Source organism: Gossypium hirsutum, chromosome A09 (genome assembly GCF_007990345.1).
Source record: "Gossypium hirsutum isolate 1008001.06 chromosome A09, Gossypium_hirsutum_v2.1, whole genome shotgun sequence".
Lineage (NCBI taxonomy): Eukaryota > Viridiplantae > Streptophyta > Magnoliopsida > Malvales > Malvaceae > Gossypium > Gossypium hirsutum.
The window spans coordinates 11,487,596-11,559,684 of record NC_053432.1 but is presented as its reverse complement, the minus strand read 5'-3'; the positions used below and the strand labels follow the sequence as shown (position 1 = coordinate 11,559,684).

The 72,089-nt window shown below is 36.3% G+C and overlaps 1 protein-coding gene and 3 non-coding genes across 4 annotated transcripts; 2 read left to right on the top strand and 2 right to left on the bottom strand.

The window, feature by feature from the left end:
* Positions 1-2,348: 2,348 nt before the first annotated feature.
* Positions 2,349-4,463, bottom strand: LOC107889915 (uncharacterized). The gene is made up of 2 exons (XM_016814452.1): positions 4,336-4,463; positions 2,349-3,729 (listed from the first exon to the last, which is right to left on the bottom strand). The coding sequence occupies exons 1-2, from the start codon at positions 4,461-4,463 to the stop codon at positions 2,349-2,351; spliced, it is 1,509 nt and encodes a 502-aa protein (XP_016669941.1).
* A 13,519-nt stretch (positions 4,464-17,982) lies between these two features.
* Positions 17,983-18,089, top strand: LOC121207301 (small nucleolar RNA R71). Its single transcript, XR_005902391.1, has one exon. It is a non-coding gene; the product is annotated as a small nucleolar RNA R71 (small nucleolar RNA).
* Positions 18,090-34,779: 16,690 nt separating this feature from the next.
* Positions 34,780-34,886, top strand: LOC121206903 (small nucleolar RNA R71). The gene has a single exon (XR_005902074.1). It is a non-coding gene; the product is annotated as a small nucleolar RNA R71 (small nucleolar RNA).
* Positions 34,887-49,767: 14,881 nt separating this feature from the next.
* On the bottom strand, positions 49,768-49,874 carry LOC121207289 (small nucleolar RNA R71). Its single transcript, XR_005902380.1, has one exon. It is a non-coding gene; the product is annotated as a small nucleolar RNA R71 (small nucleolar RNA).
* Positions 49,875-72,089: the final 22,215 nt, after the last annotated feature.

The window sequence follows — 72,089 nt, the reverse complement described above, 5'->3', positions numbered from 1 at the left end:
GAATTACCATGGCTCTCTGATACGTCGCTCTTGCATTTTTCAGTGTAAATGGCATCACCTTATAACAAAACGTTCCCCACATGGTTACGAATGTGGTCTTTTCCATATCTTCAGGATGCATCCTTATCTAGTTGTATCCCGAGAAGTCGTCCATGAAGGGGAAAGCGAGTAACCTGTCGTATTATCTACTAAGGTATCAATATGAGGCAACAGGAAATTGTCTTTTGGCCTGGCCTTGTTCAAATCTCTGTAGTCCATGCACATTTTCCCATTCCCATCTTTCTTAGAAATGGGGACTATATTGGCTACCCATTCTGAGTATTTAACCATTTGTAAGAAACCGACATCGAATTATTTCTTGTCCTTTTCTTTTATCTTCAACAAAACATCAAGTCTCATTCTCTGGAGTTTTTGTTGAACTGGCCTACACTCTTCTTTTATGGGGAGTCAGCGTACCACGATATCCGTATTTAACCTAGGCAAGTCCTGATATGACCATACGAAGATATCCTTAAATTCTCGGAGTAACTCAATGAGGTCTCGCTTTTCTCTGCAACTATACAAGCTCCAATCTTCACATCTTTTCCCTCTCCTAAGCTTACAATTTCCACTGACTCTTTGTGAGGTAGGGTTTGTTTCTCATCTTGTTTTACCATCCTTAAAAAATCCGGAGATAGGTTACAGTTTTGGTCATCTTCAAAATCCTAAGAATCCTCCATACACATATCTTGCTCAAAAGGAGATTTTGTGTCAGTAGCAGTGTTACTCATATCATTCATATTTGGAGATCTCTCCTCCTTTCTTGCTTCTTTTCCAACTCTTTCTTTCTTTGTCTCGCGTCTAGCTTGAATCCTAAGCCAAAATGGTCTCATTTATCCTTCAACATTGGTGCCTCGACCCTTCCTTGGAGGTATCTTCTGAGTCTTTTTCCAAGCAAGGCTCCTTTTTCGATCGTAAATCGCAGGCCCATCTTTGTAGTTTTGGATATTTTGGGCATTAAGATCTTATTCCCTTTGACAATGAATGTTGCGTTGACAAATTCCAGCGATGGAAAAGAACATCCTATCACCTAGTCATCCGCCCCTATGTATGGTGTGCCACTGGTAACGATGCAATAATGTATTCTCCGCATTTATCGTTACCAATTTACCTTCAATTACCAATTTTAGCTTTTGATGTAATGACGATGGTGCTGCTCCCGCTGAGTGAATCCAAGGCCTCCCTAACAAGCAATTGTAAAAGGGCTAAATGTCCAACACCAAGAAGTCCACTTCGTACGTGTTTGGGCCAATCAGAAGGGGTATCTCGATTCTTCCCATTACTCTCCTTTCGGTGCCATCAAATGCCCTTACTATATTTTAACATGTCTTCATGTGAGAACTATCCATAGGCAACCTATTCAGCGTGGATAAGGGAAAGACATTCAATGCCGATCCATTATCAATTAATACACCTGGTAATGTATATCATTTACAATGGGTGGTGATGTGCAGAGCCTTCGTAGATCCCATGCCCCCTGGTGGTATCTCATCGTCATTAAAGAAAATGAAATTGTTGACACTTATGTTGTTAACAAGATGACCTAGCTTGTTCATAGAGATATCATCAGTGACATAGGTTTTGTTTAACACTTTCATTAACGCGCTACAATGTGTCTCTGAACTTAAGAGTAAAGCTAGCACTGAGATGTGAGCCGATTGCTTATGTAGCTATTCTAAAACACTGTACTCGCTATGCTTTAAGAATTTTAGGAATTCCTTAGCTTCATTCTCAGTTACTGGCTCGTTAACTGGCGATTCGAGCCTGATCGTCTTCTCCTTATTTTGCTAGACTATTGGGGTCTTTCCTTTAACAGTTTTGGTTATTGTACTTGTAAGATCATAACACCTTCCACTGTGTGTATAGAAACCTATATCTTGGCTCTCCCCTGAGGCGTTAGCTGGGTTCTCCTCTCTCGGGATTGTCACGTTACAATCATAGTTCCAAGGAACCCTTTTGCTATCCTTGTAGAGAAAGGATACAGGTTTTAGGATTATGACTCTCGATGCCATTTTTATTCCGGCTTCACTGCTTCTGGGTTGTGAAATGATCACCACAGGGTGATTAACAATTTGGACCCTTTCTATTGATCCCTCATCTGAGGCTTAAACCTCTCCTTTTTCTAATCCTTTGATCTCTTCATAAAATTCCATCTCTTTATTGTCCATTAGAATTTGCACTGTGGTCCTGAACTGAATGCATTCTTGGATGTCATGACCTTCCTTGGCATGGAACTCATAGTATCTTTTTGCTTCTTTTGGCCTTTCCACCGAATCTTGTGTGATTAAGCCTCCATCTACCATTTGTTTCTAGACCCATCTCAGTGGGGTTTTTACTTCCGCCACGTCAGCTTTGATTCTTTTGCCCTCGCTATCGATTATCATGTTTACCCTTTTATCAAAATGATTGGGTAACGGATTCCCTGCTACGTTAGGTCCTGATGGGTTGTCGAACATTACGATCCCTATCTTAATGAAACTTTCGTTCAACTTCTTAAACGCAGTGCAGTTCTCGATCAAGTGCCCCGTTATCCCTGCATGGTACTCACATTGGACATTTGTGTCATACCACTTTGGGAACGGGGGTTGCATAGGCTTCAAGTAGAAAGGGGACACCACATGAGCATCAAATAGACTCTGATATAGCTCCCTATATGACATCAGGATAGGCGTAAACTGGAGCTTCTCTGTATTTGGCTTTGGGTTGGATTCTTGCCTTGGAGGGCTTTGATGGCTAGTAATCACCATCCTTGGCTGGCTTACAGTAATGGGTTTTGAATAACCCTTATTGTATGTGCTTACATTGTTCACCTCACTTTCCTTCTTCCTTGGGGCCGATCTTTTAGAGTTTTCACCTGCGTCTATCTTTCCACACCTTATGGTGTTTTCTATTATCTCTCCAGACATCACTATGTCCGAAAAGCTCTTAGTAGCGCTTCCCAGTATATGGTTGATGAATGCAGCCTTTAGAGTATTAATAAAAAGCATGGTCATTTCTTTCTCTAGAAAAGTTGGCTGGACTTGTATCGCTATCTCTCTCCACCTTTGGGCATACTGTCTGAAGCTCTTATTTAGTTTTTTTTCCATGTTTTGTAAAGTGATTCGATCGGGTGCTATCTCTGTCACGTGGCCATATTGCTTCATGAAAGCTTGTGCCAAGTCTTTCCATGAATTAATTTGGGCACGGCTTAGCTGGTTGTACCATTTGGTCGCAAACCCGACCATACTATCCTGAAAGTAGTGAATTAATAACTGATAGTTATTAACGTATCCTGTCATCCTTCGACAGAACATCGTAATGTGAGCTTCTGAGCAGCTAGTCCCATTGTACTTTTTGAACTCTGGATTTTTAAATTTTGGTGGGAGGATCAAATCTGGGACCAAGCTCAAATCTTTGGCGTCAACACCGCAATGGTAGTCAGCGGTCTCTATTGCTTTAAATTTCTCTTCAAGCCATTTACACCGGTCCTCAAGTTTTTTTGGTAAATCTACTATTGCCTTTTCCATTACTACCACATCATCAAGGTCAGGGAAAACTGGATTAGTTGGATTGTCCCCCGGATTGGAGCTTGAGCCTGCAGGGAAGTTCACTGGTGCCAAGGCACTAGCCTGATATGGTTGCGGCCTGATAGTGACGGGTTCCCCTCGTGGGTACACATCTGGTTGTGGTTGGTGTTTGTCGGGGAAAAACCTGGAGGATAGACAGGGTCTTCATTATCGTTCCCTGAGTTAACCGCAGTGCTCTTCCCTTTTTCATGTTCTCTAGCCAGTAACTGTGCCAATTGGCTTATCATACTATCTGGGACTCTTGTATTTGTTCCCTCATGTCTTGTTGTATTTTAGCTAATTTCTCTTGCGTCTGTACTTGTAATTGCTCTTGCATATCCTTTTGTATTTGTTCCAATCTTTCCAATCTCTGATCCATTGCTTTGGTTTTACGACAGGTATTGTAGCGATATTTGGTTGGTTGACTCTTGTTGGTTTCCAGATTAATTGAAATAATTTTGTTTAATTAGGGTCTTTTTATGAAACTTAATGCATATGATGGAATGTAATGCAAATGAATGAAATGAATGCAAAAAGAAACGTTGATTCTGATTCAATTTCATTAGAACAACTTTGCTGGAAAACAGACTTCTTTACATAAGATGGATTACATATACGACATTGCCCTAATACCCAAAGCCTTAACCTTCCTAAGAAGCCAAGCTAACTCTTGGGCTCGATCTAATTCTGACTCACATTTTACACTTAGTACGTCAGCCTAAATTGCAAATTTTTGTAGATGGTCGGCCACCTCTCGCACTTGAGCCACAGCTTCGCCCATGATATAATCTCTATCTCTGGTCTGATCTTGAGAGTGGTGGAGCTGTTCTTTGCAATGTTTATTGCTTGCTTCAATAAGTTCAACTCGAAGTTTACCATTTCGCAGCGCGGTCTCGAGTTCTTCTATCCTTCCTTTCAATTCCTCAATCTTGTTTAGGCTAGCCCTTAATTCGATCACGGAGTTACGACTACGATGCTAATGTAATGACTTTTCTAACTCTACCACCTGAGATCTTAACCTTTCCTTTTCATTCTGGCTCTCTAACAAACTCTTTTTTAGAGTACCTTCCCGTATCCAAGCATCTTGAAACTTCTTCTCCCATTGGTCGGCTCTAGTATTTTCTTCCTTGATTTTTTATCTTGCTTGATGATTTCTAATTCGGACGGGACTACTTGTAAGTGCTCCTTTATCGACTGATCATTTTCTTGTCTTGGCATTGGGATGTTGTCGTTGATTCTTTTACCCTACCACCAGTCATACTCAAGGGTCGTCATCGGACCTGCAGCGAATCCCTTCATCCTACGGGTTTCGTTCCACACATTTGATATTTTACGGACTTTCTTCTTATAATTATCGCCTTTGTATGAAAATTCGCACTGAGCCAATCCTTGTGTCACCGGTATGAACTGCCTTGATCGATACTACCTTAACATGAGTAGTGGAGCATATCCAACAGCTCCTCATATCCCAAGTAGAGGGACCTAGTCAAAGTCGCCACACCGATACAAGATCTTATCGGGGATCACCCATGGAGCCCTCCATTCAATATCTTTAACTTGTAAATTCTGGAGAATCACTATCCACTTCTCTTCAAAAATATCATCTCGCCTCGGCGTAGCCACTAATTCCTTCAATGGAGAGTAGTTCTTGGAAAAAACTTGATATGAGACTTTTTCTACCTTCCAAAAGTGGCTATGGAACCACGATAGAAAAATTTGTGCACATCTTATAAATCTGCCCTCGCCTGCTCTCCGGCAAGCATTCAATGATCTAAATGTTTCTGCCAAGATCGCAGGGACATGTGTGACCTTTTTATCAAGTCTATCAAACAGGTCTAAGACTACTTCATCTATGTGTCCTAATGCCTTGGGAAAGACGACCAAATCGTAGATGCTCAAAGTGAAAACATCAACCTTCTTCTTCATATCGGGATGTGCTAGAATTAGCTCTCTCAAGCTCTTATAGGGAATACACTTACTGTCTCCCTTTTGCTTAATTTGGGCTGCAACCCACTGCTCTCTCATCCCTGTGATAGTCATCAATTTCTTTACAAAGGTCAGGATGTTAGTAGTTCTGGAATAGGCATTGTCAACTTTAATCCTCGGGCAACAAAGTAAGGCTATATACTCTTCCATGGTAGGTACCAAATCAACCCTCCCAAAAGTGAAGCAACTGTAGGCGGGATTCCAATACTAGGCGAGAGCTCGGAATAAGTGCTTGTCTACTTTCATATCGAGTAAATAGGGCAAGTCTCCATAATTATGGTAAAATAGCTGCTTGATCTCATCATTCCAATGGTTCCATATCTACTTCAATTCTTGAATATCATTTTGGGTTACACTAATGCGACTGAAATCCCACAACACTGATTCATATCCCTCGGTCAGACTATCGCCTTTCTCTTGTTGTGTCCTTTCGACCCATATTCGGATGGCCGCATTATCCTTCACTCTATCAAGAAACCCTTTTTCCATGCTAAGCTCTCTACTTAGTTACCGAATGTGAATCAACACCTTTTTATGATGAAATTCCATGCAATAATAGCAAAACACAACAAGTCAGTATTATGTACAAAAATAGAACTCAAAGCAAACAAGAAATAATCAAACGTAAAGGTACCTGAACAGGCGGATTCCTCGATCCTCACCCATTATAGGCTCATACGGACCAAGTTTAGTTCACGGAAATACATTTCCCTACGGCTATACGGAGATGAAAATCTCACGAAGACGTAGGTACAGATGTATCCCGAAAGTGATCCACTATCCTATACGGAGGTGAAGACCTCACGAAGGAATAGTTTCTCACTCTCACTTAAAAGGGTAAAATCAACCAACTTATGAGATGTAATATGCAAAGATACATTAAAAGATTTAAACCACTAAAACAAGCATATTAAGATAAAAACCACGAAAGTGACGGATAAAATGCAATGGAGCAACTGTGAATTTAAAACAGATTTTCAATTTAAACAAAAGACAAAAATTAATCAAATTATGGCTTGACTCTCAAATCTCCCCAGTGGAGTTACCAAGCTGTCGAAACCATTTTTTTGAAAAAGGGGTCGACTTTTATTTTTAAAAAAACAAAAATGCAGTCGCCACCAATCTTTTTTATGAGGTGTGATCGGATCACCTCGTAAATTTAATAGTTTTAATAAAATGTTTTGATTTATTAAAACAATGATTTTGGTTTACAAAAATCGAGAAAATAGGCTCGGGAGTCGGTTACGTGCGAGGAAGGATTAGCACCCTCGTCACACCCAAAATTGGTACCTAATTGATTAATTAATGTCTTAATGTCGAAAGTTGAAATTTTGAAAAGATTTTAAAATATGATCCCCTTTATTAATGTTAATTTTAAAAACACTTGAATTAAATTGAAACGAGCATCAAAGGCCCTCTTGTCTTGATATAACAAAATGCCACATCTTGTAAGTTAGGATGCGACGTTCGAATTTTTGGGAATAAGTTTGCCTTTAATTTTTTATCGAAACTTCGTGTATTTTGAAATCTAAAAGGATATTTGGCTATTTAGGTTTAACGAGAAAATCGAAACCCGTAAGTTAGGGTACGATTTCTCGAATTCCTGAAACGTGAAATATTGCCTTATTTTGAAGATTTTCCTTTTGAATAATAACGAACATGACACTTAACGATGTGCATTATTTTGTTTGGAGTAAAATAAAATGATCTATATTGGATAAATACGTTGCAGCTTAATACACGATGTGGTGACATGAAATAAAGATATAGTAATGAGAATGGAACAATAATACATGAATATAATATTATACAAGTGAATGACAATGATATGAAAATACGAATATAAAAATTATAATACACACAATGGCAATAATCACATAACATATGTCACTTAAATACCAACATTAATAATCAAAAGAATGAAATATATAACATAAAACCATTTAAAATAAATAATGAGACAATTTAAAATAAATAATACATAAAAATAAGTTTAAAATAGATATTATAAAAAGCAATTTAAAGTGAATAGCATAAAGCAATCTAAAATAATTAATATACAAAAAAATTTAAAATAAAACAAAGTAATTTAAAATAAATAATATATATAACAATTTAAAATAACATATAGAAAGTCTAAAATAAATAATATGTAAAAAGAAATTTAAAATAAATAATATACATAAAATAAAAAACAGCTTAATATAAATAATATATATATAAATAAAATAAATAACGTATAAAAGAGTTTAAGATAAACAATATACAAAAATTTGAAAATAAATAATCCATATAAAAAAGAAGTTTAAGAATGAATAGTATAGATAAATTTATAATAATAAAACAATTCAAAAAAATAATATATAAAAAGTGTTTAAAATAAATAAATAAAGTAATGCAAAGTAATTAATATATAAAATAATTCAAAATAATATGTATTAAAACAATTTAAAATGAATACTATATAAAAAAAAATTAACATGAATAACATATAAAATACATAATATGTAAAAAAAAACTTAAAATATATAATATGTAAAAGTTTAAAATATATAATGTACATAAAAACTTAAAGGAAATAATATGTAAAATAATTTAAAATAATATATAATGAAACAATTTAAAGTAAAAAGTCAAGGATTGAATTGAAATCGAAGTCAAGCTATGGGGTGTAATTCGTAAATAATAAGAAGCTGTCGGGGACTAAAATAAAACGCACACGAAGGAATAGGGGTTAATTGGGTAATTATTCCTCAACCCCTATGCGCAGCGTTTCAATACAAGACCGAAATGTAACCAAAAATAAATTATGCGGGTAAATCTCAAAAATATAAAACAATTATAGGATTGGATTGAAAAGTGTCAGAAAAAGGAATGATCAAAACAAAAAAATAGCCCATTTGGGCCTTAAAAACACGCGGATCCCCCCATTAATCGGGTTGGGTCGCGGGTTCCCCCCTGAACGACGCCGTTTTGAGGCGTGTGGGAGGAAAGCAAAACACTGCTGTTTTGCATGGCTATTAAAGCCAAATTTTTTTAAAAATTATCATTTCTCTCATTCTTTTTTTTAAACGAAAGAACCCCCTATTTCTTTCAAATTTTCTCTGCTAGGGTTTTATAACCCATCATCGCCGTCGCCGGACCGCCATTTCTCCACCGTGGACGGTGGTCGGAGCAGTGCCAAAAGGGGTTTTTAACCCCTGTTTAAAACGCGTTTGAAGGCCATGCCTTCTCAGCCCAAGAGCCCGAGAAAAGAAGGCCTCTTCTCGCCTTTTGGATTCAGTTTCGACGACGGAGAGAGGGCTTCGATGACGCGACCACGGGGTTATTCGGGTCTATTTCTCCTCCTCTTTCTTTTTATTTTAGTTTATGTTAAAATTGATTTGCGAAAAAGAAAAGAAAAAAAATATAATAAATAGGAAATAAAAGAAAATGAGAAAAGAACCAACAAACACCTTTTAACTTCAGTTTTTTTATTTTTTTATTTTTTGCTTCTGTGTGTAAAAAAAATTACAATGAGAAGATTGGGTTCTTTGTAGCCGAACACAAGGCCGTTTGCTTCCATTCTTTTTTTTTCATTTTGGTCTTGCTTCTTTTCTTTTGTGTGTTGGCTTTGTTTTGTAGGTGTCAGATGCGTGGAGGTTGCGACGACAGAAAATGGTGGCAGAGGCGTGTGGCGGCTGAAGTTTGGGGGGCTAAGGTTTGTTTGCTGAAATGTTTTAGGATAGTTGGGCTAGGGTTTAGTTTGGGCTTGGGCCATTTAATGGACTGTTAAGGAAATATTTGGACTTGTTTATGTTTGGGTTTTATTTTTTGTTTTATTGATTTGGGCTTTTGGCCAAATTGGCTATTACAGTTGCTTTAATTTAATATATTTTTGATGTAGTATTTTCTACTCAAACGTGCAAGCGTTTGGCGGTGGTCAAGTTGTTGGCGCAGTTGTTGGGTAGGTTTCTACATTAAATTAGATTTTATTTTATACAATTAATACAATAAATAGGAAAGTTAGAAATTATAGATACAATTTTTTTTTCTGTTTATGATTTTGTTATTAATATTTGCTTATTTTTTTGTCTTGGATTTTAGTGTATGACTAGAAGTGAAGGCATTCCAATCGAGCCTTCTATTTATAGAATTTGTTGGTGCGTTTTCCAAATGAAATCTCATTCCTATTTATAGAAATTCTCATGTCTCTTCATAGAGACATCTTTCGTTAGGTGTTTTTTTTGAATAATAATGTCTTTAAAAATGCACATAATTGTTCATTTAATATTATAACTATTCAAAACATATTGTTTGAATAGTTATAATTCTTTTTGAAAAATTAAAATATATAACTTTTGCCCAATGACCAAAAGATTTGTCTTTTAATTAATTACACTCATTCATTTATAGTTATTGAAACATTATAAACATTTGAAAATGTTTCAACAATCTCCTCCCTCCATTTTCAAAATATTTTAGATTTTGATATTCTTGGAAATCAATTTGCATAAATGAAGGTGTCTTACGATTGAACCTTCACTTAGTGAAAATATGTTAAAGTCAATCGAAATTGCATGGTAGACTAAGCTTTGATCCAAGTTTTCCATTTGATTAATAGGACACATCTCACATAGTGATTTCAACATCCGTCAATGCATAGTATCTAGGAACACTTTTATGGTCATATGTCTATGTCCTCTTTTCATGAGTGCTGTTAGAGCCAAGCCCTTAAGCTCCTAGAAGCGACCACACTTCCACTCACATAGGTAGATCCCATCAAGAGTGTTCCCGTAATTATAACAATCTAACATGTTTATGTTATGAGTCCATTAAGAGTACATTACTCATCATTCTCTTATCATTACAGGAACCTAGCACTTTAATCTTAGGATGCATTTATTTGTAGTTCTAACAGTCACATATTAATGATGTACTTTGTCTCATTAAACTCAACACTTGACGTTATACCAATCATTGAGTCGAGTTTCCATCATGGGTGACTCTAATTAATGGGCTTGAGTCTCATCCCTTTTGAGGTCTTTTTCACGACATATCTCTAGCAAAACTTTTTTGTCAAAGGATCTGCCAAATTTTCCCTTGGCTTTACATAATTAATAGTGATCACTCCATCAGAGATTAATTGTAGGACATAAATGTGTCTTAATCCAATGTGTCTGGACTTTCCATTATATACTTGGCTAGATGCCTTTGCTAGAGTAGCCTTCCTATCATAGTAGATAGAAATAGGTAAAATTGGCTTAGGCCATAAAGGTACATCATAAAGAAAATTTCTTAACCATTCTGCTTCTTTAGATACAGTGGCTAATGCAATAAATGCTGCTGCCATGTTGAAATAAGTAATACATGTTTGTTTCTTAAAACCCCAAGAAATGACTCCTCTACCAAGAATGAAGATCCATCCACCAATAAATGCATGACCTTCCAAGCTTGTAATCGAACTAGTATTCGAATACCCTTCTATAGCTGAAGGATATCCATTATAATACAATCCATAGTTAATAGTTTTCTTTAAGTACCTAAGTACTTTATTGAAAGGTTGTCGATGCAAACTACTTGGATTACTTGTGTACCTACTCAATTTACCAACAACATATGCAATATCTGTTCTTTTATAGTTAATTATGTACATAAGACAACCGGTTAGACTTGCATATTTCAATTGATCAATTTTCTTACCAACATTAGAAACTAATTTTATTTGAGGATCCATAAGTGTAGATGCTGGTATACAGTTGAAAAGATCAAACTTTTTAAGCACCTTTTCAATGTAATGTGATTGTGATTAAGTTATAGTTCTTTCATCTCGGGTTATTTTAATCCCAAGAATAACATCTGCTACATCCATATCCTTCATAGAAAAGTTGTTGGACAAGAATTTCTTTTTTTTTCTATTTGTTCCAAATCCGTGCCAAAAATGAGCATGTCATCTACATATAAACAAATTATGACACCTTTTCCACTTTCAAATTTTCTATATATGCACCTATCAGATTCACTTATTTTATAGCCATTAGGTAAAACAACCTTGTCGAACTTTTGGTGTCATTGCTTTGGTGCTTGTTTAAGTCTATATAGAGATTTAATAAGCTTACATGCTTTATGCTCCTGTCCTGAAACAACAAATCCTTCCGGTTGCTCCATGTACACTTCCTCTTCCTATTCACCAATTAAAAATGCAGTTTTAACATCCATTTGGTGAGCAACCAAATTATATATTGAGGTAAGTGATATTAAGAGTTTAATTGTAGCAATTCTTGCTACTAGAGCATAGGTATCAAAGTAATCAATATCTTGTTTTTGTGTACAATCTTTGGCTACCAACCTTGCTTAAATTTATCAATGGTTCCATCAAATTTCATTTCCCTTTTAAAGATCCATTTACAACCTATTGGTTTGGAACCCAATGGAAGATCAACTAAGATCCAAGTTTGATTTCCCATTACTGAATCCATCTCATCATCTATTGTCTCTTTCCAAAAAGTAGAGTCTTGAGATTTCATTCCCTCTTAAAATGTAATAAGATCAGATTCAATATTATAATAATAAGGTGTCTTATCGCATATACTTTCACCTTTTCCTTTTACAAGAAACATAATGAAATTTGGTCCAAAATTTTTTACCTTTTTAATCCTTTTACTTCTTCTTAATTCTTGACAAGATTCATCATTATTATTAATTTGTTCCAATGGAATCTCATTCCTATTTGAAGAATGAACCTATTGGTGTGGCTGTAATTGTCTTGAAATAGAATTAAATCTATTTTCATCAAAATAACATCTCTTGATTCAGTAACATTATTAATTGAAATTGAATCATTTGGCTCAATTACCATGAACCTATATGCCTTGCTATTATGCGCATACCCTATAAATATGCATTCAATTCCTCTTTCACCTAACTTTTTACGTTTAGATGTTGGAACATTGACAATAGCTTACAGCCCCAAACCTTCAAATAATTAAGGTTTGGTTTCCTTTTCTTCCATTGTTCATAGAGGGTTGTTTTAGTTTCCTTATTAGAAACTCTATTCAATATATGACAAGCTGTTAGAACAACTTCTCCCTAAAAACCTTGTCCAAAACTTGAATATGATAACATTGAATTTACCATTTCAATCAAGGCTCTATATTTCCTTTCAGCTACACTGTTTTGTTGTGGTGTGTAAGAGCTAAAAACTTGATGGATAATCCCAGTGGATTCAAAATAATTTGGATTATAGTATTCTCCACCTGTATTTGATTTTAAGCACTTAATAAATGATTCACATTGAAGTTAAAATTAAGATTTATAAACTTTAAATTTATCAAGCGTTTCATCTTTTGAGTGCAATAAATATACATAGCAATATCTAGAACAATTGTCAATAAAAGAAACAAAATATTTCTTTCCACCTAATGTAAGAGTATTATGTATGTCACATAAATCACTATGTATCAAATCAAGCAACTTTGTTTTCCTTTTAACCCTAGGGAAAGTGTTTCTTGTAATTTTAATCAACATACATGTATTACATTTTTCAATATTATTATTAAAAATAGGAATTAAATCTAATTTATGCATGTCATTCAATTTTCTATAATTCAAATGACTTAATCTATAATGCCATAAACAAGAAGATTCAACCATATAAGCAGAAATAATATTTTTGTTCTTATTAATGATATTGAGTTTGAACATGCTCTCATACATATATCTTTTCCCTACAAAAATTCTTCCTTCAGATAAAATAAACTTATCTTCCTCAAAAACAAGTTTGAAACCAAACTTATTCAACAGACTTCTAGACGCTAAATTTTTCCTTCCTTCTGGTACATAAAGTATATCTTTCAAGGTTAAAACATTTTCAGAAGTGAATTGTAGTTCAACAGACCCCTTGCCATTGATTGTTGCGATGGAAGAATTCCCCATGTACAAGACATTGTTATTTTCACATTGTGTGAATTTCTGAACATGCTTTTGTCTTTGCACACATGTTTGGTTGCTCTAATACCAATCCACCATGCATTATCATCTTGTGCCATATTAATTTTAGATTTCATTGCAACCAACTTTTCGTTATTATCGGCCTTAGAAGATGATTTCTTCTTTAAAAATTGACATTCATTCTTGAAATGTCCCAACTTACCACAATGATAGCATGAGCCCTTTTGTTTCTTTTTGAACTTAGGTGCTCTATTAGTCTGTTTGAACTTTCTCTTGGATGGTTTAGTAGTCTGTACTTCTTTAGTAACATGTACTTTGACATTTTAGAATTTAGATTCTGATCTCGCTTTAGATATCCTTCTTCAATACGAATATGATTTGCCAAAGCCTCAAGAGATATTTCCTCTTTATTATGTTTTAGACTTCTTTTAAAGTTTTTCCAAGATGGATGGAAGTTTGTCTATTATGGAGGATACAACAATCCTTTCATCCATTTTTATATCATATTGCTTAAATTGATTCAAAATTTTTTCAATATCACAGAATTATTCCATAACAGAACGACCATCAACCATTTGATAACTATTGAAATAACTGACAAGAAATCTCTTACTTGTAGCATCTTCGGTCATGTATCTTGTCTCCAATTTGTCCTATAAATCCTTGGCAGTGACCTTATTTTGGTAGGTGTTGAACAAACCATCAGATAAACCATTCAATATGTGGCCTATGCACATGTAATCAACATTGTCCCATTTTTGCCTTTATGAGGTTGCTACAACATATTTGTTTTCAATCTCTTCCAATCTTGGTGTATCCAAAACAAGGCAATTTTCAAAGTTGTTAATAAGAAGTGCACTTTTTTCTGCCATCATTGGAAATTGCCACCATCAAAACGATCAAGTTTGACAAAGTTGAAAGCCAACTTTTTTAGTGTTCCACTTTCATATGTTGTGCTAGTCATCATGAAATATAACCTTAAATTGTTAGTACAAATCTCCAGTGAGGAAAATCTCGAACGCAAGAATAGAACTCAAATAGAAAAAGAAGAAATAGGACAAGGCTCCAAGGTGTGTATCAAGCCATTATCTTTAAGGTTATATTCGCCCCCACCTATCTTCGGTGTGCAAAAAAGTTTCAACCAAATTAACTTCGAGGATACAATGAAGTCAATGACGATTTTTGTATTGCACTGATGAGAATAGTCCACTAAGCATTGTGTAATGTATAACAAGAAAGTCAATTTCTACAAAGGATTTCTACAGTAATACTTTATAGAATAATCTAATAATATTAGAAAATAGAAGAAGGAAAGAAAGAATTTTAGAATTTGCTGGTGTGTTTTCTAAATGAAATCTTATTCCTATTTATAGGAATTCTCATGTCTCTTCATAGAGATATCTTTCATTAGGTTTCTTTTCTAAATAATAATGTCTTTAAAAATACACATAGTCATTCATTTAGTATTATAACTATTCAAATAATATTGTTTGAATAGTTATGATTCTTTTTCAAAAATCAAATTATATAACTTTTGACTAAATCTTTTGGTTAATTACACCCATTCATTTATAGTTATTGGAACACTATAAATATTTGAAAATATTCCAACATTACCACGGGAGAACCCCTATATTTAACAATCCACCAGAATAATAAGAATAAATCTATGGAGAGCTACTGATCGCTAAACCTACACTTAATGACGTACGAGGCAGTATTGAAAGACCGATGATTAATGCCAATAATTTTGAGGTAAAGATGACTACTATCCATATGATCCAAAATACCTTTTAGTTCAAAGGAAATATGGTGGATGACCCAAATCCACTTTTAAAGTGGTTCCTTCAACTTTACGATACCTTCAAGTATAATAAGTGACCTATGGCACTATTTTTCTTTAGTTATTTCCACTCTCTTCATGGAATAACGTTTCCTATTGATTGGATTGACTAGAACTAGGTTCTATAACCATGTGGGATGAGTTTGCAAAAAAAATTTACATAAAATTTTTCCTATAAGAAGAACCATCCAGCTTAGGCAAGTATCGCCAACTTCAAGAAATTTGAAGGAGAAACACTGTACAAGGCATGGGTGCATTTTAGGTCAATGCTACGAAAGTTCCCTTACCATGGATTGTAAGAGTGGTTTCAAATTCAGATTTTCTATAATGGTATAGATAACAACATCAAGTCTGGCATAGGTAGAGTAGTTGGAGGCTCTCTTATGCACCATACTTACGAGTGAGCATGTCAAATTATAAACGACATGGCCATGAACTTGTACATGTGGCTAAATGAGAGTTTCACATACAAATGAAAACTTCCAATGGTGAAAGCAATCAACAAAGAGGATAAATATCAAAACAAGTTGGAGAAGCTAAAATGTTTGGAGGTGACTGTGAAGCCAATAAGAGTGGCGCCACACTTGGAAAACCAATCAGAAGAGGTGAATTATATAGGTAATAAGGGTGGAAATTCCTATTCAAACACGTATAATCCCGATTCGAAGGATCATCTAAATCTCAAGTAGGGAGGTAATTAAGGAGGAGGAAACCAAGGGTAGAATAGATCAAACCCTCCATACCAACCTCTACATTTACAAAGAGCTCTCATCAAACTTTAGGTTGATAAATAATCTGGTAGAGAGCCGTGAGATCCATACTTGCACTTAAAAATTATTATTCTAGTACTTGTTGTTTCTCCAATTTTAAAGATAAACATTGTCATCTCACACAGTTGTATTAACACCAAGTCAAAAAGAACTCATTGATTTACTATTGAAAGGTGTACAGTTGGAAGTACTGAGTTGATCATTTGTCGTACATAGTGTATTGAAGAACACATTGGCGTGTCCAATTAAGTAGTTAGTTGGATTCCGTCGAGGGAAATAAAAATTAGATTTAAACACCCTTTGTGGTTGAGGTTGTTGGTTTGAGTTAGGCCCTTCTATTTTGTAAGGCTACCAAAGAGCTAAATCATGGACACGTGTTTCTTAGTCATCCGTTCGATAAAGGTTAGTTGTTGGGCATTCCCAAAATTAGTTCATAGATAGAAGGGTTGGTGGTCTATAGCATCCTCTATCACTATAACTAACTTATCGATTGAAAGAGAAAATTTGTTATTAAGTATTGGGGAATGCAAAGTACTAGCTAACTAGTATGTAGCTAGTTCTTGTTAAAGAGTGCAGTAATGTTAGCTGTCTGGTATTGAGGAATGCAATAGTACTAGCTAACTGGTATGTAACTAGTTCTTCTTAACGGCCAAGTTGTTTAAACATTTTATAAGACATGAGATTAATACTAGCCCCTAAATTAGCCAAAGCATTTCCAATATATAAACTAGTAATGAGACAAGGAATAGTAAAACTCCCTGAATCTTTAAGTTCATTGGGTAGTTTGTTTTGTAGAATGGCAAAACAAACTGCATTGAGCTCCACAGTCGATGAGTCATCTATCTCCCTCTTGTTTGTTAACAATCTGTTTAAAAATTTTACACCATTTGTCATCTACGAAAAAGCTTCAACAAATGGTAAGTTAATGTGTAATTTTTTTAAGAGCTTAAGAAATTTACCATATTATTCGTTTGTGTGGTCTCTCTTCAACGCGTTTGGATATGGAACTCGAGGTTTGTATTCTCTGACAAACTGAATTTGTTCCTTTTTATCTTCCTCAACCTCATCATTATTCACCACATCTTCTTACCTCGATTCTTGTTCAGGTTCAACTAACCCTTCCACATCTCGAACAGTAATTGCATGAAGCTACTCCTTTGGGTTAGTTTCAGTATTGCTACGCAAGCTACCTTGTGGTCTTTCCAAAGCTAATTTAGCAAGCTATCCTATTTGATTTTTAAGTCATTGAATTGATGCTTGTTAATTTTTTAGAGTTGCTTCAGTGTTTTGAAAATGAGTTTCTGACATTGAGATAAATTTTTCCAACATGTCCTCAAGGTTCAGCTTCTTCTCTTGCTAATAAGGTTGTTGAAAGCCCGGAGGGGGTTGTGTTCTTTGATTTCCTTAACCATCCCAAGAGATATTGGGATGGTGCCTCCAACCTGCATTATAGTTATTACTATAAAGGTTATTTTGAGGTCTAGAATTGTTTCGTATATAATTGACTTGCTCATTCTCTTTGCTAGGATCGAAGGGTAAACATTTTGAATTACTCATTCCACCTCTATTTGTATCGCATTGTATCACCAGATTCACTTGCGTAGAAAAATATAAACAATTAATATTCTTATTTAGTGCTTCTACTTGGTTTGATAACATGGTGATGGAATCTAAATTAAAAACATCGGCTGCTTTCATCGATTTCGACCTTATAACTTTCCACTGATGATTATTCAGTGCCATATCTATAAACTCATAAGCTGTCTCAGGTGTTTTATTATTTAGTGTTCCACCAACTGCTTCATCAAGTAATTGCCGAGTCGAGGGATTCAGACCAATGTAGAAGTTTTGAACTTGTAACCATAGAGGTAAACCATGATGAGGTCACCTTCTCAATAAGTCCTTGAATCTCTCTCATGCATCATATAATGTTTCTACATTGATCTGGGCAGAGGAAGAAATGTCATTCCTCAACTTAATTGTTTCAGCCAGTGGGAAATACTTCAAGAGTGTAACACCCCAAACCCGGTCCAGACGTTATGGCCGAATCTAGCGGCGTTACATGAGAGTGCTTTTATAAAAGCTTAGTAAGTTAAAATCATTCAGATTATTATCTTTACTTAAATCGGGAAACCCTTATTCCATTAATTAGTTGAAAATCATTCTTTTACGCGGAAGCTAAAACATCAATATTTCGTAAATCAACAACTTAACAATTTAAAAACCCCAAAATAAACCCAAAACAAATAGCTCAAGTCCAAAAATTAAATCCCAAAACAAATATAGGAAAAAAATTGAACAGATGAAATAAACATTACTCAAAAATCCATGAGTCTAACAGAGGTCACCATTAAGCCCTTCGCCACACCGATCCATCTACTGCTGAGCATTACCTGACATAAAATAAATAAAGGGGTGAGTTTTCGCAAACTTAGTGTGTACATCCCCACAAATAGCGTGCATACAAACAGATAACAGAATATAGATACTCGGCCTTAGCCATACAGATATCGCATGCAGATCAGATTTGATATCAGAGAACAGAATTCATGCCCACCAACCCTGCACACCATCTCCGTCCAACATAACACACCATGTGGGGATAAAATCGACCCACCCAGCCCTACACACCGAGTATGGGGATAAAATCGATCCATCCAGGCCTACACACCAAGTGGTACTGTAAAACAGTACATAATAGATATATGCAGTGTAGCTACCCGAAAATAGGCTAATCACCTCTCAAACTTCCTTCTCTTCACAACAACCCAACCCAACGCAATGCATCATAAATATCGTGGCATGCTTATATGCAGAAATTAGATCATATCATAGTAGAACAGATATACGAAATCAGGCAGATATACATGCTTATTGTAACATGTTTTACATACAACACAATAATCATTCATAGTATGGTGTCTAAATAACGCTTACCGACCCTACAAGTAGGTCACAGTCGACTTAGGCGACCCACGCAACCTTACAGAACATTTTAGAAAAATTAGGCTCACACGCCCGTGCACCCTGCCTGTATGGGCCCACACGGCCCAAATTAGCCTTGCCGGTGTGGATCACACGGCTTGGCCCAAGACCTACACGCCTGTATGGTTCACCCGTGTGACCCACACGCCCATGCAACCTACACGACCCAAATGGTCGGGTCTGTGCCTCACACATGCCCTCACCATCCTCACACGCCCGTGTCTGTTGCGCCCGTGTGGTTTGCACATGGCCTGGCTCGTCTGTCACACACCCATGTCTCGCGATGCAAGCTGCCATATGGGCAGACCACACGCCCGTGTGGCGTCGACAGATTGGTTTTTAGGCTTTCGTCGAAACTCGTTTTCTATGCAATTAGAGTACACACCTTGTTTGTTTCCCTATAAATCCAACCACGAGCACTCCAAAGCCTAAGATTGACAAAGTCAAGCCCAAATCAGTCACTTAAATTGATTTATCTAAGATTGGATAAAACCCGAAACACGAGATCTACCTACCTTCGACGAAGAACGGTGTTTTCTTGATGTTTAGAACCCCGATTAATGATCCACAGATCCTTGAATCCCCCTAACCAGCAACCAAAACCTCTCTTAACAATCTCCAATAGAAAATACCTAACTTACATAAAGCGATACTTACCGAATCAACGAAATCTACTAGCAAAGCACCAAGCCAAACGAAAGGGAAAGAAAAACGAATGGAGAGGAAAAGGAGAAAAGGAAATTTTGGTAGCAAAGGGAATTTTTGGGGAAAAGAGAATACGGCAAGTAAAAACTATTTTTCCAAAAAGGAGGAACAAAAAGATAACCCTAGGTTTTTCCCCTAAAGCCCACAACTCAGAACTTTAATGAAGCCTAACACTTACTAAAACTTGCAGCAAAAATAATCCTAATGCCACTGAAGGGAATCAAACCCCTGACCTTGAGCATAATCCCTTGTCACTTAACCACTAGACCAGCAGGCCCATTCTGTTAAGTTTTTACCAACAATTCCTTATAAGCCCACTGACCTCAAGTCAGGCTTAATTCAATTAAAAACCCAAATTTAGCCCAAGTTACAGCCTGAACTTAGGACCTCCCAAACACACCCCAAAGCTCATAATTACTTAACCCAACATACATTTAAGCCAAAATAACATGAACCACAAATTCAGACACTTCCAAGCCCGAAAATCGTAAAAAAGTCAAAAATCAAAAATTTGGGGCGTTACAACTCTACCCTCATAAAGAAAATTCGTCCTCGAATTTTACCTGATCAGAAAAGGTGAGGATATTGCTCACGCATCGAATCCTCTAGCTCCCAAGTAGCCTCCTCAGTGCTATGATTCCGCCATAGCACCTTCACTAAGGGAGTAGACTTCCTATGCAGTACCTTAACGTCGCGATCCAAAATCTGAACTGGCTCCTTCTCGAATGTCAGATCCGGTCTAACCTCAATCTCCTCCATAGGCACAATGTGAGTAGGATCGGAGCGAAAGCGTCTCAACATCGACATGTGAAACACGTCATGTATACGATCCAACTCTAGAGGAAGCTCCAACTGAAATGCGACTGGTCCCACTCCGGTACAGTCCAATAAATCGAGGACTCAACTTGCCTTTACGACTGAACCTCAGAACCTTCTTCCATGGTGAGACCTTAAGAAAAACCATGTCTCCCACAGAATACTCGATGTCCTTCCTTTTCAAATCTGCATAGGACTTCTATCTATCAGAAGCTACTTTCAGTCGATCCTAAATCAAGTGGACCATATCTTCAGTCTCTGACACTAACTCCGGACCCAGAATACGTTGCTCACCTAACTCAATTCAGCACAGGGGAGTGCGACGCTTACGTCCATACAATACCTCATACGGTGCCATCTGAATACTAGATTGAAAGCTGTTATTGTAAGCGAACCATGCCAATGGCAAGTACTCCTCCCAACTACTTCAGAAATCTATAATACAACCCCTCAAGATATCCTCCAATACCTGAATCACCCTCTCTGACTGGCCATCTGTCTGAGGATAAAAAACAGTACTGAAGTCAAGATGAGAACCTAAAGCCTTATGGAGTTTCTGCCAAAATCGAGACGTAAAACGAGAATCCCTATCAGAGATGATCGAAATAGGAACCCTCATGTAACCTCACTATCTCGAAAATGTAAAGCTTAGCCAGCTTTTGCAATGAGAAGTCCATCCTAACAGGAATGAAATGTGCAGACTTGGTCAATCGATCTAGGATAACCCAAACAAAATCCTTCTTAGTGGGTGTTAGAGGCAACCCACTAACGAAGTCCATCGTTACGCGCTCCCATTTCCACATCGGCATTTTCACTTGCTGTAGCAAACCCGAAGGTAACTGATGCTCAACCTTAACCTGCTGGCAAGTCAAACAATGAGCAACAAAGTCTGTCACCTCACGTTTCAACCCTAGCCACTGGTACAACTCTCGAAGATCCCTATACATTTTGTTGCCCCCAGGAAGCAAAGCGTAAGGGCTACTATGCACCTCCCTCATAATCGACATCCTCAAATTCTCATCATCAGGTACATAGATCCTATCTCAAAAACGCAACGCCCCATCGCTGTTAATCCTAAAATCTGTGGTTTTCCCAGTCTCAACTTGATGAAATCGCAACTGAAGAGACTCATCTCCTGACTGCTTATCCTTAATTTGACCTAGCCATGTTGGCCTAACCTATAACTCAGCCAGGAGACTCCCATCGTCATAAAGATGTAGTTAGGCGAACAACCTCTCCAATCAACCACAGCACTACGGCTTAACGTATCGGCCACCATATTGGCCTTTCCAGGGTGATACTCAATACTGTGGTCGTAGTCCTTAAGCAACTCAACCCATCATCACTCCCTAAGATTTAACTCATTCTGAGTGAGGAGATACTTGAGGCTCTTGTAATCAGTGTAAATAGTACACTTCTCACCGTACAGATAGTGCCTCCAAATCTTTAATGCAAAGACAACTGCAGCCAACTCCAAATCATGCGTTAGATAATTAGCCTCGTAAGTCTTCACCTGTCGAGACGCATAGGCAACTATTTTACCGTCTTGCATCGAGATGCAGCCCAAACCCACATGTGACGCATCACTCTAAACTACAAAGTCCTTACCGGGTTCAGGCTGAATCAGACTGTAGCCTGAGTCAAAATTATTTTGAGCTTCTCGAAGCTCTCCTACTATACGACAGTCCAAACAAAAGGAACTCCTGTGTGCAACAACTTAGTTAACGGCGCAGTGATCAACGAGAACCCTTCTACGAAGTGTCAGTAATAGCCTGCCAAACCCAGAAAACTACGAACCTCCGACACACTTTTCAGCTGTTTCCAATCCAAAACTGCCTCAACCTTACGAGGATCCACTCTAATCCCCTCTGCAGAAACTACATGTCCCAGAAATGTCACTTCTCGAAGCTAAAACTCACACTTACTAAACTTCGCATATCGTTGTTCCTCCCAATGAATCTGTAAACCACCAGTAGAAGCCTATCGTGCTCATCCTCTGTCCTAGAGTATACCAAGATGTCGTTGATGAACACTACCACAAACTGATCTATGTAGGGCTAGAACACTCGATTCATCAAGTCCATAAATGTTGCTGGTGCATTAGTTAACCCAAAGGGTATAACTAGGAACTCGTAGTGTCCATACCGAGTCCTAAATGTTGTCTTATGCATATCGGCCTCCTTTACTCTCAACTGATGATATCCTGATCACAGATCAATTTTAGAGAACACAGAAGCCCCTCTGAACTAATCGAATAAATCATCTATCCTCATAAGTGGGTATTTATTCTTACACATCCTCATTGTACCCTCCTTCTTCTTTACGAACAAAATCGGTGCTTTCCATGGAGACACATTAGGATGAATAAACCCACGATCTAATAGCTCCTAAACTTGAGCCTTCAGTTCTGTCAGCTCATTCGGTGCCATTCGATAATGGGTGATAGACACTAGAGCCGTACTAGGAATCAACTCAATCCTAAATTCTACCTCATGGCTCGGAGGTAATCTTGGTAATTCCTCTGGAAAACTATATGGAAAGTCCCTCACAGCACGGATGTCCTTAATCGAAGAGTCCAGAGAATCAGAAACACTGATGTAGGCCAAGTATGTCTCACATCCTTTCCTCACCAGCTTCTCTGCTACCAACGCCGATATCACATTGCTTAGATAATTTCGTCGTTCTCCAATCATGACTACTTCTTTATCCTCCTTATCCTCAGAACCACCCTATTTTTAGCATAATCCAGACTTACACGATGCTTCACCAACTAGTCCATACCAAGAATTAGGTCAAACTCCCCAAACGAAAGTTTCATTAGATAGGCCAAAAATATTATCCCTTGGACTCCCAACAGAACATCCTTAAATAGCTTACTAACCCTAATGGTCTGCCCCAATGGACTCACTACAGAAATCTCACTAGAAGTACTCTCATGCGAAATCCCCAAGGTCTCAGACATAGAACATGCAACATAAGATTGCATAGAGTCTATGTCTATCAATGCAACATAAGGTACATTAAGAATAAAAAGCGTACCCGTGATGACGTTTGGAGCATCTCCATCCTCACGGCGACGTGCCGCATAGACAAATGTAGGCTGCCTCGCCTGGCCCAACACCTCTGCCAGGTGCTCTCTGACCTCGCCCAAACCATTACCAGCCCTAGCCTGTCCTCTGTCCCTAGGTGACTGTTGTACTCCTCTCGACGGTTGCGCAGTCTCAACAACCGGGGCTTGCACCTGATTACCCCTCAGCGAACAATCCTTAACTCAATGCTCAGTCGATCCACACCTCAAACAAGTGCCAGTAGATCTCCAACACTCGTCTAGATGGCGTCTATTACATAGCTAGCAGATAGCCACCCCAGCAGGTGCAACAGTAGGCCCAACTCTAATGGACCCGTCAGTCATGGCCTAAGAAATAGGCCTCATCCCAGAACCAGTATACTGAGAATCCCTCTTTACTTTCCCTTTCTCACGGTTTTGGCGCTCAGAGCGCTTCACTTCCTCGGCTATCTCGGCCTTCTCGACCAAGACTGAGAAATTCCATTCCCTCTGAGGAGCTATCAGAACTCGCAGACTATCCCGAAGACCATCCTCAAATCGAACACAGTGCTCATACTCATTCATCACCATGCCCCTCGCCTAGCAAATCAGCCTCAGAAATTCGCCCTCATACTCAGCCACTGAACAGTCGCCCTGACTGAGATTCAGAAACTCACGTCGCCTAGCGTCACTGTAGCTAGCTCCCACATACTTACTCTGATAGGCGGTCTTAAACAAATCCCAAGTCAACCTATCAGGCTGAGCACCCTCCATAACGGTCAACCCCCACTAGTATGCCTCATCGCGAAGCAGAGACACAGCCCCTTTGAGCTTCTACTCATCAGTAAAATCCAAATAATCCATTATGCGCTCTATGGCCTCCATCTAATACTCGGCCACACTCGAAGCAACTCCAGCGATGCCCCTAAATATCTCAGCCCCATTTGACCGAAGTCGTTCCGTAACTGACCCACGGCCTCCAAATCCAACATTAGCCCTAGTGACCCTCTCCAAAATTTGCAGCATGGCCTAGGAAAGTGCATCATCCCCGACTGCACGGTCTTGAGACTCAGCACCAGTCTCAGTAATAAGTGACACTGACGTCTCGCTAGTGTCCAGATTAGGGATCATATCAAATGCGAAGGACTCAGCTCGAATCCCTCTACGGCCTCTACCTCGACCTCTAATACCCCGTCCACGAGCACCACGTGCACTCATCGTAACTATAGAATTAATCTATATTTAGAAGTTTTATGCATATCAGTTTATAGTTTCAATAATTATTGACAGATGTTTTATGCAGACCAGTATCAGAGTTTCAGAGTCAGTTATCGTGAATAGCAAGTCTCACCATGGTTTCAGTTTACACTACCTAAGGTGTTTTAGTAAAATACTACTTACAGTAGTCTCAATATACATGCATAGCATCTCAGACAGATACAGATAAAATTCAATTTAGGCACGCTTCCAGATAATATACATCACAGTTTTAGAGAACTTACAGGATCAACGACGGAAACTCGGTGAACCACTTATTTATCAAAAATAATTTCCAATTATTTTATCACTGATTTCCAAAACCATTCCTTTTTACCGCCCAAAACCACAGTTGAGTTTTTGTAAACCTGGCTCTGATACCACCAAATGTAACACCCCAAACCCGGCCCAGACATTATGGCCGAATTTGGCGGCGTTACATGAGAGTGCTGTTATAAAAGCTTAGTAAGTTAAAATCATTCAGATTATTATCTTTACTTAAATCGGGAAATCCTTATTCCATTAATTAGTTGAAAAACATTCTTTTACGCTGAAGCTAAAACATCAATAATTTGTAAATCAACAACTTAACAATTTAAAAACCCTAAAATAAACCTAAATAGCTCAAGTCCAAAAATCCATGAGTCTAATAGTGGTCACCATCGAGCTCTCCGCCACACTGATCCATCTACTGCTGAGGATTACCTGACATAAAATAAATAAAGAGGTATGTTTTCGCAAACTCAGTGTGTACATCCCCGCAAACAGCATGCACACAAACAAATAACAGATTAGCCATTCAGATATCGAATGCAAATCAAATCAAATATCAAAGAACAAAAATCATGCCCACCAACCTTGCACACCATCTCTGTCCAACCCAACACACCATGTGGAGATAAAATCGACCCACCCAGCCCTACACACCAAGTATGGGGATAAAATCGACTTTTCCAGCCCTACACACCAAGTGGTAATGTGAAACAGTACATAATAGATATATGCAGCATAGCTGCCCGATAATAGGCTAATCGCCTCTCAGACTTCCTTCTCTTCACAACAACCCAACCCAATGCAATGCATCATAAATATCATGGCATGCTTGTATGCAAAAATCAGATCATATCATAACAGAACAGATATATGAAATCAGGCAGATATACATGCTTATTGTAACATGTTTTACATACAACACAGTAATCATTCATAGCATGAGGTCTAAATAATGCTTACCGACCCTACAGTAGGTCACAGTCGACTTAGGCAACCCGTGCAACCTTACAGAACATTTTAGGAAAATTGGGCTCACAAGCACGTGTGCCCTACCCGTGTGGATCACACGGCCTGGCCCAAGACCTACACGCCAGTATGGTTCACCCGTGTGACCAACATGCCCGTGCGGCCAACACGACCCAAATGGTCAAACCTGTGCCTCATATACGACCTCACCAACCTCACACGCTCATGTGGCGGCACACAGCCTGGCTCATCTGTCACATGCCCGTGTCTCGTAATGCAAACTACCACACGGGTAGACCACACGCCCGTATGGCATCGACAAACTAGTTTTTCGGCTTTTGCTGAAACTCATTTTCTATGTAATCGGAGTACAAACCTGGTTTGTTTCCACTATAGATCCAACCACGAGCACTCCAAAGCCTAAGATTGACAAAATTGAGCCCAAATCAATCACTTAAATCGATTTACCTAAGATTAGATAAAACCCGAAACACGATATCTACCTACCTTCGACGAAGAACGGTGTTTCCTTACTGTTTAGAACCCCGATTAATGATCCACAGATCCTTGAATCCTGCCTGACCAGCAACCAAAACCTCTCTTAACAATCTCCAACAGAAAATACCTAACTTACATAAAGCGATACTTACCGAATCGATGAAATCTACTAGCAAAGCACCAAGCCAAATGAAAGGGAAAGAAAAACGAATAGAGAGGAGAAGGAGAAAAGGAAATTTCGGTAGTAAAGGGAATTTTTGGGGAAAAGAGAAGACGGCAAGTAAAAACTATTTTGCCAAAAAGGAGGAACAAAAAGATAACCCTAGGTTTTTCCCTTAAAGCCCACAACTCAAAACTTTAATGAAGCCCAACGCTTACTGAAACTTGCAGCAAAAATAATCCTAACGCCAATGTAGGGAATCAAACCCTTGACCCTGAGCGTAATCCCTTGTCATTTAACCACTAGACCAGCAGGCCCATTCTGTTAAGTTTTTACCAACAATTCCTTATAAGCCTACTTACCTCAAGTCAGACTTAATTCAATTAAAAACCCAAATTTAGCCCAAGTTACAGCCTAAACTTAAGACCTCCCAAACACCCCCAGAGCTTATAATTACTTAACCCAATATACATTTAAGCCAAAATAACACGAACCACAAATTTAGACACTTCCAAGCCCGAATATCGTAAAAAGCCGAAAATAAAAAATTTGGGGGTTACAAAGAGAAACTTCTCTGTCATTTGAGCCCATGTAGTGGTAGAACCTTATGGTAAAGAGTTTAACCACTGTTTTGCCTTATTCCTCAACGAGAATGGGAACAATCATAAGCAAATGGCGTCATCAGTGGAGCCATTAATCTTTAAAGTGTTTGTAACATCCTAAAAATCAGGGGTTAGTGGAATCAGGTTTGTGAATCGAGAGAGAGTGGTCATGCCTTAATTTTTAAAATTTATCTATGCATTTTTGGGAAATAAATGAGGTATTGGTTTGTTGGTTAAATGTTAGTGAAACGTTCCTTGAAACCCAAGTTTGAATCACTTCTCTTGCGAAATGATTAAATTTTGCAAAATCCCTTGTTTTTTTAATGTGTGTTCCATCCATACCCTTGATGCCATCCATACCCTTGAACCCTGTAACACATCCTAAGACCCAAAAATACACTTTTCGATTACTTGACTATCGGGTTATTACAAACCCTAAGTATAAATATAACTTTTTATTATATTTTTCAACCTTTAATTCAAATTTTACCTACCTAAGCCATTCACCCTCTTCCTCTCCTCTTTTCTCTTCAATTTTCTTTCTTTCTCCCATTGTTGTTGTCGCCTACACCTAGTTTTGCCATTTCTTTCTTCTTTTTCTCTTTTCCATAAGATTTGTTAACATATTCTTCACCATATTAATGTTATTTTTCCTCATTAAAATCAGCCCCAAATCTGAAATCTTGAATTCCAAGACCAATCCCGAACATTGCCAAGAAAGTGCCATTGCCGTTTCTCTCGACTAGCTTGGGTAAGGTCTCTTCTCTCTTCAATTTCTTAATTAATCTTGTCCATTAAAAACCTCAATTTCCAGATCTAGAATTTGGGTAATTTTAAATAATTTCATAGGTATTTTTCCAGATTTTAATGAGATCTCAAACCGTTTTAAAATTCAGCCCCAATTTTGGCCACCATAAGTGGTGGTGCGTGCACCTATGGGCAAGAAAAGGGGATGTTTTGTTTCTTGGTTCTTGCCTATGTTTTTCCAGAATTAATTTGAGTTCTTCAACCCTCTTAATAAGATTTTAAACTCATTTCAATTAGGGAAAACATTCTTGATCGATTGGCCATTCGGATCCCACAAATCGTGAAATATAAGTGCAATTAAGGGTGACTAGTTTGTTGTTTCGACATATTTGTTGGGTAAAGGTTATGATTTGATGAAATGAAGGAATATAATCATTAATTAGCTACTTATTTTCCTGTATATTATTGAATTAGATGCTGACCCAAACGTCTCAAATCATCCGTAAAGGTGAAGAACGATTGATCGCGTGATTTGTAACAAGTAATAAATATTTATAATGATGATCAAAGCTAGACTAACAATTATCATGACGAAAAGGCAAGCGTACCTATCGAACAATAGTATAGTAATGACAAGACCGGGATATCGTACCCAAGGGAACCAAAAGTACTAGTAATAACTATCTTTTTATTATTTAACCTAGATATAAAGAGGGGTTGTTTATTTGTTTTAATTAACTAATTATCTAAACTAAGAACGCACTGAGAAAGAATTGGGGAACTACTTTTGGGAAAATCGATTGACTTGAGGCAATACCTAATGAAAAATCCACCTAGACTTTACTTGTTATTCTGGCTCCGAATCGGACGATTTATTCATTCAACTTGTTCCGTTGAAATCCCTAAGTTATGTTATTATTCCTATTCAAGACTAATAACATCTAATCCCTAGATTGAATAACCAAGACTTTTCTTTAATTAACACTCTAGGGTTACATTAACTCGATCTATAGATCCCCTTATTAGGTTTCACCCTAATCCGGCAAATCTTGTCACCCTATTTCTAGGCACGCAATCAACTCCGCTTAATTATGATGAAAGTACTCTTAGACAGGGTCTATTCCTCCTCTGAATAAGAGCATGTCTTGAATCAGTATCCTGGATATCAAAACAAGAATTAAGAACACATAATTAAGAACAAGTTAAATATTTATCATACGATTCAGAAAATAATAACAAGATTCGTCTTAGGTTTCATTCTCCTTAGGTATTTAGGGGATTTAGTTCATAACTAAATAAGAAAACATCTCATAATAATAAAGAATACATAACATAAAGAAAACCCAAAACTGTTGAAGGGGAATTGAGGAGAGATCTTCAGTCTTGATGATGAATTCGGCTTCTGAGATGGATCAATTGGCTTTCTTGGAGTAATTCCTTACCCCTTATTCTCTGTCTCCTTTTTTTCTCCTCTTCTAGGGTGTATTTATAGGCTTTGGAATGCCTAGAAGCCCTCAAAAGTGGCCTTTTCCAAATTGGACTTAACTTGGGCTCTGCAGGGGCATGCTCGTGTGGCACGATCGTGTGACGTGATTGCCAAGCCGTGTTCGATCCATTAAATTGCACACAGCCGTGTGGGTCAATGGCCAGGCCTTGTGAATCGTGAAAGCCTTGGTTGACACCCTCGAAAGACACGGGCGTGTGAGCTACCCGTGTGGCAAGGCTTAGGCCGTGTCATATTCTCGATTTGGTCCATTTTGTCCCTTTTTTGGCTCGTTTTTGGCTCATTTCGGTCTTCTATGCTCTCTTAAGTATAACACATGAAATTAAAGCATTAGGAGCATCGAAAACACCAATTCTAATGAGAAATCATCCATAAAATGCATTAAACATAGGGTAAAATATGTATAATTTACGGTTTATCAAATACCCCCACACTTAAGCATTTTCTTATCCTCAAACAAAAGTCTCAACTCATAATCAAAATAAATCTTTCTCAACTTATAATTTCTATCAATAATATCTCAAATTAATGCATAGGTAATCATACATTGAGAATTTAACTAAAAGAACATAAAAGTTTCAATCATTCCAAGTTGAGCATTTTATTCCGAAAACATAGGTGTCTTCCCTCATCTAAGTCATTACTTTTAATTCAGAATATCACAGAGTTTTACATCCTCACTAAAGATTTACTCAAATCACTCGAGGTGTTTTAAGGACAATAAAGGAAGCACTCAATAGTCAATAATGGAAAGTCATTACCATAGGCTTGCATGAAAATCAAATCTCCACCACTATAATTTAAGATGATACATCAATCAAAAGGTCTTTAGAGGTTTGTAATGAGGCTTGGTTAGGGGATGTGGTCACAAGCTGAAAGAAAGGGTTAGAATCGAGATTGAATTGAAAAGTTCCCTAACTAGAAAAAGAGTTAATCTTCACTTGCGTACAATAGAGCTTCTCTCAGAATTATGAAATTACAAATATGCATACATAGTTTTTTTTTTTAAGAAAAAGTTAAATAATATAGACTAAATATCAAGAACAAAACATAGCTAGGCAATCCATTCAACTCAAATCTTGACAAAAATAGGGATTAATTTAGGGTATTTCAATCAATAATGGGTTAAAGTTAATATTAAAGGTAATACAAGAGTTGGTTTGTTAGGCTCAAGGAGGTTTACTAGGGATTAATCGTGGAGGTAGGCTTTTCATGGCTTGAGTGGATTAATTCTAAGTGTCTTAATCATTTTGATATATCAAATCAAATGGTGTGGTCTCGACATGCATAATCATGCAAGTTCTAGAATAACAGTTCAATACTGACGCACTCAAAGCAATAATAATAAAAGTGTGCATAAAAGGATGAATAGATGATGAAAAGGCTCAAAAATCTCACAAAAATTATGGCTTTTTGATGTTAGACTCATGAATTCCAATTCAAACTAATACATATACTTGTGGAAACAACTTACGATTTTGAATTCTTAACAATCAACTCATCATGCTTGATTCTCTATTATCTTAAAGTTTAAATAATCAATGCATAAATCCCTATGTTTTAATTCAAGATATATCAATCAAAATCATAAATTAATTAAAATTTATCCTAAATATGATATGAGAGTTTTTCAAGAGAACAAGAAGATTATTCAGGGATTTTTCTGATAATAAAATAAATATCCCCCCACAATTAAGATGTACATTGCCCTCAATGTACAAAGACATATACTACAGTATAAAAATAAGATAGGGAGAAAAGTGAAACTTCCTGTATGGTGAATTCCTCAAACTAGAGTTTTGGAGAGTAATCAGTTCGAGAGTGGGGAAGGATACTCCGGAGGTCGTAGAGGTTCATTAGGCCATAAGTCCTGTGCCAAAAGAATATTATATCTAGTGGTAGCTATAGTCGTGGTCGAGCAGGACATAGCAGTCGTGGAGACCCTTTCTCAGTGGAGTTTTAGTTCCTATGTGATGATGAGCTTAAGAGCTCTATATAACTGTGATAAAATTAGGAACTTTTTAAGGGATATTAGGAAGAATAAGTACTCGAAAAGAAATAACCGAAATTTATAATAAAATTTTAAATCTGCTAAAAAATAAAAATAAAAAATAAAAAGTAGTTTGAATAAAAAATAAAAACATAAAATAATAAAATAAATATTTCTAAACATCTTCATCACTGGACAGTTCGTGAGGTGGGACTGGCGATGAGATATGGAGGTGCTGACAAATTTGCTGTAGAGTAGCATCAATGTTGTCAAATCATTGAAAACACTGCTGCTCGAATCGGATGAGGTGCTCAGAGATGTCAGCATATGAAGCCGCCGCATGAACTGGACGAGAGGGTGGTGGTGGCTGAGTCGGTGGGTCCTCGTATTATGGGGGTACAGCCGTGTAGAGAAAAAAATAGAGGGAAAAGAGAGGGGAAAGTGAGGATTAATGCAAGTGGAGTGGAGTTTAGGGTGGTTGTGGGGTTGAGGAAGTGAGAATCTGTGGAATGGTGGCCGGAATAGGGATTAGGGAGTGGAGAGGGGGAGATTTCGGCTAGGGTTTTGAAAGGAAGAAGAAAATGAATAGTGGTTTGCTTATATAGCGGGGAAGCCACACAGCCTAGGGCCATACCCGTGTACTCTGAAATTGAGCCTGTGTTTTTCGAATTTTCCAATTTAGGTCGTGCCCGGCTACTATCCCAAGCTCGTGTGTTTGAGGTGTGTGTGGCACACGGCCATGTCGCACGGTCGTGGCTAGCTCTGTTCGCTTCTCCCACACCTGTGTGTTAGGGTACCATGCCCGTGTATTGTTGTCCACGGCTTATCGGCACGGGCGTGTCGCACGCCCGTGTCAAAGAAACAGAATCGAGCCTTGCCCTTGGCACGCCCGTGTTTTTCCATTCCCACGCTTGTGTTCACCTATCAAGTTCACCCACAGCCATGTCGCACAGCCGTAGGGATTTATCGCATCCCGTGTTTTGGGGAAATCATGTCCTGCTTCCACACGGCCGTACCGTTCGGCCGTGTTTCTTCCCCTGCTTGGCCATGGTTTTAGGCACGCCCGTGTGCCTAGCCGTGTGTGCTGAAAAACTTTGTTATTCAAAGATAAAGTTAATGATTTAAAGTGTTAGTAATAAAAAATAAAGAAATCAAAATATGTTAGTGCTCGAGTTGCCTTCCGAGAAGCACTTATTTATAGTCTAAGCTCGACTTACCTCTCTAGTGAATGGTCAGGGTAGTTCAAGGAGTTTGTACTCCTCATTCCTGTTATCAATCTCATCAAGATAAGGTTTTAATCAGGTGTTGTTTACCTTAAAAGTGCCAAACTTGGGATGATTCACCTCTACCATACCAAATGGAAAAATACTGAGTACCGTAAGAGGGATTTCCTCATTCGGTGTGGTAGTGACAATTTGGGGGTCTGCAGCATCTAGTAAGACTCTATCGCCAACCTTAAGTTGATTTGGAGAGGTATTGGGCTTGTTTTGGCGTAGTTTCGGTTTATCATGTGTTCTTGGTTTGTGTGTTCGCCATTCGTCTAGCTCCTCTATCCGTAGCTTTCGTTCTTGATGAATGTGTCCTCTATCATTGCTAGAACATGGCTCGCGAACTTCTTTGAAACTTAATTTCTGCAAAGCAGGTTGTGTCATATTGTTAGTTTTAGTAGACTGGTGTAGACCATTACCTTCACTGTTCGATGTGATGCCAGAAGTACGAGCTTAAAGGGTGATCGTTTCGTCTCCCACATGGAGTGTAAGCTCACCTATACCAACATCAATAATTGTTTTAGCAGCTACTAAAAAGGGCCTCCCTAAAATCAAAGGGGTTTTATTATCTTCTTATATGTCTAGAACAATGAAATCAACAGGAAATATGAACTTATCTGCTTTCACTAGTACATCTTCAATAATACCCATAGGGAATCTTATAGTTTTATCTGCCAATTGAATGTTCATTCTAGTTTGTTTAGGTTTCCCAAGACCTAGTTGCTTAAACATTTTGTAAGGCATTACGTTAATACTAGCCCCTAAATCAGCTAATGCATGACTTATATCTAAACTACCAATTAGGTAAGGAATTGTAAAACTCCCTGGATCTTTTAATTTGTGGGGTAGCTTATTCTGTAGAATAGCTGAGCAGACTGCGTTTAGCTCCACATGCGATGCTTTGTCCAACTTCTGCTTACTTACTAAAAGCACTTTTAAAAATTTCATTGCATTTGGCATCTGCAACAAAGCTTCAATAAACGGTAAGTTAATATGTAATTTTTTTAAGAGTTTGAGGAATTTACCGAATTGTTCATCTGAGCGGTCTTTCCTTGTCGCGTTAAGGTATAGGACAAGAGGTTTATATTCTTCATTTACCGGTTTGTTTGTATTTTGATCTAACTCACCTTGACTCTTGCTTACCACAGTTTCTTGCATCGCTTCTACTTCAGACTCAACAACTCCTTTGTCATCTTGAATATTAATTGCGTTGAGTTGTTCCCTTGGGATGCTTGTTGATTCTTAAGTGTTGTCTCAGTATTTTGGAAGCGGGTTTCTGACACTGATATGAATTTTGAGAGCATCTCCTCAAGGCTTGCTTTTTTCTCTTGTTGATAAGGTGGCTGTTGAAAACCTTGAGGATTTTGTTTCTTTTGATTCCCTTGACCACCCCAGGAGAAATTCGGGTGGTTCCTCCAACCTGCATTATAAGTATTAATGTATGGTTATTTTGAGATCTAAAGTTATTGTTACCCATATAGTTGACTTATTCCTCTTCGGTTGTAGGAATGAAGGATTGATATTTTGTATGCACACCTCCTCTACTTAAGGCACACCTCATTACTGGATGTACCTGCGTAGAACCAAGTAAACCATCAATCTTTTTAATGAGAAGTTCTACCTGATTTGATAGCATAGTAACTGAGTCGACGTTATAAACGTTGGCTGTTTTCGTTGTCTTTATCCTTATGACTTGCCACTGATAGTTATTTAGTGACATCTCCTCTATAAACTCATAAGCATCTTCCGGTGTTTTATTGTTGATGGTTCCACCAGCAGCCGCGTCAACCATTTGCCGAGTCGAGGGACTCAGACCATTGTGGAATGTTTGTACTTGAAGCCAAAGCAGTAACCCATTGTGAGGGCACCTTCTTAGTAAGTCCTTGTATCTTTCCTATGCATCGTAAAGTTTTTCTAAATCCATCTGCACAAAAGAAGAGATATCATTACGTAATTTAGCCGTTTTAGCCGGCGGAAAGTATTTTAGTAAAAATTTTTTGGTCATTTGTTCCCAAGTAGTAATTGATCCTCGTGGTAACGAGTTCAACCACTGTTTAGATTTGTTCCTCAATGAAAAGGGAAACAACCGAAGACGTATGGCATCATCAGAAAAGCCATTGATTTTAAATGTATCGCAAAATTCCAGAAAGTTTGCTCAGTGAGCGTTAGGATCTTCATCCTAAAAACCATCAAACTGAATAAACTACTATATCATTTGAATTGTGTTAGGTTTCAATTCAAAAGTATTTACAGCTACGCCGGTCTAACTATGCTAGATTCAGTTCCTGTTAAAGAAGGTTTAGCATAATCATACATAGTGCGTAGAGCAGGATTTTGATTAGCCGCAATTGCAGGAGGTAGCTGATTGTTTTGGTTTTCAGCCATCTCTTCGATTGGGGGTTGAGTATTCTCTTCTTACTCATTTTTTGTGTATCGTAAGCTTCACCTTATTTTTCTTTGATTTTTGCAAACTGTACGATCGATTTCTTCGTCAAAAAGTAGTGGTCCCGACGGGTTTCTTCCAGTCATAAACTATAAAAACTTGCCAAGAGAGAGAAAAATTAAATTAATAAATAATAATAATAAAAATTAAATTAAATTAAATTAAATTGCAAGAAAAATAAATGGCTAAAGTAATCAAAATTTAGCGTTCCTAATATTTTAGTTCCCCGGCAACGGCGCCAAAAACTTGATCGCGAGATTTGTAACAAGTAATAAATAATTATAATGAAGATCAAACCTAGACTAACTATTATCACGACGAAAAGGCAAGCGCACCTATCAAATAATAGTATAGTAATGGCAAGACTTGGATATCGTACCCAAGGGAACCAAAAGTACTAGTAATAACTATCTTTTTATTATTTAACCTAGAAATAAAGAGGGGTTGTTTATTTGTTTTAATTAACTAATTATCTAAACTAAGAACGCACAGAGAAAAGAATTGGGGCATTGCTTTTGGGAAAATTGATTGACTTGAGACAATACCTAAGAAAAAATCCACCTAGACTGTACTTGTTATTCTGGCTCCGAATCGGACGATTTATTCATTCAACTTGTTCCCTAGAGATCCCTAAGTTATGTTATTATCCCTATTCAAGACTAATAACGTCTAATCCCTAGATTGAATAACCGAGACTTTTCTCTAATGCAATTGAATGAATAAATTGTCTGATTCGGAGCCAGAATAACAAGTACAGTCTAGGTGGATTTTTCCTTAGGTATTGTCTCAAGTCAATCGATTTTCCCAAAAGCAGTTCCCCAATTCCATTCTCTTTGAATTCTTAGTTTAGATAATTAGTTAGTTAAAACAAAAACCTCTTTATTCTTAGGCTAGATAATAAAAAGACAGTCATTACTAGTACTTTTAGTTCCTTTGGGTTCGACAATCCGGTCTTGCTAAAACTATACGACTGTTCGATAGGTACACTTGCCTACATCGCGATAATAGTTAGTTTCAAGAATGATTAATTATAAATATTTAAAACCTATCACGAAATCACGCGATCAAGTTTTTGGCGCCGTTGTCGGGGAACTAAGATATTAGGAATGCTCAATTTTTATTACTTTAGCCATTCATTTTTCTTGCAATTTAATTTAATTTAATTATTATTACTTATTAATTTACTTTTTTCTTCTCTTGGGAGGTTTTTATAGTTTATGACTAGAAGAAACCATCAGGACCACTACTTTTTGACAAAAAAATCGATAGCACAGTTCGCAGAAACCAAAGAAAAATAAGGCGAAGCTTATGATACACAGAGAACGAGCAAGAGGACGATACTTAACCCCAAACCGATGAGATGGCTGAAAACTAAGACAATCAACTACCTTCTGCAATTGCAATTAATCAAAATCCTACTCCACGCACTATGTATGATTATGCTAAACCTTCTTTAACAGGAACTGAATCGAGCATGGTTAGACCTGCTGTAGCTGCAAATACTTTTGAACTAAAACCTAACACTATTCAAATGATACAGCAATTTGTTCAGTTTGATGGTTTGCCGGATGGGGATCCCAACGCTCACTTAGCAAACTTCTTCGATCTATGCAATACATTTAAAATTAATGGTGTTTCTGATGATGCCATTCGTCTTTGGTTATTCCCTTTTTCATTGAGAAACAAAGCTAAACAGTGGTTGAACTCATTACCACGAGGGTCAATCACTACTTGGGAACAAATGACTGAAAAATTTTTACTAAAATATTTTCCGCTGGCTAAAACGGCTAAATTACGTAATGATATCTCTTCTTTTATGCAGATGGATTTAGAAACACTCTACGATGCATGGGAGAGATACAAGGACCTTTTGAGTGCGTGCTTCACCATGGGTTACCGCTTTGGCTACAGGTTCAAATGTTCCATAATGGTCTAAATCTTTCGACTCAACAAATGGTTGACGCAGTTGCTGGCAGAACCATCAATAATAAAACACCTGAAGATGCTTATGAGTTTATAAAGGAGATGTTACTGAATAACTATCAGTGGCAAGTCATGAGGAAAAAGCCAACGAAAATAGCCGGCGTTTATAACATCGATTCAGTCACCATGCTCTCTAATCAGGTAGAACTCTTGAATAAGAAAATTGATGGTTTTCTTAGTTCTTCACAGGTTCACCCAGTAATGCAGTACGAAGCAAGTGGAGGTGGAACAAGCCATTCGGAATACCAACCTTATGGCCACAACATGGATAATGAGCAATTAAATTACATGGGTAATAATCCTCGACCTCAAAACAATCCATATAGTAACAATTACAATGTAGGTTGGAGGAACCACCCCAATTTCTCGTGGGACGGTCAAGGAAATCAAAGACCACAACCACCTCTAGGCTACCAACAACCACCCTATCAGTAGGAAAAGAAACCAAACCTTGAAGAGATGCTCACAAAGTTTATCTCGGTGTCAGAAACCCATTTCTAAAACATCGACAAAGCACTTAAAAATCAACAAGTGTCGATCCAAGGGCTCGAAACTCAAATAGGCCAGCTTTCCAAACTAATCCCCAAACGACCACAAGGTAGTTTGCCAAGTAATACCAAACCTAACCCAAGGGAACAGCTCAACGCGATTAATGTTCAAGATGAAGAAGGATTTGTTGAGCCTGAGCATGAACCGAGGCAAGAAACTGTGGTAAGCAAAGGTCAAGGTGAGGTAGGTTATAATAAAAACAAATTAGTGAATGTCAAATATAAACCTCGTGTGCCATACCCCAATGCGACAAGGAAAGGCCGCTCAGATGAACAATTTGGTAAATTCCTTAAACTCTTAAAAAAATTAAACATTAACTTACCCTTTATTGAAACTTTATCGTAGATGCAAAATGCAATGAAATTTTTAAAAGAGCCTTTAGCAAATAAGCGAAAGTTGGACGAGGCATCTCATGTGGACCTAAACGCAGTTTTCTCAGCTATTCTCCAAAATAAACTACCCAACAAACTAAAAGATCTAGGCAGTTTTACGATTCCTTGCTTAATTGGTAGTTTAGATGTTAATAATGCATTAGCTGATTTAGGGGCTAGTATCAACGTCATGCCTTACAAAATGTTTAAGCAATTAGGTCTTGGGAAACCCAAACAGACTAGGATGAGCATTCAATTAGCAGATAAAACTATAAGATTTCCTAGGGGTATTATTGAAGATGTGCTAGTTAAAATTGATAAATTTTTATTTCCCGTTGACTTCAATATTCTAGATATAGAGGAGGATAGTAACACTCCTTTAATTCTAGAAAGGCCCTTTTTAGCAACTGCTAAAATAATTATTGATGTTGGCACAGGTGAACTCACACTCCGTGTGGGAGATGAAACAATCACCCTTCAAGCTCGCAATTCTGGCAACACAATGGAAATTGAAGGTGATCATCTAAACCATTCTACTAAACCTGACAATATGGTGCAACCTTCTTTGCAGGAAATGAGTCTGAAGGAAGTACATGAACCATTCTCAAGTAATAGTAGAGGATCCATTCATAAAGATCAAAGGCTACAAATCAAGGAGCTAGATGAATGGCGAATGCATAAACCAAGAACACCTGACAAATCGAATCTACGACAGAACAAGCTCAATCCCTTTCCAAATCAACTTAAGGTTAGAGATAGAGTCTTATTAGATGCCACAGATCCCCACATTGTCACTACCACATCGAATGAAGAAATCCCTCTTACGGTACTCAGCTTTTTCCCATTCAGTACGATCGAGGTGAGTCATTCCAAGTTCGGTAGTTTTAAGGTAAACAACACCCATCTAAAATCTTATTTTGATGAGAATGATAGCAGGAATGAGGATTATAAACTCCTCAAACCCCCATGACCATTCAATGGTGAGGTAAGTTGAGCTTAGACTATAAATAAGCACTTCTTAGGAGGCAACCCGAGCATGAACTGTATTAACTTCTTTAAAATTTAGTCTTCAACATCTAACTTACTAACGGAGAACTTGAATGCAGGTTTTCCATAGGGACACGGCCAAGAGCATGGGCGTGCTTAGGGCCATGTGAAAACAGGACAACAAATTTTCCCAAACATGGGCTACGATAAAACACCACGACCGTGCGACATGGCCGTGGTCAAACCTGCCAAAACAACACGGGCGTGAAACACGCCCGTGTGGAAGAACCGTGGGTGAACCTGTTAAAACAGCTCTCACACTCGTGTGGAAGAACCATGGGTGAACCTGTTAAAACAGCACGAACATGCGACATGCCCGTGTCTAACACCCGTGGTCAAACCTGTCAAATTAACACGGGCGTGGGGCTTTCATACACGGGCGTGAGAGAAGCGAACAACGCCAAACACGACCGTGCAACAAGGCCGTGTGCACCCACACGCCCAAGGAACACGGGTATGTACTAAATGTTAGACGCGCCCAAATTCAAAATTCGCAAATCACACGGCCTGAAATTGGGGAACACGGACGTGTTACCTTGCCATGTAACCCAAAATCTATAAAAACTATGCACTATTCATTATTTTTCCCACCCAAAAACCCTAACCCTAGCCGCTGCAAGTCCACACGACCTCCCTGCCACGCCTGTGCGCCGCCTTTAACCCCATTTTTGACGTCTGATATCTCTCCCTTAGCGTTTGTTTACTCTTTTCACCTCTATTCTACTTACTTTTAATGTTTATTTTTAAAATAATCTTTATTTTTCTCTTACTATTTCCATTTTGTTCATTATTTCTGCATTATTAGATTATTTATCATACATTTCATGTTAAATCGAGTTGTTAGGAAAGCCTCACTCTTTTTTCATACACATGCCATTACTATGACCATTCTCATGCCATTACAATGATAACATCATGAAATTATGCTATCAAAATAATTATGTTGGTTATGTTTGGTTAATATTAGTAGTTGAGGCTGAAATTTTGATTTTTATTTGAAATTTGTCTTCATTTTACTGTAATCATTCCTCAAGATGAATTAATGGTTTTGATTGTAGGTACCATGTCGTCTTCATGAGGAAAGAAAACTGTCGTACTTGCTTCGAAGAAGAGAAAGGGAGCGTCATCTTCCGCGTGTCCAACCACGGAAATTCGTCACCCTCTCCTACAGTTCCCAAAGGGCCCTAAGAAGAACTTTTCCAAATACTTCGAGCCCGACCATTAATTGTAGGCTGCTGCATCGACTGGGCTACCGTAGAACAAGTTCAGTTGGCTGATGCGATTCGGGCCCTTCTAACCACCGACCCTTGGAAGCTATTCTTTGGAATCATCGAACTAACATACCTCAAGCTCATGATGGAACTATGCTCAATGTTCCATCTTCAGACCGTAATGACAAACTACGATGATCCCGACACGGTCCAGTTTTGCCTAGGCGGGTTAGTCCGCCAGCTAAGCATCTCAGAGTTTGGTGCTACACTGGGCTTATATACGGAGGAGTTCAAGGAGGAGAATGAACTACATGCTGTCACTCGCCACATACATTTCTCTCCCCCCGAAGTGCTGGCACACTTTGGCCCCTAACGTAGCCTTCTACAATCCTAGCCGCTCTAAGGCATCAGTTCTCCCACCATTCCTGAGGTACCTACACGCCATTTTGGCTCACACGATTTCAGGGAGGCGAGAGAGCACTGGCGTCATCAACACTCACGACGCCTACTTCTTATGGTGTAAGTTGCATGGGCACGTCATCGACCTTACCTATTTCATCGCCCTTGCGATTTAGCACCAGACGGAGCAGCATAGGAAGGGGGTCATCTCCATTAGCCTCTATGTTACTCGGTTGGCTTGACACTTCGGGCTCCTCAACACCGCGGCCCAAGAATCATCCCTTACCCTCATCGGCCAGATGTCTCCACAAGGCATCTCGAGCATGCTTAGCATGAGGATGATCGAAGGGCGCCGAGGAACCTACCCTCCCCAATATCGTCTCGCCCAATCTATCGAGGAGGAGGCCTTCGAGGACATTCCTGATGATGTCCCTCCACAGCACGAGGACCCACCGACTCAGCCACCACCACCCTCTCGTCCAGTTCATGTGGCGGCTTCATATGTTGACATCTCTGAGTGCCTCACTCGATTCGAGCAGCAGTTTTTTCAACGATTTGACAACATTGATGCTACTCTACAACAGATTTGTCAGCACCTACACATCTCATCGCCAGTCCCACCTTGTGAACCATCCAGCGATGAAGATGTTTAAAAACATTTATTTATTATTTTATGTTTTTAATTTTTATTAAAACTAATTTTTATTTTTATTAGATTTTAGAATTTTATGTTTAATTATCAATTTTGGTTATTTCTTTATGAGTAATTATTCTTCCTAATATTCCCTAAAAAGTTCCTGATTTTATCACAGTTATATAGAGCTCTTAAGCTCATCATCACATAGGAACTAACAACTCCACCGAGAAAGGTTCTTCACGACTACCATGTCCTAATGGACCATGACCTTAGCTACCACTAGATATAATATTCTTTTGGCACAGGACTTATGGACTAATGAACGTTTACGACCGCCGGAGTATCCTTTTCCACTCTTGAACCGATTACTCTCCAAAACTCCAGTTCGAGGAATTCATAATACAGGAAGTTTCACTTCTCTCCCTATCTTATTTTTATACTCTAATATCTATCTTTGTACATTTAGGCCAATGTACATCTTAAGTGTGGGGGGTATTTATTTCATTATCAGGAAAATCCCTGAATAACTACCTTATTCTCTTGAAAAGCTTTCATATCATATTTAGGATAAATTCTGATTGATTTATGATTTTGATTGATATATCTTGAATTAAAACATAGGCATTTATGCATTGATTGTTTAAACCTCAAGAAATTAGAGAATCAAGCATGATAAGTTGATTTTCAAGAATTTAAAATCTTAGGTTGTTTCCCCAAAGTTTAGGTATTACTTTGAGTTGGAATTCACAAGTTTTAAACATCAAAAAGCCATAATTTTTGTGAGATTTTTGAGCCTTTTGAGCATCTATTAATTCTTTCATGCTCACTTTTATTATCGCTTTGAGTGCGTCAGTATTGAACTGTTATTCTAGAACTTGCTTGATTATGCATGTCGAGACCACACCATTTAATTTGATATGTCAAAATGATTAAGGCACTTAGGAGTAACCCACTCATGCCATAAGAAGCCTACCTCCACGATTAACCCCTAGTAAACCCCCTTGAGCCTAACAAGCCATTTCTTATATTACCCTTAATATTAACCCTTAACCCATTATTGTTGAAATCCCCTAAATTAATCCCTATTTTTGTCGAGATTTGAGTTGAATAAATTGCTTAGCTATGTCTTGCTCTTAATAGTTAGTCTATGTTATTTAACTTGTTTTGAAAAAAAAAACACTATGTACACACATTAGTAATTCCATGTTCTGAGAGGAAGCTCTGTTGTACGCAAGTGATGATTAACTCTTTTTCTAGGTAGGCAATTTTTCAATTCAATCTCGATGCTAACCTTTTATTTCGGCTTGTGACCACACCCCCCAACCAAGCCTCATTACAACCCTCTAAAGACCTTTTGATTGATGTTTCCTCTCAATTTATAAGTGGTGGAGATTTGATTTTCATGCAAGCCTATGGTAATGACTTTTCATTATTGACTATTGAGTGTTTCATTTATTGTCTTTAAACACCTCGAGTGATTTGAGTGAATCTTTAGTGAGGATGTGAAACTCTGTGATATTCTGAATCAAAGGTAATTACTTAGATAAGGGCAGACACCTATGTTTGCATGATTAAATACTTAACTTGGAATGTTTGACACTTTTATGTTCTTTTAGTTGAATTCTCAATGTATGATTACTTATAGATTATTTTGAGATATTATCGATAAAAATTGTAAGTTGAGAAGAATTTATTTTGATTATGAGTTGAGAATTTTTCTTAAAGACAAGCAAATGCTTAAGTGTGGGGGTATTTGATAAACCGTAATTTATACATATTTTTACCCCATGCTTAATGCATTTTATGGATGATTTTTCCTTAGAATTGGTGAATTCGATGCTCCTAATGCTCTAATTTCATGTTTTATACTTCGAAAAGCATAGGAGAGCAAAAGGAATGAGAAACGGGCCAAAGTACAAAATCAACATGGCCTAGACCTCTTCACACAGGCAAACCACACGACCGTGTCAATTTGGCAGGCTCGAGCACGGCCTGAAGTAATCACACATGGGTGTGTCACACGTGCGTGTCCCTGTCGAGCCCAAGGTGAGTCCAATTCGGAGAAGGCTAATTTTGAGGGCTCTTAGGCATTCCAAAGCCTATAAATACACCCTAGAGGAGGAAGAAAAGGGAGGCACAGAATAGGAAGTAAGGAATTACTCCAAGGAAGCCGATTGATCCATCTCAAAAGCCAGATTCACCATCAAGACTGAAGATCTCTCCTCAATTTCCCCTTTAGGAGTTTTGGGTTTTCTTTATGTTTTGTATTCTTTATTATTCTGAGATGTTTTCTTATTTAGTTATGAACTAAAGCCCCTAAATACCTAAGGGGAATGAAACCTAAGACAAATCTTGTTTTTATTTTCTGAGCTGTATGATAAATATTTAACTTGTTCTTAATTATGTGTTCTTAATTCTTATTTTGATATCCCAGGATATTGATTCAAGATAAGCTCTTATTCAGAGGAGGAATAGACCCTGTCTAAGAGTACATTTGTCATAATTAAGTGGAGTTGATTGTGCGCCTAGACATAGGGTGACAAGATTTTGTCGAATTAGGGTGAAACCTAATAAGGGGATCCATAAATCGAGTTAATGCAACCCTAGGGTGTTAATTAGAGAAAGGTCTCAATTATTCAATCTAGGGATTAGACGTTATTGGTCTTGAATAGGGATAATAACATAACTTAGGGATCTCTATGGAACAAGTTAAATTAATAAATCGTCCGATTCAGAGCTAGAATAACAAGTAAAGTCTAGGTGGATTTTTCCTTAGGTATTGCCTTAATTCAATCGATTTGCCCAAAAGCAATTCCCTAATTCCATTCTCTTGGAATTCTTAGTTTAGATAATTAGTTAGTTAAAACAAAAACCTCTTCATTCTTAGTCTAGATAATAAAAAGACAGTCATTACTAGTACATTTAGTTCCTTTGGGTTCGAAAATTTGGTCTTGCTAAAACTATACTACTGTTCGATAGGTACACTTGCCTACATCAAGATAATAGTTAGTTTCAAGAACGATTAATTATAAATATTTAAAACCTATCACGAAATCACGATCAGTTTAACTTTGAGTTTTTTTAAGAAGAGCAACAAGCAAACGATTTTTCTAAAACAACACTGTCAACAATAAAATGAATCCTAAGCATACACGACCTAATAAATGAATGCTTTTAAGCTAACTCAAAGTATAACTATGGTTTTCTCTAAAATGAGTTTTTTTTTAAGTCTTAAAAAGTAACTTAAGTTAGCTTAGCCATTTTAGTGGCTAATGTAGCCTTCTCAACCTAGCCATAATGTCTAGGCCGGGTTTGGGAGGTTATAGTGTTGCAAATTTCTAGGAAATTGGTCAGATGAGTATTTGGATCTTCATCTTGCAAACCATCAAACTAAACATATTTTTGTACCAACTGAATAGTGTTCAGCTTCAGTTCGAAGTTATTTGCAGTAATAATAGGTCTGACAATACTCGATTCAGCCCCAATTAGAGTGGGCTTGGCATAATCGTACATAGTACGAGGAACAGGATCTACAGGAGATTGTTGAATATTTTGATTATCTCCCATCTCCTCAATAATATTGTTGTCCTCTTGTTCGTCTACTATATTCTATTGACTCTGCCTTGCTTCTCTAACCTCTTTATAATTTCTGTGAGCAATACTTTCAATCTCAATGTCAAAAAGCAATAGACCCGACGGGTTTCCTCTAGTCATAAACCAAGAGAACCTTCCAAAAGCAACAAAAGAAAATTTAAATTAAAACAAAAAATATAAAATAAAATAAAATAAAATAAAAATGGATAAATTAATAGAATTAAAGTTTTCCTAATATTTTAATCTTCGACAATGGCGCCAAAAACTTGATGTGTCACGTTACTAACTAAAAATACGACAAAGACAATTGCACCAATAAAAAATAGTATAGCTATGGTGAAGATATCATATCCACGAGGACTAAAAGTACTAGTAATTATTATTTTCCTATTATTTAACCGACAATTTGGAATGATTGATTTAAAGTAAGATTACTAAGATTACTAAATTAATTAAACTAAGGAATTTAATAAAGAATAACTCAAGAAAATAATTTAATAATAACCAATAAGAGAAACAATACCTAAGAAAGAATCCACCCAAACTTCATCTATCATTATGAATCTGAATTAAATGATTTATTCACTTGGTATCTTGATATGTAGAAATTCCTAAATTATGCTAATATCTTTTTCGAGAGTAAGAGCACTTGACTCTAGGTTGGTTAATTGAAACTTTTTCTAATTAAAATCCCTATTTTCGCATTAACTCGATCTATAGATTCCCCTATTAGATTTGACTCTAATCCAATAGATTTATGTCGTCCTATTTCTAGGATTGCATGCAACTCCATTCAAATATGCTAGACCTACTCTTAAACAGGGACTTTTCCTCCTCTGATTTAAGCACATTAAACATAAATTAATATCCTAGAAATATTAAAACAAGAGATAAGTGCACATAACTGAGAACAAGAATCAAGTATTTATCGCATAAGAAAAAAATCAAATAATAGAATTCATCCTAGGGTTCATCTCCCCTAGGTATCTAGGAAATTAGTTCATAATTTTGAATAAAAACATCTTAAAGAAAGAATAACCACAAGAAACAAAGAAACTTATAAAAACTTCAAAAGAAATTAAAAGGAGGTGTTCAATCTTGATGGCAATCTTCTTCAGAGTTGGCTCTAATGGTGTTCTTTAAGTTGTTTTCTTCAATATTCTCTGATGGCTTCCTCATGTCTTCTTCTATTTGGGATTTATAGACTTTAGAATGCCCATAAAGCCTAAAAATTGTATTCTTTTCGCGTGTTTGGGATGTGAATCGCGAAATCAACATGGTCTAGCACATGATCATGTGTCTAGACCATGTGGCTCTTGAAATCTACTTCAAATGTCTGATTTTCACACCTTTTGCTCCCAAACGCTCTCCTAAGTATAGAAACATGAGTTTAAAGGATTAAGAGCATAAAATTTACTATTTTGCATAAATAATAATCCTAAAACGCATTAAGAACGAGATTAAAATATGTTACTTTTATCACTTATCAGTTAGCTATATGGAAAAATTAGCCATATAATGCAAAAGCGTTATAACCGGTTTTATGTGACTTTTGAAGGTATTTCTGATATGGATAAAGCAATGTCTATGAATTTTCATCAGTTTACTGATGAGAGGCATTCAACACAATCACCACAAAGTTGTGGGGTGCACTAATGTTGTAGTCAAGCTTTTGGTACATCAACTTAGGAGTGGCAACCAAGCATTGATCAACCAGGGTGTCATATTTAGTAACCTTGAACAACAATGCTGACAAGATGTGATATCCAGATTTAGAAGCTACCAATCATATTACCAATGATGTTTCTACACCCAATAATACTACATAATACACAGGTACTAGTAAACTTTTGATGGGAAATGGTACTTTTCTACTTGTTGCTCATGTATATTCTTCCTTTATTGTCACTTGTAATAGGCTCTTACACCAAAAACATGTTCTTTATATTCAAACTATGTGCAAGAACTTGATATCAGTAGCTCAATTTGCAAAATATAATAAAGTTTATTTTGAATTCCATCCCTTTCATTATTTTGTGAAGGACATCAAAACAATTATTATTTGACTAGTAACCCACATTCAAGGAGGTTTGTATTTTTGATACCTCAGCACACTATGAAGTTGGAGCTTCAAGTGATCCTGCTTCCTATTTACATACAACTGAGCTAGGAGCTAAAGTGATTTCTAATTTTGTTTTAAAAATTTTGGCATAAATGCCTTAGGCACCCTTGTAATAAAACATTCCATCAAATACTCAAAAGTTGTAGTGTTGTCTCAAATGAGTCTAGATTGTCATTTGTTTGTACTGTTTGTCAATTAAGAAGTCACGTAAACTTTTTTTTTCCTGATTCTAAGATAATGTATTCCTCTCTTTTTGAATTACTTGTCTTAGACTTGTGGGGTCCTGTTCCATTTTCTTCAGAAGGTTGTTTCTATTATGTTTATTTTATACATTCCTAGAGTAGACATACTTGGATACATCAACTCAAAAATAAAATAGAGGTCTTTGACAAGTTCATTCAATTTTAGAATCTTGTTGAATTTCAATTTGGATGTAAGATTAGATTATTATAGAGCGACTGGAGAGGTGAATTTCTATCCCTTGCACATGTTCTTTCTCGGCTTGACATTCAACATAGGCTATTTGGTAAACCATAAAAGTAACATATTTTAATTTCATGCTTGGCATGCTTTTGGATGATTTATCATGTGAATTAATGAATTTGATGCTCTTAATTATTGACATTTATGTTTCTATACTTAAGTGAGCATAGGGAAGTGAAAGGAGCAAAAAATGGGCCAAAATCAAACAAAAAGAGCTATTTTTAGGACCCACACGGCCTAGGCACTTCCACACGAGTTGGGCTCACACGGGCTGACCACATGCCCATGTGCTAGCCAGTGTCGATTTCGAATCCTACTTCTCTTTTACGCAAAAAAACCTAATTTTTAGGGTTTCTGAGCATTCTAAAGTTTATAAATACATATTAGAAAAGGACTAAAGAGAAAATACAGAGTAGAACAAAGAAATTACTTGAAGAACGCCATCAACATCAACTCAGAAGTAGATCTCCTTCACGATTAAAGATCTCCATTCAAATTTCCTTCAGAGTTTTATTGGGTTTCTTATGTCTTGTTGTTATTCTAATTTTGAGATGTTTTCCTCCCAGAGTATGAGCTAAATTCCTTAGATACCTAGGGAAGATGAAACCTATGATTGATCTTATTATTTGATTTTCTGAATTATATGATAAATACTTGATTCTTGTTCTCAATTATGTATGCTTATTTCTTGCTTTAATATTTTCAGGATATTAATTTATTTGTGATGTGCTTATTTCAGTAGAGCAAAAGTCCATATTTAAGAATAGATCTGGCATAGTTAAGTGGAGTTGCATGTAATCCTAGAAATAGGACGACATAAATCTAACGAATTAGAGTCAAATCTAATAAGGGAATCTATAGATCGAGTTAATGCGACAATAGGGGTTTTAATTAGAAAGAAATTTCAATTAATCAACCTAGAGTCAGTTGTTCTTACTCTCGAAAGAGATATTAACATAATTTAAGGATTTCTACAGATCAAGGCAAGTGAATAAATCGTCTAATTCAGATTCATAATAATAGTAAAGTCTAGGTGGATTCTTTCCTGGGTATTGTCTTTCTCTTTGGTTATATTTGAGTATTTTCTCATTCTATTCTCTGTCCCGTTCTTAGTAATTAGTTCATTTTAGATTAAAAACAATTCCTAAATTTATTGGCTAGATAATAAAAAGATAGTAATTACTAGTACTTTTAGTCCTCATGGATACATATTCCCGACTCACCACAGCTATACCACTATTCGATAGGTGTGCTTGCCATTGTCGTGAGTTTAGTTATTTAAGGGACTCATCAAGTTTTTGGCGCCGTTGCGGGAGACTAAAATATTAGGACCACTCAATTTTTATGAATTTAGTCATTTTTAATTTATTTCACTTTTTTTTAGTTAAATTTTTTCTAATTTTTCATTTGTTTGCTTCTGGCAGGTTCCTTTAGTATATGATTAGAAGAAACCCGTCAAGACCTTTAGTATTGACAGTGAGATTGAAAGCACAGCTCACAGAAACAATAGAGAAGTAAGGTAGAATTGGCAGAATATAGTGGAAGAGCAAGAGGACATCATTAATATTACTAAGGAGATGGTTGAAAATTAGAATAATTAGCTACCTCCTGTGGTTGCTGCAAATCCTACTTCTCGTGATATGTACGATTATGCCAAGCCCACTCTAACTGAGGCTAAATCGAGTATCGTGAAACTTGTTTTTGCTATGAATAACTTTGAACTAAAGCCAAACACCTTCTAGATGATTCAACAATTCATTCAGTTCGATGGTTTGCAAGATGAAGATCCAAATACTCATTTGGCCAACTTTCTATAATTCTGCGACACTTTTAAAATAAATGGTGATTCTGACGATGCCATTCACCTTCGGTTGTTTCCATTCTCATTGAGGAATAAGGCTAAAGATGGTTGAACCCCCTACCATGAGGTTCTATCACTACATGGGATCAAATGACCAAAAAATTCTTACTGAAGTATTTTCCACCAGCTAAGACAGCCAAGCTGAGGAATGATATCTCTTCCTTCGTGAAAATGGATTTAGAAACTCTATATGATGCATGGGAGAGGTATAAGGATTTATTGAAAAGGTTCCCTCACCATGGGTTACCTCTATGGCTATAGGCTCAAACTTTCTACAACGGTTTGAACCCCTCAACTAAGCAATTGATCGATGTAGCAGCTGGCGGTACTCTAAATAATAAAACACCTAAAGAGGCTTATGAGTTTATAGAGGAGATGTCACTGAATAATTATCAATGGCAAGTCATGAGGACGAAGCCCACAAAAACAGCCGGTGTTTTTAACTTAGATGCGGTAACCATGTTATCGAATCAGGTAGAACTCTTGAATAAAAAAATTGATGGTTTATGTGTTTCTGCGTAGTTACATCCCGTGATGCAATGCAGCACAAATGGAGGTGTAATAAATAATTTAGAATATTTACCCTGCAATCTTAGCATGGAGAATGAGCAATTAAATTATATGGGTAATAATTCTATGCCTCAAAACTATAATGCAGGATAGAGGACCCACCCAAATTTCTCATGAGGTGGTCAAGGAAATCAAAGACCACAACCCCCTCCAGGTTTTCAACAACAACCTTATTCGTAAGAAAAGAAACTGCACCTTGAAGAGATGTTGACAAAAATTATTTCGGTGTTAGAGACTCATTTTCAAAACACCGAGACAGCTTTGAAAAATCAACAAACGTCGATTCATAGGCTCAAAACTTAAATTGGATAGCTTGCTAAATTAGTTTTAGAAAGGAAACAAGGTAGTTTACCAAGTAACACTGAACCCAACCCAAAAGAGCATATAAAAGCAGTTACACTAAGGAATGGAAAAGTGTTGACTAAACCTAAAAAGAAGCTGCAACAGGAATATGATAATGAAAAGGATGAAGGAGTAAAACCCGAAGTGAGTGAAACACTAGTACTCAAAGAGTATAAACCACCAATTCCATATCTGGAAAAGTTAAAGAAAGATTGTATGGATGCACAATTCGATAGATTTCTTAAACTTTTCAAAAAATTGCATATCAACTTACCTTTTTTCGAAGTTATTTTGTAAGTGCCAACATATGCAAAATTTTTGAAGGAGATTTTAACAAATAAAAGAAAATTTGAAGAGCTATCTAATATGGAACTCAACTAAGAATGTTCAACTATTCTTCAAAATAAACTACCAACCAAGCTGAAAGATCCAAGAAGTTTTACTATTCCCTGTTTAATTGGTAGTTTAAATATTGAGAAAGCATTAGATGATTGAAGTGCTAGTATTAATTTGATGCCTTATAAAATGTTCAAGCAGCTTGGTCTTGGGGAACCAAAACCCACTAGGATGAGTATTCAATTAGCTGATAGATCTGTTAAATATCCTAGGGGTATTATTGAAGATATGCTTATAAAAGTAGATAAATTCATATTCCTTGTTAATTTTGTTGTGCTTGACATGGACGAGGATGTTGAGGTACCTTTAATTTTAGGTCACCCATTTTTAGCCACTGCTGGGCTGTCATTGATATAGGCGATGTAAACTTGTGCTTAGGGTAGGTGACGAAGAGATTATTTTTAAAATCTATGAAGCCATGCGATTTTCAATAGAACAAAATGATTCCTGTTATTTTATTGATTCTATTGATCATGTTATTCAAGATTTTTTGTAGGAAATTGTTCATAAAGACATGTTGGAACTGTGTCTTGTCTAAGGAGAGGAGGTAGATGATGATATTACTATGATAGATGAGACAAAAATGGATTTAGATTCTAATGAGTCTTCACTGAGACAGAAGAATTATGAGGGCATTAAGGAAAACGATGAATTGAAATTAAAACCCTCTATTGGAGAACCTCCTAAATTGGAACTGAAGTAATTACTAAATCATCTAGAATATGTGTTTCTTGGAAATAATTCTATACTACCAATGATTATTGCCTTAGATTTGCAGCCAGATGATAAAGATGAGTTACTAAAGGTATTGAAGGAGCATAAAAAAGCCATAACTTAGAAAATTTTGGACATTATATAGATCATCTCTTATTTTTGCACCCATAAAATTTTAATGGAGGATGAATACAAACCATGTGTGTAAGATAAAAAATGACTGAATCCTAACATGAAAGAAGTCGTTAAGGCTGAGGTAATTAAACTTCTAGATGCTGGAGTTATTTCTCTTATTTCTAACAGTACACAGGTGAGTCCTGTACAGGTTGTTCCTAAGAAGGGAGGCATGACTGTTGTAGCAAACGAGAAGAATGTGTTGATTCCAACAAGAACAGTCACGGAATGGAGTGTTTGCATTGACTATAGGAAGTTGAACGATGCCACGAGAAAGTATCACTTTCCTTTGCCTTTCATTGATCAAATGTTGGAAAGGTTATCTAGGCATATGTATTATTGCTTCTTAGATGGACTCTCTGGCTACTTTCAAATCCCAATAGCTCCCTAGGACCAAGAAAACAATGACATTTACATGTCTGCATGGTACGTTTTCTTACCAAAAAATGCCTTTTGGATTATGTAATGCTCCTGCCACTTTTCAGCACTGCATGTTGGCCATTTTTTATGAATTCGTAGAAGACATTATAGAGGTTTTTATGGATGACTTCTCAGTATTCGATAATTCTTTCCATCTTTTTCTTAAAAATTTAAAACGAATTTTAATGAGATGTGAGGAAACAAACCTTTTACTTAATTGGGAAAAATATCACTTCATTGTTCAAGAAGGGATTATTTTTGGCCATAAAATTTCTAGTAAAGGGATTGAGGTTGATAGAGCGAAAATTAAAACCATTGAAAAATTACCTCCTCCTAGTTCGATTAAGGCTATTCAAAGCTTTTTAGGACATGTTGGGTTTTATAGAAGATTTATTAAATATTTTTTTAAAATAGCTAAGCCTTTAACGAATTTGCTAGAAAAAAATGTACCTTTCGATTTTAGTTAGGAATGTTTAGAAACATTTAATATTCTTAAAGACAAATTAATTAATGCTCCTATTGTGGTTGCACCTGATTGGAATTTACCCTTTGAACTAATGTGTGATGAGAGTGATTTTGCAGTAGGTACAGTTCTTGGACAGTAAAGAGACAAACATTTTCAAGCAATTTATTATGCTAGCAAGCAAGACGTTGACAGCCGCACAAGAAAATTACACTACTATAGAAAAAGAAGTGCTAGCTGTGGTTTTTGCATTCAATGAATTTAGACCATTCAGCTCTTTGTTATCTCCTCAATAAATTAGATGCAAAACCTTGACTTATAAGATGGATTTTATTATTGCAAGAGTTCGATTTAGAAATCCAAGATAAAAAGGGATCCAAAAATCTTGAAGCAGATCACCTTTCTAGGCTAGAGAATTCACATCTTAAGAAGCTTGATGAAAATGAGATAAATGGCTCATTTCCTAAGGAACAGTGCTTAATTATAACTGACTCTGAAGTCCCTTGGTTTGTGGATATTGCGAATTACCTAGCTGCTAATATCCTACCAAAAAGGTTGACACATCATCAAAAGAAGCGATTCTTTGCCAATGTGAAAAATTATGTTTGGGAGGATCCCTTTCTTTTTTGTGTATGTGCAGATCAAGTAACTCAGAGATGTATCAGAAAATCAAAATGTGCAGATCAAGTAATTCAGAGATGTGTCACAAAATCAGAAGAGAGTAAAATCTTGGAACACTGTCACTCAGGACAATAGGAGGACATTACAGTAGGACTAGGACAGCACATAAAACACTTGAATCAGGTTTTTATTGGCTAACATTATTCAAGGACGCAAACAGGTATGTTACTTCTTATGATAAATGCTAGAGAACAAGTAATATTTTTAAATGTGATGGAATGCCTCAAACTTATATGCTCTCATGTGAAATATTTGATGTCTGGGGCATTGATTTTATGGGCCTATTTCCTAGTTCGTTTGGTAATAAATACATCCTAGTAACGGTCGATTATATGTCAAAATGGGTAGAAGCTCAAGCTTTACCTACTAATGATGTTAGAGTGGTAGTTAGATTTCTCAAGAAGCTCTTTTCTTGATTCGGAACACCTAGAGCAATTATTAGCAATGGGAGTATGCATGTTTGTAACGTTCAATTTGATAAAGTCCTTAAGAAGTATGGAGTGCATCATAGGACAGCTACCCCTTATCACTCTCAAACAAGTGGACAAGTTGAAGTTGCAAACTGAGAGCTCAATCGTATTCTAGAGAAATCGTAGAGTCAAATAGGAAGGATCGGGTGATAAAAGTGGATGACGCTTTATGGGCCTATAGAACTACTTTTAAAACTCTCATAGAAACATCTCCTTACGAACTTGTTTATGGAAAAAGTTGTCATTTACCATTTGAATTAGAGCACAAAGCATTCTAGGCTATAAAATTCTTAAACTATGATCTTAAACTTGCAGGTGAGAAGAGATTGATGTAGTTGAACGAGTTAGATGAATGGCGAGTGAATGCTTATGAGAACTCTCAATTATATAAAGAAGCAACAAGAGCAACGCCATGATGCTTGTTTGAAACAGCCCAAACAATTCGCAACTGGAGATCTTGTCCTTTTATATAATTCAAAGCTCATGTTGTTTCCTGGAAAGCTGAAATCAAGATGGTCAGGCCCATTTGTAGTACAAACCATTTTCCCATATGGAACAATAGAGGTAACTCATCTAGAATATGGCACATTCAAGGTAAACAGTCATCTACTTAAACTTTATGGTGGTGAGGATTTTAGAAATGATAGAGAGGAGCTTCAGCTCCGCGAACCTTCGTAATTGTGCGCACAAGGTAAGTCTAGCTTAGACTTAAAATAAGCCCTTCTCGGGAGGCAACCCGAATGTTAACACAGCTAATTTCCTTATTTTTATTTCATAGTATTTTTAAAATTAATAAAAGTATGTTTTTTTACCACATGGCCTGGACACACGAGTGTCTCCTAGGCCATGTGCACTAATAGGGGCTCGATAGTGAGTTACACGGCCCTCGCACCTTGGCACCCTCGTCTGCCCTTGTACATAACCACCCTGAACCACCATCGTTCTGCCGTCCTTTTCCCCAGCATCGACCATTGCGCCTCCGTACCTCTGACCACCGCCCGTCGATTTCCCCTTTTACCTTCCCTTTTCTTTAATTAATTATTTCTTTATTTTTTATTCCTTATTTATTATTAGTAGTATATTATTTTATTTATTTATTATTTATTATTATTCTTATTATTAGTTATTTGAATTGTCTTTTCTGACTATATTTATTGCCTACTATTCTTTTATTCTTTCATTCACCTTTTATTATTCATGCTACTATTTTAGTTTATCATCGCTATTATGATTCATCCTTCTTTTATTATTTAGACTGTCTACTTACTGTTTCAATCACTTTTGGAATTTGTTCTTAGTATTAGGATTATTTATTTAATTATTTTTTCCTCGTTTCAGAATATCATGATTTGTCTTTTTTTTTATGAATTTGTTATTTGATTCCTTAGTGTTTTCACCACCAGATTTATACTTAGTTTCACTATATAGTTCTGGAATGCTTGAGACTATATAGTTCTAGAATGCTTGAGTTTTCTTCCATACTAGTTTAGGAGTAATTTATAATTATGACTACTTGGATTTTTCATTCTCAGATTTTATTTGCATATTTGGTGATTATTTATTTATTAATGCAAATCTTTTGCCTTTTCAGGCAAACCATGACAAACACTCGTGGCAAGTCCAAGACCGCAGTCCCCGCTTTGAAGAAGCGAAAGACCAATGGTGGGACCTCCTCCTCGAGCGCTTCCGCCGAGGCCTGTCACCCCTATCTCTGATTTTTGATGGCCCCCCAGGAGGATTTATATCAGCTCTTTCGCATACAACCACTTGTTCTAGGTTGCTGTATTGATTGGGCTACATTAGAGTAGGTCTGCCTCGCTGACGATGTTCGCGCCTTCATTACCACAGCTTCGTCGGACAGATTTTTCTCTATTATCGAGCCCACCTACGTGGAGTTTACCTTGGAGTTTTGTGCGACGTTCTAGGTACAGTAGGTCATGATGACTCATGACAAGCAAGGTACCATCACCTTTCGACTTGGTGGTTTGGTGCGACATATGATTGTCTCCAAGTTCGGTGCAGCTATGGGACTTTACACAAAGGAATTTATGAGCATCGAGCACTTCCTTCAACTTCATCAGCACATCTATTATTCTCCATCTCGTTGTTGGACTGAGCTTACAGCGAGTCGGACACCATATGACGCGAGTCGCTCGAAGGCGACTTCTCTCCCTCCAATCTTAGGTGCTTTCATGCACTTTTAGCTCACATTCTGACTAATAGAAGGGAGAGCACTAGAGTTGTTAGTACTCATGATGCCTATTTCCTATGGAGCATGGCCACCGGGCATATATTTGACTTGGCGTACTTCATTGACTTAACTTTTCGCCATCAGACTGACCGACACAGAAAGGGCCCCATCTGTTTAGGCCCTTATGTGACTCTCCTCGCTCGACACTTTGGTCTCCTAAACACACCGAAGTAGTCCTCCACACTCACACTTGTCTGCTAGATGTCCCCATAGAGGATCTCGAGTATGATACACATGAGGATGATCGAGTGGCGTATTGGAGTGGACCCCCTCAGTACCAATTGTTTCATTTTGACACTCAGAATGAACCTGAGGACTTCACTGATAATGTTCCTCTTGATGCGTGATATTCATAACAGGTTTAAAGATTTATAAATGAAACATTCTTGACACTAACTTATTATCACGATTAAGGCAAGTGTACCTACCGAACAGTAGTATAGTTTAGCAAGACCGGATTGTCAAACCCAAAGGAACTACGAGTACTAGTATTTACTTCCTTTTTATTGTCTAGCCTAAAATTTAAGAGGTTTGGTTGTCTAAACTAATTACTAACTAAGAATGCACAGAACGAAAAACTTAGGAAAATACTTTTGGGAAAATTCGATTAATTGAGACAATACCTAAAGACAAATCCACTTAGACTTCACTTGTTATTTGACTCTGAATCAGATGATTTATTCATTTGACTTGACCCGTAAAAATCACTAAGTTATATTATTATATCTCTCGAGACTAATAACGTCTAACCCTAAGTTGAATAATTGAAATCTCTTTCTAATTAACACCCTAGAATTGCATTAACTTGATCTATGGATTCCCTTATTAGGTTTCACCCTAATCTGGCAAAATCTTGTCCCCCTATCTCTAGGCACGCAATCAACTCCGCTTAATTATGACAAATTTACTCTTAGATAGGGTCTATTCCTCCTCTGAATAAGAGCTTAACTTGAATCAATATCCTAGAATATCAAAACAAGAATTAGGAACACATAATTAAGAACAATTCAAATATTTATCATACAATTTAGATAATAATAATAAGATCTGTCTTAGGTTTCATTCCCCTTAGGTATTTAGGGGTTTAGTTCATACTTAAGAAAGAAAATATCTCAAACGAAAGAAAACAAAACATAAGAAACCCAAAACTCCTGAAGGAACTTGAAGGGAGATGTTATGGTCTAAATTCAAGGTTATCGGAATAGTGGTTTCGTAACCACAATCCAATTTAAAGAGAAATTTATTTCAATATTTTTGCATGAAAATTGATATGATAGGAAAATCGTATGAAAATATTGATAGAAAATTTTTATTGATTTAGTGATTAGTTAGAAAAAGAAATTATTGAAGAAATTAGGTAAAATAAGGTATTGGGACCTCTATCTCATAAAACTGAGTCAAAAATAATTTTCTAAATATTTATGAAATGTTAATAATGTGGTATTAAAATTTCGTTAGGAAATTTTAATGTTTGGATAGTTAATTAAATGAAAGGAACTAAATTGTAGAAGGTGTAAAAGTGGATGGGATGATTAAATAGCTTAAGTGTCTAATGAGAGAGGATTTAAAAGACAATTAGACCCAAAATTTATTTGGGCTAGACAACAAGGGCATGAAATCAGCAGGAAAATTGATAAATTAAGGGAAAAATTGGAATATTACAAAATTAACTAAATAAAGCTAGGACTAAATAGGAATTATCTAGATTTCTCTTCATTTCTCTTCAATTACAGCAGCTAAAAATGCCATAGGAGGGTTCTCTAAGCCGGTATTTCATAATTTTTGCACCAAGTGAGTTAATCCTTGCCTTTTTCTTGTAATTTTTGTGTTTCTAAGACTTTTACAACTAGGTCCTACTATTAAATTCATTAGTTTTTGATTTCATGGATGAAATTGAAAGTCACCATGGTTGAGTGCTGTAAGTTTATGATGAAATAGAATGAACTTAAAGCTTTAATTTGTTTATGAGATGATTTTATTAGGTAATTTCAATAGAAATTGATTTTTAGGACCAAATTGTGAAAATGTTTGGAATTAAAGTCTATTGCTGAAATTTTGTTTCCTAAAGGTTGTAAACTAGTTTAAGATGATAGAATAAAGTGTTAATTGAGAAAAATCAGCTCAATTGAGAGGCTAATTGAGTAGGGACGAAATTGTTATTTATTAAAAGCTTAGGGGAAAAATAGTAATAAACAGCTTGCACTAAAACAATATTGGACAGTAGCAGTAGACTAACTTTGAAAAATCACCATAAATTGTAGCAATCGAATTAGAAGATGAAAAAAATATGAAATTAAATATTATTGAGTCTAGTTTCTTATAGGAGAAATGGTGTAAGCAATGGATCTGCAAATCATGAGATATAATGAATTTTGTAAGACAAGGTCAGAATGAATTTATTTTCAAGAGAAATAAGCAAGAACATCATCTGAATTCTTTATGAAGAGATAATTAATTTTTAGTAAAGAAGGGTCAGAACTATTAGACAGCAGAACAGCGGTGACTTTAAAGAATAAACTGTACTTATTGGCTAGACCAAAAATTTTGAAAATTTTATGGTAAAAAGATGTATGAGTCTCGTTTCAGGGAAAATTAACGGATCTTAATTTGGACTTCCTTAGCTCAAGTTATAAATAATTTAGTGACTATGACTCAAATAGACAACTTTGAATAAACTATAAATAATAATGAAATTATAGAAATTGTTGCATATGAACATGAAATGTATTAAATTGATAATTAAATTTATTTATTTAGATCCAAAAGATTCAAATACGAAGCTAGATCGAGGAAAGGAAAAAGTTCAGGATTAGTAGATTTTTGTACACGAACAAGTATCAAGGTAAGTTCATGTAACATGAATTATATTCTTAAATGCTTGAAATGCATGTTTTTTATGTGAATATGATTTGAATGTTCATTGTATGAAATTTGATAAAACATTGATATATTTGATAAAAAGGGAAAGAAACCCAGTTGAATGAAAGGAAAATTTGATGGATCTCTAAAAAGGAATTGACGATAAAATAGATCTAGCCCGGACGGGTGATCCTATCCTGATATAGCCCTCCCAAAGAATATGTGTAAAATGGATTAAGCCCGGATGGGTAATCCGAATTAGGATCTGAATTTAGCCTGGACTGGTAATTTAGATCCAAGCTCATTAGAGTAATTGTCATTGATGGGGATTTAGCTGGACTGGTAATCCCGACAATACTCTATGAGTTTATATTGTAGGGGATTTAGCCTGGATTGGTAACCCCACTGCAAGGTGGAGGTTCGCGGGAGTGTGCTCTCTGAAATGGAAATGTGCGCACATGAATATGAATTGACAGACCCGGAATTGTACACTAAAACTGTACCTCTGAAAATCTATCGAAATTTTAATAAATTCAACGAGATAAAAATGGAAAAATAACAAGGAAATGAAAATCATGGTATTGATTAGCTCATCAATCATGGTTTGTGCATGTTAGGGTAATAATGCATTGAATGGATATAAGAATGTTTATTGTATTGTATTGAAAATAATAGGTAAGTATAATTCTTGTTACATGAGCTTACTAAGCACAAAGTGCTTACCCTGTTTCATTTTCCCCTGTTTTGTAGTGTTAAGAGCTCGGAGGTCAAATTTGGTCAGATACACATCACACTATCAACCTCAGGATTTCGGTATATAAAGAAACTTTATTTTGGAAATCAATGGCATGTATAAGCTAAAAAAGTAAATGTTAACGTGAAATGAATATAAAGTTAGCCATTAGTATGGTTAACAAACCTGGTTTTGGGTATGTGATGACGTTATCTTATAAATATGCATGAATTTATCTTGAAAATATGTTGAATTGGTTTGGTTGATGTGGATTGGTTTCGATTTAATATTGCAGGGAAGGTTAGATATTTATAAAGGGCTATATTGAATATAAAAAAATCGTAAACTCCGGTAATACCTCGTACCCTATTCTAATAAAGTAAATGTTAATGTGATATGAATGTAAGGTCAACCATTGGTATGACTAACAAATCTTGGTTCCGGCAATGAATACGGGTAGGGGGTATTACATTTAGTGGTATCAGAGCTACGATTTAGCCAATTCTAGGACCGATGTAGCAAATACGAGATTAGCTATACATGCCATTTAAATTATTATTGATAGTGTGATATCTCCTAACCATTTAAATGTTTTTTTCTTATAGTAAATGTCTACCGACTGAGCTCAATCCAAGGAAGCCGGGAGTCATGCTTTGGCTCCAGAACAGGCACAGAGGGAAGCCGAAGTTACTCGTAGCATAAGGCCCGTGTCTGAGGGTCAAGGGGAGGAGGCAAAACGAGCCTTCTTTCAAATGATGAATGAATGGTTTAATCAATACTTAAGAACTAACCTTGTAGTGCAGCAAGTTCAAGCTCCCCCTCCTGCTCCTCCACCGGTTTTCGAGATCCCACAGGGTACAGGTACTGAATCTGTCAGAAAAGGGAAAGCTCCAGTAGATAAAATTTGAAAATATGGGGCTGAAGAATTTCGAGCAGCAGTTGATGATGATTCCGAACGGGCTGAATTCTGGTTAGAAAACACTACTCGGGTTTTGGAGGAATTATCTTGTACACTAGAAGAATGTCTGAAATGAGCCATCTCACTGCTAAAAGATACAGCTTACCATTGGTGGAATACTAAAGCTTCAGTTGTTCCGAAAGAAGAAATTACATGGGAATTCTTTCAGACCGAGTTTAGAAAGAAATATATCAGCCAGAGGTTTCTCGATCAGAAGAGAAAAGAATTTCTTGAGCTGGAACAAGGTAATAGATCAGTATCTGAGTATGTAAGAGAATTTGTTCGATTAAGTAAATATGCTTGAGAATGGGTACAGTCAGAAGATGAAATGTGCAAACGATTCGAAGAAGTGTTGAATGAAAAAATTAAGCTATTGATCGGAATTCTTGAAATTCGAGAGTTTGCTACATTGGTAGAGAGAGCTTATAAAGCAGAAGAATTGAGCAAAGAAAAGAAACAGGCTGAAAGGGAAGCTCGAATTTTTAGTAAAAGACCGATGGGAAAATCCCAGTTTTCTGCTCCAAAGAAATTGAAGAAGTACCAGTATCGTTCTACCTCAGCCACTGGGTATTCGTGTAGAGAGCAAGGTTCTCAACACACTAATCCAAGACCTTCCACTCCATCAGTTACCAGTGTTGGCAGTGTTGGTACCCTTAAGCCAAGATGTCAGTACTGTAATAAAATCCATTTTGGTGAATTCCGATTTAAGAGTGGGGCTTGTTACCGATGTGGTTCTTTCGACCATTTCCTTAGAGATTGTCCAAAAAGAGGTGAAAAAGAAGCTGAGCAAATATCGAAGCTAAGTAATCCAGTTTTGAGAGGCAGACCACCTCGACCATATGGTAATGTCAGTGGTAGCCGAGGAGCTACAAAAGATATTGCAGGCGGGTCTAAAGCACGAGCACCTGCTAGGACATATGCCATCCGTGCCAGAGAAGATGCCTCAGCATGTTATTACTAGTACATTTTCTCTACTTGATACTGATATTACTGCATTGATTGATCCTGGTTCTATGCATTCATATATATGTGTTAAACTTGCAATTATTAAAAATTTATCTATTGAACCTACTGAATTTGTGGTTAAAGTCTCGAACCCCCTGGGACAATCTGTTTTAGTGGATAAAATTTGTAAAAATTGTCCACTGATGGTAAAAGGTTATTGTTTCTCGGCTGATTTGATGTCACTGCCATTTGATGAATTTGACATGATATTGGGCATGGATTGGTTAACCCAGCATGATGCAGTAGTAAATTATAGACAGAAATATATTGTGCTAAAATGTCAAAATGGTGAGTTGCTCCGGGTTAAATCTGATCAGACAGAGGGGTTATCTGATGTGATTTCAGTAATGGCAGCACAGAGGCATGTCAAAAAATGGTATGATGCTTACTTGGGTTATGTACTCGACACCAAGGTATCTGAGTCAAAGATACAGGCAGTGCCAATAGTATGTGAATTTTCCGATGTGTTTCTAGAGGAATTACCAGGGTTGCCACCAGAAAGAGAAGTGGAATTTTCTATAGATTTGATTCTAGGAACTACTCCGATCTCCATAGCTTCATACCGGATGACTCCTATAGAATTAAAGGAGTTAAAGACACAGTTGCAAGAACTTGTTGACAGGGGTTTTGTCCAACCGAGTCATTCACCTTGGAGTGCTCCGGTTCTATTTGTGAAAAAGAAAGACGGGTCTTTAAGATTGTGTATCGACTACCGGTAGCTTAATAAAGTAACCATAAAGAATAAGTACCCGTTACCCTAGATTGATGATTTATTTGATCAGCTGAAAGGTGCTACTGTGTTTTCAAAGATTGATCTTCGATCAGGTTATTATCAATTACGGGTGAAGGAGTCAGACGTGCAAAAAACAACCTTCAGAAACAGGTACGGGCATTATGAGTTTCTGGTTATGCCGATTGGGATAACTAATGCACTTGATGTATTCATGGATTTGATGAATCGGATATTCAGACCGTACTTAGACAGATTTGTAGTAATATTCATTGATGATATTTTGGTTTATTCTCGGGATAAAGAAGAACATGCAGAACATTTGAGAATTATGTTGCAAATTCTGCGAGAGAAGCAGTTATATGCTAAATTCAGTAAATGTGAATTTTGGCTTCGAGAAGTGGGTTTTCTAGGACATATTATATCTGCTGAAGGCATCAGGGTAGATCCAAGTAAAATCTCAGCTATTGTTAATTGGATCCACCGAAAAATGTATCCGAAGTTAGAAGTTTCTTAGGTTTAGCTAGTTATTATCGGAGATTTGTATAGGGATTCTCTATGATAGCTTCTCCAATAACTCGATTATTGCAGAAAGATGTAAAGTTTGAGTGAACTGATGAATGTCAGCAAAGTTTCAACCGATTGAAAGATCTACTAACGAAAGCACCTGTATTAGTGCAGCCTGAACCGGGTAAGGAATTTGTTATTTACAGTGATGCCTCATTAAATGGTTTAGGTTGTGTCTTGATGCAATAAGGTAAAGTAATAGCCTATGCTTCAAGACAACTTAAACCACATGAAAGAAATTACCCAGTACATGATCTTGAATTAGCTGCTATTGTATTTGCACTGAAGATATGGCGGCATTACTTGTACGGTGAGAAATGTCATATTTATACCGATCATAAAAGCTTGAAATATTTGATGACACAGAAAGATTTGAATTTGAGACAAGTAGGTGGCTTGAACTGATAAAGGACTATGATTTTATTATTGATTACCATCTGGGTAAAGCTAATGTTGTAGCTGATGTTTTAAGCCAGAAATCTCTATTTTTTTTACGAGCTATGAATACCCGGTTGTCACTGACTGATGATGGTTCAATCATAGCTGAATTGAGAGCTAAACCAACATTTTTACAGCAAATATGTGAAGCTTAGAAGAATTATGAGAAGTTACAGATTAAACGGGCACAGTGTGAGTCAGGTAATGATTCTGAATTTCAGATTGGTTCTGATGGTTGTCTATTATTCAGAGGTAGGGTATGTGTACCTCAGAATTCAGAGCTCATACAGAAGATTCTACACGAGGCTTACAGCGATACTATGTCTGTACATCCGGGGAGTAACAAAATGTATAATGATCTGAAAAAGATGTACTGGTGGTCGAAAATGAAACATGATATCTCTGAGTTTGTATCAAGGTGTTTAATATGTCAGCAAGTTAAAGCTAAATATCAGGTACCTTCAGGGTTACTTCAGCCAATTACTATACTGGAATGGAAATGGTAAAGAATCATTATGGATTTTATATCGGGGTTACCTTTGTCTCTGAGAAAAAAAGATGCTATTTGGGTGATTGTTGACCGATTGACAAAGTCAGCGCACTTTATTCTTGTACGTATGGATTATTCTTTAGATAAATTAGCTGAACTATACATATCTGAGATTGTCAGGCTACATGGAGTGCCTGTCTCCATTATATCAGATAGAGATCCCCGATTTACGTCACGTTTCTGGGACAAATTGCAAGAAGCCTTGGGTACTCAGTTGTATTTCAGTACTGCATTTCATCCTCAGATAGATGGTCAATCTGAGCATGTAATTCAAGTATTGGAAGATATGCTTCGATGTTGTATACTAGAGTTTGAAGGAAATTGGGAGAGGTATCTACCTTTGATTGAATTTGCTTACAATAATAGTTATCAGTCCAGTATTAAAATGACTCCGTATGAAGCTTTGTATGGTAGAAAATGTAGAACACCGTTATATTGGACAAAACTCAGTGAAAGGAAGATACATGGGGTTGATTTGATTTGGGAAACAGAAGAAAAAGTATAGGTTATTTGGGATAGTCTAAAAGCAGCTTCCGATCGTCAAAAATCATATGCCGACCTTAAACGAAAAGAGATTTAATTTCAGGTCGGTGACAAGGTATTCCTGAAAGTGTCTCCTTGGAAGAAAGTTCTTCGATTCGGTCGAAAGGGTAAACTGAGTCCAACATTTATCAGGCCATATGAAATCATAGAAAGAATTGGACCGGTCGCTTATCGATTGACATTACCACCGGAACTTGATAGAATCCATAATGTTTTTCATGTATCTATGTTACGACGATATCGATCAGATCCTTCACATGTTATTTCTCCAGTAGAAGTAGAGATTCAACCGGATATGACTTAAAGTGAAGAACCGATCAAGATATTGGCACGGGAGACAAAAGAGCTTACAAATAAAAAGATAAATTTGGTGAAAGTATAGTGGAAAAAGCACGGGATTGAGGAAGCGACATGGGAACGGGAGGAGGCAATGAGGAAACAATACCTAAACCTCTTTACTGGTAAGATTTTCGAGGACGACAATCCTAAAAGGGGGGAGAGTTGTAATGGCCTAAATTCAAGGTTATCAGAAAAGTGGTTTCGTAACCACAAATTTGATTTAAAGGGAAATTTATTTCAATATTTTTGCATGAAAATTGATATGATAGGAAAATCGTAGGAAAATATTGATAGAAAAATTTTACTGATTTAGTGATTAGTTAGAAAAAGAAATTATTGAAAAAATTGGTTAAAATAAGGTATCGGGACCTCTATCTTGTAAAACCGAGTCAAAAATAATTTTATAAATATTTATGAAATGTTAGTAATGTGGTATTAAAATTTCGTTAGGAAATTTTAATGTTTGGATAGTTAATTAAATGAAAAGAACTAAATTGTAAAATGTGTAAAAGTGGATGGGATGATTAAATAGTTTAAGTGTCTAATGAGAGAGGATTTAAAAGGCAATTAGACCCAAAATTTATTTGGGCTAGACGGCAAGGTATGAAATCTGGAGGAAAATTAAAAAATTAAGGGAAAAATTAGAATATTGCAAAATTAACTAAATAAAGCTAGGAGTAAATAGGAATTATCTAGATTTCTCTTCAATTCCAGCAGCTAAAAATGGCATAGGAGGTTCTCTAAGCTGGTATTTCATAATTTTTGCACCAACTGAGTTAATCCTTGCCTTTTTCTTGTAATTTTTGTGTTTCTACGACTTTTACAACTAGGTCCTACTATTAAATTCATTACTTTTTGATTTCATGGATGAAATTGAAAGTCACCATGGTTTAGTGCTGTAAGTTTATGATGAAATAAAATGAAATTAAAGCTTTAATTTGTTTATGAGATGATTTTATTAGGTAATTTCAATAGAAATTGATTTTTAGGACCTAATTGTAAAAATGTTTGGAATTCAAGTATATTGCTGAAATTTTGATTCCTAAAGGTTGTAAACTAGTCTAAGGTGATAGAATAAAGTGTTAATTGACAAAACTCAGCTGAACTGAGAGGCTAATTGGGTAGGGACGAAATTGTTATTTATTAAAAGCTTAGGGGAAAAATGGTAATAAACAGCTTGCACTAAAACAATATTGGACAGTAGCAGTAGACTAACTTTGAAAAATCACCATAAATTGTAGCAATTTAATTAGTAGTTAAACAAAATATGAAATTAAAGCTTATTGAGTTTAGTTTCTCATAGAAGAAATGGTGTAAGCAATGGATCTGCAAATCATGAGATATAATGAATTTTGTGAGACAAGGTCAGAATGAATTCGAGTTCCCCTGTTCTTAATTTGAAAAATCATAAAAAATTGAATAAAAATAATTAGGGGCTTATATTTATATGTATAGAATCCTGAATGAGTTTATTTTCAAGAGAAACAAACAAGAATATAATCTAAATTCTTCATGAAAAGATAATTAATTTTTAGTAAAGAAGGGTCAAAACTGTTAGACAGCAGAACAGCGGTGACTTTAAAGAATAAACTGTAATTATTGGTTAGACCAAAAATTCTGAAAATTTTCTAGTAAGAAGACATATGAGTCTCATTTCAGGAAAAATTAACGGATCTTAATTTGGAGTTCCTTAGCTCGAGTTATAAATAATTTAGTGACTATGACTCAAATAGACAACTTTGAAGAAACTATAAATAATAATAATAATGAAATTATAGAAATTGTTGCATATGAACATGAAATGTATTAAATTGATAATTAAATTTATTTATTTAGATCCAGAAGATTCAAATACGAAGCTAGATAGAGGAAAGGAAAAAGTTCAGGATTAGTAGATTTTTGTACACGAACAAGTATCAAGGTAAGTTCATGTCACTTGAATTATATTCTTAAATGCTTGAAATGCATGTTTTTGATGTGAATATGATTTGAATGTTCATTGTATGAAAATTGATAAAACATTGATATATTTGAAAAAAAGGGAAAAAAATCCCGGTTGAATGAAAGGAAAATTCGATGGATCTCTGAAATGGAATTGATGATAAAAACGATCTAGCCCGAACGGGTGATCCTATCCTGATATAGCCCTCCCGAATAATATGTGTAAAATGGATTTAGCCCGAACGGGTAATCCGAATTAGGGTATGAATTTAGCCTGGACTGGTAATTCAGATCCAAGCTCATTAGAGTAATTGTCGTTGCAGGGGATTTAGCCTGGACTGGTAATCCCGACACTACTCTATGAGTTTATATTGCAGGGGATTTAGCTTGGATTGGTAACCCCGCTGCAAGGTTGAGGTTTGCGGGAGTGTGCTCTCTGAAATGGAAATGTGCGCACATGAATATGAATTGATGAAACCGGAATTGTACACTAAAAGTGTACCTCTGAAAATCCATCGAAATTCTGATAAATTCAACAGGATAAATATGGAAAAATAACAAGGAAATGGAAATCATGGTATTGATGAGCTCGTCAATCATGTTATATATTATTGGTACATGGAAATTATTGTACTAACTTGAATGTTGAGTTTGTGCATGTTAGGGTAATAATGCATTGGATGGATATAGGAATGTTTATTGTATTGTATTGAAAATATTAGGTAAGTATAATTCTTCTTACATGAGCTTACTAAGCACAAAGTGCTTACCCTGTTTCATTTTCCCCTGTTTTGTAGTGTTAAGAGCTTGAAGGTCGAATTTGGTCAGAGACACATCACACTATCAACCTCAGGATTTTGGTATATAAAGAAACTTTATTTTGGAAATCAATGACATGTATAAGCTAAAAAAGTAAATGTTAACGTGAAATGAATGTAAAGTTAGCCATTAGTATGGTTAACAAACCTGGTTTTGGGTATGTGATGACGTTATCTTATAAATATACATGAATTTATCTTGAAAATATGTTGAATTGGTTTGGTTGATGTGGATTGGTCTCGATTTAATATTGCAGGGAAGGTTAAATATTTAAAAAGGGGCTATATTAAATATAAAAAAAATCGTAAACTCCGGTAATACCTCGTACCCTATTCTGGCAATGAATACGGGTAGGGGGTATTACAGGAGATCTCCAGTCTTGATAAACTGAAAACTCCTAAAGGAACTTGAAGGGAGATCTCTAGTCTTGATGATGAATCCGGCTCTTGAGATGGATCAATCAGCTTTCCTTTGAGTAATTTTGTGCTTCCTACTGTACGTCCCCCTTCCTAAGTGCCTCCTCAAGTGTTTAAATAGGCTTTGGAATGCCTAAGAGCCCTCAAAATTGGCCTTTTCCAAATTGGACTAAACTTGGGTTCAGCAGGGACACGCCCGTGTGCGATTACTTAAGGTCGTGTTCAAGGCTGTTAAATGGGCACGGGCGTGTGATCTACCCGTGTAAGTCGTGCTTCGATCCTGCCAAATTGACACGGCCATGTGACATGCCGGTATGAGGAAGTCCAGGCCGTGTTGTTTTCCCATGTGGGTTTATTTTCTCTGTTTTCGGCCCGTTTCTTGCTCTTTTTACTCTCCTATGCTCACCTAAGTATAGGACATGAAATTAAAGAATTAGGAGCATCGAATTCACCAAATCTAAGGAGAAATCATCCGTAAATACGCTAAGCATGGGATAAAAATATGTATAAATTATGGTTTATCACCTCTCCATCACGAAGACCCCCACAGCATCCACCTTCGAGCCACCGCCCTATTCCTGCTGCTCCTACTTTAGAGGACGTCTCAGAGCGGCTCACTTGCTTTGAGCAATACTGCACTCAGAGGTTTGACAGTCTTGACGCGACATTGCAGAGGATCTGTCAACATTTCCATATCTCTTCTCCAGCGCCGACAACTCACGACACCGATATGTCTGATGATGAGGACCATTGAGTCCATTTATCTTATTTTATTTTTATTTTTTAGTTTTATTTCTATTTTTATGTCTATTGTTATTTTCTTAGACTTCTTTTGTTTTTATATTTTGAACTATATTTTTATTTATTATGGTTTTTTCTAATCGAGTATAATCCCTTAATATTCTTCACTACTTGTGTTTATTTTCTTAAAAGCTTGCTCAGAATCATGCACTATAATTAAGATTTGTCTAAAATTTTGCTTTTCACTATTTTGGGAATTTCATCTAATATTCAGGACAGTTTTAATTCTCTCCCTCTCTTATAATATTCTATTTCTATTGTGATTATTTTTGTTTGTACATTGAAGACAATATACACCTTATGTGTAGGAAGGTTATTTATATGATTATTAGAAAATCCCTGAATTATATTCAAGTAATTTTCTCATATTACTATTAGAATGAATTCTTATCAATTTGTGATTATCATTGATATGTTTTATATTAAATTCATAGATATACATGCATTGATTGTTTAAACTTTAAGACATGAGAGAACCAAGCATGATAAGTTTATTTTCAGAATTAAAAAAATTTGTTAGGTTGTTTCCCTGAATTGAGGTATTACCTTGAAGTTTGAGATCTGCAAGATTGATATCAAAAACCATAATTTTTTGTGAGACTTTGAGCCATTAGAGCATACACTTTTCTTGCTTATTTTATTATTGGTTATGAATGTGTCAATATTGATTTGTTATTCTATAACTTGCTTCTATTATGCATGTCGATACCACACCTTTGATTTGGTATACTGAGATGATAAAAGGACTTAGGTTTTAACCCACTTATCCCATAAAATCCAACCTACATAATTAAACCTTAGTGAACCCCTTTGAGCCTAAAACGTAGTTTTTCTTTTATCTACCCATTAATGTTAACCCATAACTCATTCTTTTTTGATTCATTGAGAATTTTTCTCATCTTATTGACTCCCTTTTTGTCGAGATTTGATTTGATTAGTTGCCTACTATGCTCTTTTGCTTCATTTGATGAATCATTTCTTATTGTTCTCAAAATATATATATACATAAAAAACATTTATACATGTACATTTTTATTTATTGATTATTACGTAGTTCCATGTTGATTGAGCTTGAACAGTTAAATTCATATTTTAAGAAGAAGCTCGTGTTATTCTTGAATACTTTTGATTTATGTAATTATTTGTAATTCAATATTTGTTATTTTTCTAGTTTGGTAATTTTATCAATTTGATCTTGATTCTAACCCTCTTTTTCGGCCTTTCTCCATACCCTTAACTAAGCCTCATTACAACCGTTTAAAGACTTTTTGATTTGTGTATCATCTCAATTTAAAGTGGTGGAGATTTGATTTTCATATTTGACTCTTGAGTGCTTAATTTTTGAACCTTAAACACTTTGAGTGATTTGAGTGAATCTCTAGTGAATATATCGATTCTTGTCGATTTTGAATTAAAGGTAATCACTTAAATAAGGGGAAATACCTATATTTTCATGCTTTAAAATGTTTGACTTGGATTGTTTGAATCTTTAGTGCTCTTTTAGTTGAATTATTAATGTATGATTATTTGTAAATTATGACAAAACATTGTTGATGAGAATTATGAATTGAAAGAGTTCAATTTTAATTGTGAGTTGAGGATTTTTCTTGAGGACAAGCAAACGCTTAAGTGTGGGAATATTTGATAAATCATAAAAGTAACATATTTTAATCCCATTCTTGGCATGTTTTTAGATGATTTATTATGTGAATTAGTGAATTTGATGCTCCTGATCCTTTTAATTTATGTTTATATACTTAGGTGAGCATAAAGAAGTGAAAGGAGCAAAAAACGGGTCAAAATCAAACAAAAAGAGCTATTTTCAAGAGCCACATGGCCTAGGCACTTCCACATGAGTTGGGCACATGTCTGTGTGAGCCACACGGGCTGGCCACACGCCCATGTGCCAGCCCATGTCGATTTCGAACCTTGCTTCTCTTTTACGTGGAAAAACCCAATTTTTAGGGGTTCTGAGCATTCTAAAGTTTATAAATACATATTAGAATAGAAATAAAGGGAACACGCAAAGTAGAACGAGGAAATTACTCGAAGAATGCCATCGGCATCAACTTAGAAGCAAATCTCCTTCAAGATTAAATATCTCTATTCAAATTTCCTTTGGAGTTTTATTGGGTTTCCTATGTCTTGTTGTTATTCTAATTTTGAGATGTTTTCCTCCCAAGTTATGAACTAAATTCCCTATATACCTAGGGAGGATGAAACCTATGACGGGTCTTATTATTTGATTTTCTAAATTATATGATAAATACTTGATTCTTGTTCTCAATTATGTATGCTTATATCTTGCTTTAATATTTTCAAGATATTAATTCAAGTGTGATGTGCTTATTTCAATGGAGCAAAAGTCCCTGTTTCAGAATATATCTGGCATAATTGAGTGAAGTTACATGCAATCCTAGAAATAGGGCGACATTAATCTACCAGATTAGAGTCAAATCTAATAGGAGAATCCATAGATCGACTTAATGCGACAATAGGGGTTTTATTTAGAAAGAAATTTCAATTAATCGACCTAGAGTCAGTTGTTCTTACTCTCGAAAGAGATATTAACATAATTTAGGAATTTCTACGGATCAAGGCAAGTGAATAAATTGTCTAATTCAGATTCATAATAATAAGTAAAGTCTAGGTGGATTCTTTCCTGGGTATTGTCTTTCTCTTTGGTTATATTCAAGTATTTTCTCATTATATTCTTTGTCGCGTTCTTAGTAATTAGTTAATTTTAGATTAAAAGCAATTCCTAAATTTATTAGCTAGATATTAAAAAGATAGTAATCACTAGTACTTTTAGTCCTCGTGGATACGATATTCCTGACTCACCATAGTTATACTACTATTTTATAGGTGCGCTTGCCTTTGTCGTGAGCTTAGCTAGTTAAGTGATTCATCACTAACATTCCCTTATACATCAGAATAGAACAATATTGTAGAGAGGAAACATAAACACCTAGTTGAAACTAGTCTGACCTAGCTTGCACAAGCCTACTTGCTTATGAATTTTTTTGTACATGCATTTCTTCATGCCATCAACAATTTATGTAACATCTCGATTTAGGATTTAGTCAAAACAGTTCGAGACCACAAATTTGACGTAAAAAAATATTTTTATTATATTTTTATGGTATACGATTTCACGAAATAATTTTGTGAAAATTTCGTTTGAAAATTTTGACGTTTGGGCACTCAATTTAGTCAAAAGGGCTAAAACGTAAAAAGTACAAAAGTTGAGTTCTACATGCTAGAGGTGTCTAATTGTTAT

What these genes read in the sequence shown, in the direction of transcription:
- LOC107889915 (XM_016814452.1), bottom strand. Translation starts at nt 4,463, where the DNA reads ATGGTAAACTTCGAGTTGAACTTATTGAAGCAAGCAATAAACATTGCA. An exon ending in CTGTGGCTCAAGTGCGAGAG is followed by an intron (nt 3,730 to 4,335) that starts GTGGCCGACCAT and finishes TCTATCCTCCAG; the next exon opens with GTTTTTCCCCGACAAACACC.